We start from the raw sequence: 72,089 nt of genomic DNA, 5'->3' as shown, positions 1-72,089 counted from the left end.
CTCCATCCTAGCTGCACACACTTAAAAAAGGTAAAGGACCCCTGACAGTTAGGTCCAGTCGCAGACAACTCTGGGGTTGCGGCGCTCATCTTGCTTTACAGGACGAGGGAGCCGGTGTTTGTCCACAGACAGTTTTTCTGGGTCATGTGGCCAGCATGACTAAGCCGCTTCTGGTGCAACAGAACACTGAAACCAGAGCAGCACATGGAAACGCTGTTTACCTTCCCACCGGAGTGGTGCCTATTTATCTACTTGCACTTTTTGGCGTATTTTCAAACTGCTAGGTTAGCAGGAGCTGGGACCGAGGAACAGGAGCTCACCCCATCATGAGGATTCAAACCACCAACCTTCTGATCGGCAAGCCCAAGAGGCTCAGTGGGGGTAATTCCCATTGAAGTCAATGGGGCACGTCTGAGGAGACATGTACAGTGGTAACTCGGGTTACATACGCTTCAGGTTACATACGCTTCAGTTACAGACTCCGCTAACCCAGAAGTAGTACCTTGGGTTAAGAACTTTGCTTCAGGATAAGAACAGAAATCGTGCTCCAGCGGCGCAGCAGCAGGAGGAGGCCCCATTAGCTAAAGTGGTGTTTCAGATTAAGAACAGTTTCAGGTTAACAATGGACCTCCGGAATGAAATAAGTATTTAACCCGAGGTACCACTGTATAGAATTGTTAGTCAGGACTAGGAGAACAAATTGAAGTGACTGGGGTATCTGTCAGGAACGTGAAGCAAAACAGGAAAAAGGTTTTGCAGATCTTGATTACAGACTTCTCAATCCTCCTCTTCCTAATTTCATTCTGCTCCCTAGTATCCTGTTTTACTCAGAGTAAATAACATGGAAAGATAAACATGTTGTTATGCCTTGTAAGTTATAGCAGATGTGTTATTGATTGGTTTCTTCAAACACTAATTACGTTGGGGGAAATTAAGTCATTTGTTTTCTGTCAAATGTATAGCCTGCTCTCTCAGGGAGACAAATAATATTTCTGTCTCATATTCCTTTCAACAGAACCACTGCAAAAGATGTCATCAAATAGGGGAAGGCTTTACTCCTCTCCTGACTTGACTGCCAGTCTGGGTAGGCCAGCTCACTTCCCCTCTGTTCCTTACTTCCCCTCTCTAACCCCAAATGGAAGGTGAGTTGTGCGGAGGCATAGACCCCATCTGCACTATTTAAAGGGGTGCCATGCCACTTTAAACAGTCTTTGCTTCCCCAAAGAATCCTGGGAGCTGTTTCTTAAGGGTGCTGAGAATTGTTAGGAGACCCCTATTCCCAGAATGATTTAACATTCAATCCCCCTTCCCAGAGAACTCTGGGAATTGTGGCTCTGTGGAGGAGATACGGATTGCCTAACAACTGTCAGCATCCTTAACGAAGTATAGTTTTGTTTTTATTTTTAATTGTATTTCTATACAGATTTGTTACTGCCCTGAGCTCTTTTGGGAGGAAGGGTGGGCTATAAATATAATAAATAAATAAAATAAGTCATGCAGCTACAGACCTACAGATGGTATTTCTACATCAGTAACAAGGTCTTGTAACTGATGAGACACAGCATAAAATAAGACACTACAGACCTGGCTGGAAGAAGCAGGGCATATATTAATAACAAGATCTGCTGATCCTCTTTTAAAACCATCCACAAGAGATCACAAGTGACCACTAAAGTTTCTGATGCCTAAGTGAATAATTTTACCTAAATCTCACTGTCTTTTGTATGCATGTCCCTCCACCCACCATTAACTTCATTCCACAAGAGAACTGAGTGATTAACTCACAAATAAAATTTTACAGGATCATCGTTTTGGCCCTCTGCAACGTAATTCACACCACACTAGTAAAATGAATGCAGCATTCATGCTCCCAAAATGCTCTCCAGTTACAAATTTCTGATCATAATGTATGGTCAAGCCACTTCTTAAAGGTCACCATAAATTAAAGAGACACCTTTCCCAAGGCAGTCTGGAGAATCTAGTCCCATTTATAATATTTAAAACTTCATCAGTAGAGAAAGAATCTCAATACCTTATTATGCATCATACATGCATTATCCTTGGACCTACCTATTTTCTTCTCCTCTTGCCCTTCCTTATCCATGAAGCATTTCTGATCCTTTAGCTAAACCTTGACCCTATCCAAGTTCCATATATCTACCATGAATTCACTAGTTTCTCTGCTCCTATAAAAACTAACCTACCAAGCTTCACTCTCACATGCCAGCAATTTCCCCAACAGGGAAGTGTTACTATGGAAAGTATTTTTTACACACACTGCCTAGTTTTCTGCGCTGTTTGTCAAATTGAGCAGAAGGTTCCTGGTTCAATCCCCAGCATCTCCAGGTACGGCTGGGAGAGAACCTTGCCTGAAATTCTGGAGAGCCACTGCTAGTGTACACAGCACTGAACTAGATGAACCAATGATCTGAATCAGTTCAAGACAGCTTCCTATCAGAACAAACATCCTCATAGATGGACATCAGAAGACACATGCAGCCATTTCAATGGGCCCAGATGAGCCCATAAAATGCAGATAAAATATGCATCTATTCTGTATGTTCGTTCTGAATAAGCTGCTCAGATCTCCTTGATTGGTCCTCGGTCCATGTGATTGACTTGACTGTGATTTGAGCTGTCAAACTACATTGGATTAAGTAAGCTTTAAAATAATTAGCAGCACCTTGCCAACAAAGGTCCGTATAGTTAAAGCTATGGTTTTCCCAGTAGTGATGTATGGAAGTGAGAGCTGGACCATAAAGAAGGCTGATCGCCAAAGAATTGATGCTTTTGAATTATGGTGCTGGAGGAGACTCTTGAGAGTCCTGTGGACTGCAAGAAGATCAAACCTATCCATTCTGAAGGACATCAGCCCTGAGTGCTCACTGGAAGGACAGATCCTGAAGCTGAGGCTCCAATACTTGGGCCACCTCATGAGAAGAGAAGACTCCCTGGAAAAGACCCTGATGTTGGGAAAGATGGAGGGCACAATGAGAAGGGGACGACAGAGGACGAGATGGTTGGATAGTGTTCTCGAAGCTACCAGCATGAGTTTGACCAAACTGCGGGAGGCAGTGGAAGACAGGAGTGCCTGGAATGCTCTGGTCCATGGGGTCACGAAGAGTCGGACATGACTAAACAACTAAACAACAACAAAAGAGCAACTGATTGATGATGAAACAATGCATTGTGCTGAGACTGATGACTTGTCACCCTCTGCTAACTGAGAAAAATTCTGCTGCGTAGTGATAGCCCAAGAATGTCAATGGCTCTACCATCTTTCAGATTTCTTACAATAAAACAAATCTCACATTTCATTGCTTAAAACCAGAGAAACCCTGTATTCTTAAAACGCCTAAAATGAATAGTGACAATAGTCTTTTCAGCATACTGATGCCTCAATACTTTTTTTACTTAATTTGCCAGAACCAAACTAATAAGATAGCTCTCCTCTCTACTTCTCCTGGAGCAACCACCATGAAATCAGAATGCTGGTATGTGGTGCATGTGAAATTAGATTTTAAAAAATAAATAAATATGAAGTCTTCATTTCATTTCAAAAAAAAAGGAAACACAAGCAACAAATCCCAGATACAAAATATGATGGCCAAGGTGGTATGTATTACTCAGAAGTGCAGAAGAAGTTCACAATGTAGTAATGGGTACAGAATTCAGATTCATTGAGAATCTCAACTTGTGTTTTTAAAAAGGTTGCTAGTCTTTGCTGATATATACACTCGAAGGTGTGTGAGCAACGTCTGTTGAAGTCTTAAAAGTCACATGGGTGATTTAATAAGCTTTCCAGTTATCAGAAATGAGGTTTCAATGCTGTACAGAAACCTTTTGCCCTTTCCTATAACTGACAGTGAATAGAATAAATTATACAAAATAAGAAAACAATACGCAGGTTGACACAGTCTACATTGTTTAGACAGGTTGCAAAACCCACCTTTCTTGATGCAAAATTTGACTGCCTGGCATTGACACTGACTCTACAGGCAGCAAAGTGCTCAGGGACAGTCTCTCTTCCTTCCACTAAAACCTGCAAAGTAAGTGATTCATAGCAAATGCACTGAGAAACTGAACTTGGTTCAAGGAAGCTATTCCTGCTGGGGAAAGATTATAATAACAGGATCCCTTCCTTTTAGAAAACAGCCTCATTTCTGAACAAAGCCGCATGAAGTAAAGACCCCTTGGTGAAAATAATTTAAAGGTGCTTTTTATACCTCCAGATTCTCTCTAGCAAGAATTTATAGCTGCATGAAGTGATTAAATACATTCTCCTGGGTTGTTTTTTTAAAAAAACCATAGGCTCAGCCATGTGAGAACAAGTTGGTCTGCCTCATCAGAGGCAGCTCTGGTCCTATTGTTAGACAAAGAGAGGCAGCTGCCTCAGGCGGCAGGTCTGAGGGGTGGCTGCAGTCCTCCACACCATTCCCTCTGTGTACCCTAAGTTAACCTGTTCCTCACCTCCCAAAGTAGCTGCTGCCATCAGGTATGGTGTGTGATGTTGTAGTGGTCCGGGGTCATAGGGGTCATAGGGGTGGGGTCAAAAAAAGACCCACTTCTCTTTCTGCAGTGGAGTTCCTGCAGGGCCCCTCTCTCATGTCCTAGAACAGACTGAAAACACAGATGCTTCAATTTCAAGAGAATGGTGTGCGAGTTCCGTTACATACAGTGGAACTTCAGGGAAAGCACCACTTAAGTCACTCTGAAAGAAGGTACTGGAGAACTCCAAATCATCTGGCCAAGTATGTGCACAGAAAATGGTAGTCCTCTTTGAAAAGCAGCACATGGAGTGCTACACTGATCATTGCAATGCATCCCTTATCATCATCATCATTATTATTATCATCATCATCATCTAATTATAAGATGGCTGCATAATCATATAAAGTTGTGTAATGTTAGAAGGGGCTGTGACTATCATGAAGGGAGCCTGTTCTTCTGAATTTGCCCCTATACTACTGATGATGTCCCATCTCCAGTGTTAAGCAAAGATTGATTTGCCAGTCTGTTCAAATTCCTGGCCCAGAATGGAGGAGAGTGCCGTCCTGCCCTGCAACACAGGGAGCAAAATGTCTTGGCTGGCCTGATCAGTGGCTAATTCAACTCCAGTAACTGATTCGTATGACCAGCGCTATTTTTCTAGAAAAAGAGGTGCTGGAACTCACCATGAACACCTCCCTTGTTCTCTTATGATGACAATGGTGCCCACCTGAGAGGTGCCAGAAATGAGTTCCAGTGAGTTCCAGCTGGGGGGCAAAATCCCCGAGTATGCCAATCAAAAAGTTTGGAACAGAGGCCTCTAACCAACAGCCTGTTGCAAGGAACAAACCTCCTACTGACTAAGTAGCTTTGGAGGAGACATGCAATGTGCTGAACAGCTCCACTGAGAAATCCAATTGCCTTCTATAAGTAATATTCAGTAAATGAAGACTAACTCATGGCAGGACAGAAAACGGATGCCTTGAACAGTACTAATGATTCCCCAAACACAACACAAGGATGATGCACAGATGCAATAAGATGGTTTTCCTGACTTTCTGCCTAAGGGATGGTGTGCAACATTTCCCTCTCTGCATAGTCAAGAGGACTGAAAGCGGTAATATAGCCAAGGCAGACGAACATAGCCAAAAATATTGTTCTAATCCTCCTTTTTATTATTTCAGAAACCTCCTATTCCCTGTAATAAACCCGGTAGTTACAGCTGTAACCAAAAATCTTTTAATAACAGTTATTGCCGGATTTATATTTTGCCATGAAAGAGCTACACACGCACACACAAATGTGTGCAATTTGTAACCATTACTGCTCTGACAAAGAGAGATCCTCCTCCATCGCTACCCCTCTTGAATGTTAAAGGGCAACGGCTGCAGCATTTGGAAATCTTCATAATTGAAGACCAAGGCTTGCCAAGCTTCTTTCTGACTAGGACAAGCAGAAATTAAGTGGCGGGTTCTGATGCTGGCGTGTAGATTCCATGATTAAGAATCAACACATGCGACCAGCCATTGCTGAGAAAATGACTCATAATTTAAAAGTGAATTAAAAAAGAGAAAAACTGAATTTTTATGCAGGGTATGGTGGCCATTTAGTCAATGTACAAATTATACTGGTCTTAAACTCTCCAAGGCATCGTTGCAGATGTGGCTACCATGGACAGTACAATCTGTTCCACATTCTTTTCAGGGAATGCATGTCTGTGACAGATAAGATTTTGTGTGTGTGCTGTGTCCAGGACTTTATATGCTGGACTTTGGGATAATATGTACGGACTGATAAGAAGCCCTCGTGTTAAAGTATAACTTAATATTTGTTATGGTGGGGATACATTAAGGATGTTATGTTATTATACAAAAGCTAATAAACATTTTTTTAAAAAGAATCACTGCCTACTTAAGACTTCTCCTTACTGGAATAATGTTTCATTTCTTCATTTGTATATATAAGATATGTAGATAATCTTTTCTCCCGCCAAAATGTCCATCTAGTTGGTCTTACAGACCAAATATATCTTATTAAGGGATGTCTGGAAATGACAGAAGAATCATAAGGCATTTTTATTTAGTCATGCCTTTCTACTTAGGGCATTCCTACACTACAAACATATCTGCCTTGCACCAGTTCAATAATCATAGCTTTCTCCAAAGACACCTGGAAATTAGAGTCTTGTGTGGAGACTGGGGCTGTGAATCTTCAGTTTGCTGCTTCTAGTGCCCCTCTCAGAAATACTGTTCCCTGGGGAGGACATTAAACCAGCGGTGGGAAGGAGAAATTTGCAAAACCTCTGGGGCCAAAGGAACAGCAGCCATCTTGTGATGCAATCCAAAGGGGTTTTATGGTCTCTAGAGCAGCAGTGGGGACCTGTTGTTGGACTCCATCTCCCACCAACCCCATCCAGCAGAACCAATGGTCAGAGGTGATAGATGCTTCACCTGAAGGGACCTGAAGGGTCCTTCCCCTCCTCCATCTCACTCACTCATTCACTACATCCAAGATTAAAAGAGAATTTGGCTGAGAATCCAAAGCTAACCTCCTCAGTCTCAGGCAAACAGGTCAGATTGTTCCCATTATTAGGCAAGATATTGGCCATATTTCTGATGTGCCCTAAGGAAATAATTCCCACCACTGAGTGGCAGTTCTTCTTCTCTCTCACACAGCTGTTTCAAAAACCCTTTAAATTTGAGACCCTTCCCAGTCTCACCTGTAATGGAATTCTTTTTAAGAAGTGCTTTTTGTTTTATCACTTGCTGTTTGCCACCCTGGACTTCATTGGGAGCCAAGGTGGAATAACAATGTAGTATATAATAGAAAACAATAAATAAATAACATACATCTCAGTTCCCCAGGCTTTATGATGAGGATATATATATATATATATATACACACACATACATACTCTCACACACAAGAACAAGCAGGCAGAAGCTTCCGCTCTGTGGCTCCAACCAGTTTTGATGAGAACAGCTCCATAAATAAATACAATGAAAATTATCTCGACTCGGAAGCCAGGTAGGGCTGGCAAGCCCAAGAGAATAGCTTAGCACAAATAAGCTGTCACAGCAAACAAGGTATCACAGGGACATTTGTGAATGAAATAGATGAGCAAACTGCGAATCTGGAGCAGGCAGAAAGCACCCCTAGTGTGCAAGAATTTTTTCATCTGTCAAAACACCTGCCAAGAAAGACAATCCTTCAAGCGCTCTAACCTGCGATTCAGCTGAAGGGTGGGGGTGGGTGGGGGGTGGCAAGGGAATTCAAAGTGCCTATGATAGAAAATTAAACCACAAAGAGCTGGTGCAGTGAGATAAAGCCTCGGGAGATCAAGCGAGGCAGAGCTAGCTCACATTGGCAAGTCAGACGAGGGATTTTAGTTTATGAATGGATCTGCAAAACTAAAGATGGAATCATCATCTTGCCATTCGCTTCCTGCCAAAGGAAAGGGAGCCCTGCATTAAATGAATGAGCAGCATGTGCAAAAGTCCTTATATCTCCAAACACTGTCTGGTGAAATATAATTCCTACCAGAACTAACGAAGGCCAGCAGTGGGTAGAATAATGGGTCAGCGTCAGAGCACACAGTATTGTTAGTTTATTTTCTTATACAGCTTATTTTAGATAATCATCTCAGCCTTCGGCACAAAAGATCCCAGAGTGGTTGGCATAAACATTTCTATAACAACACAAAATGCAAGTGCCCCCCAAAAAGAACAAAACAATAATTCAAAGACAGCAACTCTATTCATCAATATGCCGTCCAAAAGGGTTTTGACTAGGGTTGAATTGCTCATCTGCTAGTGCACCACTGCTGGCGATGATCAAGTGCTGAGAATCCTGGTATACCTGCTAAATCATAGATCTAGTCCCAGCTATCGTGCTGCTGGTGGTAGATCCCAAAATGGTCCTTGGGACTCTACCCAAGCCACAACCCTCACTGGCCCTGCTTTGCATCCTCTTTAAGTGTTTTTGCCTGGCTGGGATTTGACCTTGAACTCTGATGATGCCTCTTGCTTGTCTAGGACAGTGAAGAATGTGTGTAGAAACTAGCCTATTGTACAAAGGCAAAGTTTACATTTGCTGCTCCACCCTCATTGACTTTTGGCCCTGCCCACCACTGGCCCTGCTCCACAATTTAACCGAATGTTGTGAAGTACAACATACACCCATCTCTTGAGGAACAGCCGTTGCCTTATACTGCACTTTGATCACTGAAAGATTCTGATGGAGCAGAATTCCCCAGGGTTCCCCATGCTCCTGAGGTTTGATTGGCCTTCACCAGAGACTGAGCCTTTGTTGTGGCAGGGCCTGCCCTGTGGAACTCCCGGCCAATAGAGGTTTGTCAGGATTCGTCCCTGCCTTCTTTCATTTTTTTTATTATAAATTTTTATTGGTTTTCCAAACACAAAAAATAAGAACAGACAATACACAATACACAGACATACAAACATATAAACATATATAACTTCATAATCTTATTTTCATACACCTTACTTCCCGGACTTCCCCATACCTCCCCTTTTCTGCATCCTTGTTTTACATTTCTTCAGCAACTCCTCCAATTAACTAATTATTCAATTCAGTTTCTTTTAAATTCTTCTTTGACTTATTGATTACAGCTGCAATTCTCTATTTCCCAATTCCTTGACATCTTAACACTCCTCAATTTTACAACAATTTTTAAGATATATTTTGAATTTCTTCCAGTCTTCTTCCACTGTCTCTTTCCCCTGGTCACGGATTCTGCCAGTCATCTCCGCCAGTCCCACGTAGTCAATCACCTTCGTCTGCCATTCTTCCAGCGTGGGTAGTTCTTGTGTCTTCCAATACTTTGCTAAAAGAATCCTTGCTGCTGTAGTAGCATACATAAAAAACGTCCTATCCTTCTTTAACACCAATTGGCCTACCATGCCCAAGAGAAAAGCCTCAGGTTTCTTAGGAAAGGTCCTTTTAAGGACTTTCTTAATTTCATTATAGATCATTTCCCAAAAGGCTTTAATCTTCGGGCAGGTCCACCAAAGGTGGTAGAAAGTACCTTCAGCCTCATTACATTTCCAGCATTTATTATTGGGCAAATGATAAATTTTTGCAAGCTTGACTGGGGTCATGTACCACCTGTAAATCATTTTCATAATATTTTCTCTTAAGGCATTACATGCCGTGAACTTAACACCGGTGGTCCCGTCCCTGCCTTCTTTCAGACATCTTCTGAAAACTATACCACTTACACAGGCTTTCACAATATGTGTTTTGTTTTGACCCACCAGCATCTACCAATGTTTTGATTATGTTTTATAGGTTATAATACAGGGTGAGTCTTTTAAAAGAGGCCCCATGGAACATGTGTACTCTGTATCCATGGGGCCTCTTTTAAAAGAGTCACCCTGTATAACCTTAATTTACTGCATTTTTATATTATAAGCTGCCTTGATAAATATATACTTGAAAAGTGTGGATTATGAAGAGTTGACTGAATAAATAAATCCCAGTCACACATTCATATGCACACGATTCTGCGTTCCAGATGACAGGCTTTCTTTGTCAAATGTCTCTCCATTTAGTTACTGATTAGTTGGAAGGTCCCTCTGATTAACGTTCCTCTTCTAATTGATAAACACCTCGTAAGCAAAAGACCTGATTGTGGCTCTTGTTTTAGCTTCAGATTGTGCTGTCTCCTTGAATTTCTTTAAACCTCTCAGATGCCAACGAAGGCAGCCAGTGTTTCAACCACTTTTAATAGCAGCATGCTATGCAGAGACCTCAGCAGGTGTTGACTCAAAATTTTAAGCCGTTCTGCTTGACAACAGGCCTCCAAGGCAGCTGCTGACAAAAGAAAACTAAGACACAAAAAAGCTGTAAAATTCGTCTATTAAAAAATGAAGGCAGAGGTAACTGGTGCTAGATGTTATAGCTTCTACAGCTCCAACTGGTGCTCTTTCAAGGTCAGTGGTGCAGTGGAGTGGAAATGCAGGAAGCACAGCTCTATGGTGGTTGTTTTTTCATGGCAGAAATGATGACATCACCCACTAGAGTGTTGGAGTAGCTGGTGGCCCCTCTTTGCTCTGGTGACTGAGGTGATAATGAGGCTTTCAAGTTTTTGTGACAGATTAGCCTATACCTAGGGGTAGGCAGCCTAAGGCCTGCGGGCCGGATGCAGCCTAATCGCCTTCTCAATCCGGCCCATGGATAATCCTGGAATCAGTGTGTTTTTACATGAGTAGAATGTGTGCTTTTATTTAAAATGCATCTCTGGGTTATTTGTGGGGCATAGGAATTCGTTCATTTTCCCCCAAAAATATAGTCTGGCCCACCACATGGTCTGAGGGACGGTGGACTGGCCCACAGCTGGAAAAGGTTGCTGATCCCTGGCCTAGAGGAAGCCTAAGAATGAAAAAAATAATCAAGCAATGGCTGTGTACTTCTATTCTTTCCTTTGATGCGATTGCTACGTCACACTAGCAGCTTAAACAGTAACCCTTCTTTGCAAGACTGTTTGCATTTCTAATTACGGTAAATGCTAAAGGTTGCAGTTCAGGTTGCTTTTGTTAAATCTCAGTATGTTTTACAAGTTCATCCTATGCAATCAGAAGCAAGCCCCACTGAACTCAACGGGGTTTACCCCCAGGAAACCTGTATAGGATTGCATTCTTGCTAATCCTAATAAATGGGGAATTAGGCTATGTCGCCTTTGTGTGAGAAGGTGAGAGTGAGCTACAGAAAAATTGCTCTGAATCTTCAGAGGATGTGGTTAATGTGGTTTATTACAGTGAGTAACAAAATAGAGATGTTAAATTATTATAGCAAAACGTTTCAGCTTCCCCATTCCTGAGCTACTCTTCTATGAATCAAAGGATGCTGAGACCCTTTGATTCACATCAGAGCAGCTGAAGAAGGCCATAAGAATTTAATATCTGCTTTGTTAGTTATATTAATATATTATCAACATAGATCAGCAGCCTGCATTTTCGGATTGTCCTTGGGCTCGGCTATGGGACCTGTTGTGATGACGTTGTACACTTCAAAATGAATCATGACATCATTGAGCTATTGATGGTAAGGGAAGAAACATCGCTCCCCTAGACTGCTGCAGCCAAGTGGCACAAGGTGTTTTCATCCCTGGGGAGCAGATCTTTACTTAACCTGGGCAGGTCAAGGGTCTATGACTCTCTGATCTTCCATGTGACACTGGGGAGAAGGACCCTGATCTATGACATGGTGTCTCTCCTGCAGTCACTGCCCAGAGTGGTTGCCTTGAATTTTTTTGTTACTGCTTGTTGTGGCTGGTGGCATCCTCAGTCCTGGCCACAATGTTTCCTTATGATACTGGGATTGCACATGTGTAAAGCAGTTCAAAGAGATAGGTCATGGGTGTAACGGGGGGGCAGGGGGCAGCTGCACCCCCCTAAATCAAGCAAATTAATAAAAATACTTAACTAAAAGTAGAAATTGTAGAAAGATTTTGACAGATTTTTCTGAGCACTTAGGGTCAAAAGAAATTTAAAACAACCATTGATGAGACATTTCATTCTGAATCTGCTAGACACAGGGTGATAACAGGGGGGTGTCCTGCCCTGCCCCCCAACATAAATCCTAGCTACGCCCATGAGACAGGTCCTTAAAATCCTCATGCTATCTCCATGCTGTGAAATGCTTCACCTGCTGATTACCTTCACAGCAAGCAGCTGCTAAATGCACAGGAGGCGGTCAGGCCAGAACAGAGGGTGGGGGCAGGTGGACCAATTGCCAAGGGCCTACAATTTTGAGGGGGTCAGGATTATTAAAATGGGACCTACATTTCCACTCTGGCCTGGGCCTATTTACAAAGCCCTGATGCAGGTCATTGGTTAGTTAGCAACCATAGTGCCATCACCTGTCTACCAAAGGTAAGAGGTAAAGGACTCCTGGACAGTTAAGTGCAGTCAAAGGCAACTATGGGGTGCAGCGCTCATCTCGCTTTTCAGGCTGAGGGAGCCAGTGTTTGTCCACAGACAGCTTTCTGACACAGTGGGACACCTTGACAAGTGCCAGAGCACATGGAAATGTTGTTCACCTTCCCACCACAGCGGTACCTATTTATGATGTGCTTTCAAACTGCTAGGTTGACAGGAACTGGGACAGAAAAACGGAAGCTCAGCCCATTGCGGGGATTCAAACTGCTGACCTTCTGATCGGAAAGCCCAAGAGGCTCAGTGGTTTAGACCACAGTGCTACCCAGGTCTCTTTTACCTGTCTACTATGATATGTTCTAACATGCCATCTTTGTGGACAATACAAACCAGATAAAGTCCATGAGCCAAAACTTTACTGCTCTCCAGAATTATGATGTGTGACAAATGGCACACCTTTAAACTATGTGTTGACCGTGTTTGCTTTCTAATAAGGGAGAGCTCAGGTGCCAGACACCCACAACCCTTCTTTTTCTGGAATCATTTTAAAGAAATTAACCTTCCTTTCCAGGGAAGCTGTGGTGGTTGAGGTTGAGAGGCAGCAATGGGAAATGGCAATCTTATTTCATTTGTCTCAGAAGGATGTCACTGCTACCTTCAATTCCCATCCCTAATAACATCACAGTAGGGAGCAAATGAATCCTATTTAAAAAATCAATGGGATTTCCCCCATTGATTTTAGTGGGGTGTTTTTCATTGAGATATAGACTCAAGCAGTGTGGAAGGAGAGAAAAATCTTTAAATCAAGATGAGTAATTCTGTAAGTCTTGTGTGCAGCAAAAACAACCGAAACAAGTAGAGCTGTATGTCATAAACACATATACTTTGGTGTAAAGACCATTGAACTGGCTGCAGGGCTGCAATCCTATGTACACTTACTTGGGAGTAAAGCACCACTGTACTAATTGGGAACTATACATGTTTACTAGAAACTCAGTAACGTCAGGGTTTTACATAACTTTTACAGTGCAAATTTAAGAACAGAGGAAGAACCCTATTGGAGCAGGCACACAGGGCATTTAGCCCAGCATCCTGTTCTCACAGTGGCCACCCAGATGCTGTGGGAAACCCTCAAGCAGGGCTTGAGCACAAGAGCAGTCTCTCCTCTGGCTTTAATCAGACTGAAGACCTTGTTACATGCCACCCCAGTCTCCAAGTGGTGTGAGATTCCAGGGTTCATGTTTCCTTTGGAAATGAGGCACAGTGGAGTCTGTGGTGTCTTTATGATATATGGTTTATTTACACATATATACAATTTGAGCCTACGACGCAGGGACTTACAGCACTGACCCTCCAAGAGCTTCTTGCTTCTCCTATGGCCACAGCAGCCTTGGATTCAAAAAGACACCAGCCATGACTCGGCCTCTCTCCAATCTGCCATATTTTACAGACTGCAATTATTTCCCTCCAGTCCACACAATCCCCAACGGCAACCCCAAATTCTGCTTTGTCCCTGCTAATTATCTCAGAGCTCAAGAGTCTTTCCTTTCCTGATGACCCATCTCACTGTCTTCTTTCTCTTTTCATGCCCCATCTCTCAGGCGATCTCTTGAACACAGGAAGCTGAGTCCAGCTCTTAAGAGTCTGGCTTCCAGTTTAACTCTCCAAGCATTGATCAAATTCTAACACTTAGTAAATCCAGAAATTATGAGTGTCTGGCGCCCACAAGCTCTGGCACCCACAAACACAATATTGTTCACTATTTTCTGTTCTGTCTTGAGTTCTATTCTTCAGTTGCACTTGGATCAGTCACCTCAGGAAGGGGCAATCAGACTTCCTACCTGATAAACCTTTGTATGTTATGCATTTGGTAGCTAAATTAAATGAGATGGGGAAGAGCCATTTGTGCCACCTTGAGCTCCCTAGAGAAAAAGGTGGGATATAAATGAAATAAATAAAATACAAATAATATTTTTGCACTGACAGTCAAAGGGCTGCATTCTAACTGTATCAAGAATTACAATGACTTATACATTTTAATCTAATGCTATGTTACCCCTGGAGTATGGCTATTCACAGCGGCCCTGTGACTTTCCATAACAAATTTCTCCTTTAATTCATGTATTGCTTTGAAATTTTTATATTCAGTATATTGTAAAGGCCTTTGGCTACATACAGTGGTGCCCCGCAAGACGAACGCCTCGCAAGACGGAAAACCCGCTAGACGAAAGGGTTTTCCGTTTTGGAGGCGCTTTGCAAAACGAATTTCCCTATGGGCTTGCTTCGCAAGACGACAGCCCATAGGGAAATATCCGGGACAGCGGGGAAGCGCAGCGCGTCTTCCCCACTGTCCTCGGACCTCCTCCGAAGCCTGGCGGCGGGGCAGGAACACCTCCTCCCGCCGCCCAGCTTCGGAACGATGCTCTGAAGCCGGGCGGCGGGCAGGGAACACCTGCCCCCGCCGCCCAGCTTCGGAACGATGCTCCGAAGCCGGGTGGCGGGGAGGGAACACCTGCCCCCGCCGCCCGGCTTCGGAACGATGCTCCGAAGCCGGGCGGCGGGGAGGGAACACCTTCTGAAGGCGGGCGGGGGGCGAAAGTCTTTGTTCCCCCCTGCCTGCCTTCCCGGGAGAGCGGAGAAACGCAGCGCGTTTCTCCGCTGTCCCGGAGGGCTTTTGAAGGCAGGCGGGGGGGAGCAAAGACTTTCGCCCCCCGCCCGCCTTCAGAAGAGGTCCAGGACCTCTTCTGAAGGCTGGCGGGGGGCAAAAGTCTTTGTCCCCCCTGCCTGCCTTCCCAGGGGCTTTTAAATCGCCCCGGACAGCGGAGAAGTCCTCCGCTGTCCCGGGGCGATTTTAAAATGCCGCCCGCCAGCATTTTAAGATCGCCCCGGACAGCGGAGAAGTCCTCCGCTGTCCCGGGGTTTTTTAAAATGCTGGGGGTGGGAAGAAAAGCCCTTGTCCCCCCCCCCAGCCTTCAGAAGAGGTCGGGGGACAGACTGTCCCCGGACCTGGTCTGAAGGCGGTTTCCCTAGGAACGCATTAATTGATTTTCAATGCATTCCTATGGGAAACCGTGCATCGCAAGACGAAAAACTCGCAAGACGAAGAGACTTGCGGAACGAATTAATTTCGTCTTGCGAGGCACCACTGTACAATAAAGTTGACTGTCTCCCACTTTGGGCAAAAGATTCCTGCATTGCAGGGGGTCAAACTAGATGGCCCTCGTGGTTCCTTCCAGCTCTGCAGTTGTATTCTATTCCCTCCTGTGATTTCAGGCAACTGGTATTCAGAAGCATTACTGCCTCTGACCACGGAAAAAGAGCACAGCCATCATGTTCTTACAAGCATCTGATGAATTATGTGCTTCTCAGAATAATGAATGATGGCAGGGAATGGGAAATGGTTTAACTAATGGTTCCCCAAACTGAACACTATGATGATCAGCACAGAAGCAACTGGGCCGCTTAATGTGATTTTCTGCAATCTCAGCTCAGAATTAAGTCCCATTGATATCACTGAAACTACACCTGTGTAAAGTGAGAATAGGATGCAGCCTCCAAGTATTATAGAGACTCCTTGATGAAACGCAGAAGGCATTTGTTTATTTGGTGTGTGTTTTTTAAAGGACCCCTGCTCTCATACAGGAGATTTATTTAAAGCATTCATGAAATCACAGCATGTTAGAAAAAGTCGGGGCCATACAATGGACTTCAGTGGAAGCAGGGTGAATATTGGAGAATATCTGCTAATGCACAGTGGATATAGAACGAAAGAACTCAGCAGTGGTGCCGTCGACAGAAGACTAAGGCAGAAGCCAGAGGCCCCACGCAGCAGGAGAGCCCCTGGAGAAGGTCCCAGGACCCAGGCTCAATCCCTGGTTTCTCCGGGGAGGACTGGGAATGTCTTCCTGAAACCCCGGAGAGCCGCTGCCGATTAGTGCAGACAAAACTGAGCCAAATGGACCCACGGTCTGGTCTGACTTAGTATAAGGTAGCTTCCTATGTTTCTCAAACGAGGGCAGGGCTGGAAGTATCACGGACTCTGAGGTCATGCACCTTCTCCTCCGTATTACTCCGGAGCCTCCCATTACCTAAGCGCAGACTCCGTTTCTGCCGCCGTTCAGTCCACAGATCTGGTCCGCGGCCACTTCCTCGTCGACGACCGCTTGAAGCGCACGCCGTTGGCCAAAGCTCGCCAAGGGGAGGGATCGCGCGGCGGATGGAAAGGTGGGGAGAGGGAGTGAGAGAGCTCTCCCCAGCCTATGAAGCCGAGCAGCTTCGACGCCGGATTCACAGACGCCTATAAAAGTGGCGCCGGCAGCGGAGCGCTCCCCCTTTCCAAACAGCATTCCTGAGCGACCCAGAGAAGCGCGCGAAGAGCGCACTTGGAGACGTCGCGGATCCTCAAGCGGCTTTGCCCCCACCGCCGCGGGGCTGTTGCTTCCAGGCGCGCGCCCCCTTTCCTTGCGCCTTCCTTCCGGGGCTGTCCAGGGTGGAGGGGCGCAAGACGCGCGGTTTCTCTGCCGGGCTAGGCGCTGAGGGGTGAGATGACTTCGGTCCCCGCGGCCAACTGGAGCGGCGGCGGCGGCGGCGCTGGCGCGGAGCTGGGCAGCTGGAATGAGAGCGTATCCCCGACGGCCGGGAACTGGTCGGCGGCCTCGTTCCCGCTGGCGCCCGCCGCCAACTTCTCCAACCGCTTCGTGCAGCCGTCGTGGTGCATAGCGCTATGGTCCTTGGCGTACGGCGCCGTGGTGGCCGTGGCCGTGTTCGGCAACGTGGTGGTGATCTGGATCATCCTGGCGCACAAGCGCATGAGGACGGTCACCAACTATTTCCTGGTCAACTTGGCTTTCTCCGACGCCTCTGTGGCCGCTTTCAACACGCTGGTCAATTTCATCTACGCGCTCCATGGAGACTGGTACTTCGGAGAGGCCTATTGCCGCTTCCAGAACTTCTTCCCCATCACCGCCGTCTTCGCCAGCATCTACTCCATGACCGTCATTGCGGTGGACAGGTGAGGAAGGGGCGGGCGGGAGACGCGAGGAGAAGGCAAGCGGGAGAGGTGGGCGCGCCCCGTCGGAACCTCCGTCGCTCGCTCCGTTTGGGTGTCACTGCTCAGCTCGAGTCCCCGCGAAAATCTGGTTGTCCCTCCCCCCCCCCCCCACTGCCTTTGCTCTCTTTTTCTGCACGGTAAAGGGGCTGTGGTGTATATCTTACCAGCATCTTTGAAAGTTAACACAGCAATTGCCCAAACTGGACCAAAAGTCGGATGTTGTAAGCGCGCCTGGCCACGTGTTTCTAGGCTCTCCTAAGCGGGGAACTACTGGGTCTTTTTTTTTTTTCCTCCCAGGATCTGATATTCGGGGGTTTACTGCGCCTGTCCATGGGGGCTCCACTGTATCTCGGCTTTTAGTCATTGTTACCTACGTGCATCACTTACCCTTTTGGCCATTCCCGGCTCCCCTCCGCCGCAGTACACACTCCCTTATCAAGCTTGTGAGCAGTACTAGGTCAGCTATAATCCTGTAGTAAAAGTGTATTAATTTTCGCGTTTTCTTTCTTAATCCTGATTATCCCCTCCCTTTCCCGGCCCTTTTCATTAGCCTCGCTGCGTTGCTTGCCAGCCCTCCCTCGCTGCTAGAGGGTCCGCTCTGATCAGGCTATCCGATCTGCGCAAGCCGTTCAAATCTCCCTCTTCTCTGTATTCTTACGATTATTTTCGCAGCAGTCATAGGGGGAGAACCATCTCTTCAGAGACAGTGGGAGGAGTTGTTGTTTTTGCCCTGCATTTTAGAAAGCTGCATTTTAGAAATTGTGTTTTCTGTTGCCTCCGTCATTGCAACTGTTGAGGTTAATTGATCGCTTCCTGCCATTTTTCTCTCTCTTTTTTGTCAATGAGCTACTTGTGGCTCTGGGCGGTCTAGTGGGAGTGTCTAGGGCGGCTGTGGAACGTTCTAACAAGCGCGCGAGTCTCCTTTGGATACGTTCGGAGGGTTCCGCTCATGAATGAGATCGGCTCCATCGCTTTGCTTGGGTGGATGGGAGCGTGCTTGAGAGAGCGATCACCGCTTGTCTTTCATTTTGTGCTGTTGTAGGTTCAGAGAGTTGCTGCCATTTACTGCGTAAAGGACACAAACTTCGGGTTCTCGGAGAGTCCGAAGCAGCAGGGCACCGACCCCTTGTTTTATTGCTTGATTTCTTTTCTTTTTTTAATGAGAGTTTTAAAAAATCAAATGAGTTCTGGAGAGCTACTCTACTTCCAAAGATGGCGAAATGCTTGGGAAACGAGGCTGCTTATTGGGCAATGAGGGGTGCGTTCTGTGCACGCTCAGAGGCAGGCTCCCCTGATTACTCCAAGAATGCCCCACGGATGGGTGTTAGAATTAATTCATTATCTGATGCAAGCAAAAACAGGCTGTGATCATTCACTAATGAGGGCATACATTCTGTGTATACATGCTCATAGGAAAGCTATTTTTATTGGTCAGTATCCAACTAAAAATTTTTTTTAGAAGATCCTTGATATATTTTCAGTATTCAGTAAGTTTCTTTTTTCATTCATTCATTCATTCATTCATTCATTCATTCATTTATTTATTTTGCTAGTGCTCCATAAAAGGCCAGTCACCTGGGTGCTATTCTTCTTTGGCCAATGAGTCATTGCTGAGCCTGCCGAGATCAGGCTAAGGTTTACCATGGTGAAAACTTTTCTCTCCTCCTCAAGGAGCCGTTATCTCCAGTCAAAACAAAAGCTCAGAAAAACCTCCTCTGCGTGGGATCAGCAATGGTGCACTTGGACGAAGTGCAATAATAGCTCTTCAGATAATTGCTTGGCTGGCTTCCCGCAGGAGTTGCCCCGAGCAGCTGAACATAAAAGAGACCAAGCAGGAGACAAACAGCTGATGTGAAACCTCAGCAAGGCAGCTTTCAACTCCAGTGGGCCATTTGGCACATGGCATGGCAGTAAACTTTGGTTCACTATAGCATAGGGCAGCCTTCTTCAACACAGTGCCCTCAAGATATTCTGGACTACAACGTCCATCAGCCTCAACCAGCATGACTAATGGTGAGGGGTGTTGTAGTTCCAACATAAGAATCATAGAAGGGCACCAAGAGTCATCTAGTCCAATGTCCTGCAATGCAGAGCCCATCTGGTCCAACATCTTCTTCTAATTGTGGCCAGCTACATAGATGCCTATGGGAAGCCCTGCAAGCTCCCCAATGTAGCACCATGCTCACCATGTGATTCAACTGGTATTCAGAGGCATGCATCCACAGTGGAGGAAGAGCATAGTCATCATGGCTAGTGGTCCTAATCATAATAACTTCCTCTTCTTTCTGAAGGACAGGGATGAGTGTGAATCCTTATTTAGCCAGAACAGTGCCATCCACATATCAGCAAGCTTGGGGAAGGACAAAATAAATTTAGGAGTGTGGGAAATACCCTAAGGAGAGAGAGTAAAAAAATACTCAGCCCAATGAGGGCTGGGCATGCTCAGTGGGCCCAGAAAAGTGGGACATAATGGAGTATCTGGGGAGAGGGAATGGGAAAATGGGACCATGAACAGGGAACACTCCACACTGCAACCTTTCCTTAGAGGTCGCAAATAACTTCTTATTGTTTGTGATGCCCAGACGGAGACTTGCAAACACACAATATATGAATATTAGAAGAGTGACTAGTGGGGTGCCACAGGGTTCTGTCTTATTCAACATCTTTATCAACGACTTGGATGATGGACTCAAGGGCATCCTGATCAAATTTGCAGATGACACCAAACTGGGCTAACACCCCAGAGGACAGGATCACACTTCAAAACGACCTTGACAGATTAGAGAACTGGGCCAAAACAAACAAGATGAACTTTGGGCAAAAAAAACAAGATGAACACTTGGGCAAAAAAAATGAGAGGCACAAATACAAGATGGGGGACACCTGGCTTGAGAGCAGTACATGTGAAAAGGATCTAGGAGTCTTGGTTGACCACAAACTTGACATGAGCCAACAGTGTGACGCGGCAGCTAAAAAAGCCAATGCAATTCTGGGCTGCATCAATAGGAGTATAGCATCTAGATCAAGGGAAGTAATAGTGCCACTGTATTCTGCTCTGGTCAGACCTCACCTGGAGTACTGTGTCCAGTTCTGGGCACCACAGTTCAAGAAGGACACTGACAAACTGGAACGTGTCCAGAGGAGGGCAACCAAAATGGTCAAAGGCCTGGAAACGATGCCTTATGAGGAACGGCTAAGGGAGCTGGGCATGTTTAGCCTGGAGAAGAGGAGGTTAAGGGGTGATATGATAGCCATGTTCAAATATATAAAAGGATGTCACATAGAGGAGGGAGAAAGGTTGTTTTCTGCTGCTCCAGAGAAGGGACACGGAGCAATGGATCCAAACTACAAGAAAGAAGATTCCACCTAAACATTAGGAAGAACTTCCTGACAGTAAGAGCTGTTCGACAGTGGAATTTGCTGCCAAGGAGTGTGGTGGAGTCTCCGTCTTTGGAGGTCTTTAAGCAGAGGCTTGACAACCATATGTCAGGAGTGCTCTGATGGTGTTTCCTGCTTGGCAGGGGGTTGGACTCGATGGCCCTTGTGGTCTCTTCCAACTCTATGATTCTATGAATATAAATGTCCATAGTTTCTCTCTCGCATTTTGTGGCCTTTGAAGCACACTGTTTACATGTTCCCTTCAGTATGTGTATGAACGTGTGTATGTGTCTAAATATATAATGTGTGTACACATTCTGCCAACTAACAATGCATCTGATGAAACATTCTGTTGCCCATGAAAGCATCATAAAACCACAGGGCTCTTTGCTGATTTGACTGCAACTGGCTAGCATGGTTCCCACAGGCAATTTGGGTGGATTTTGTGGCACAGGTTAGGTTGCTATCAGTCCACATATTGCACACTGCTTACAGATGATTGTGACTGAGTAGATTATAAATGGTCAGAAATAAATAAATATTCTTCTAAAGGTGAGAAGGAGTTGTCCTGGGTTGATTCTCACATGTCTAGCAGATTGCTTCTTCCTTGAACTGCATATAGTAGTCACTCCTTGGTGCAGCAACCAAGGCATATGATCTAAAGGCACACCCACACTTTCGCTTGACCTCTGTTTTTATTGTATTGTGTACTGATTAACTCCCCCAGGTCCGGTAGCTTTTCTTGGTGTTCTGCTGCTGTGCCTTGCAAAAGGTGGGTCTCACCTGCTGAATCAGATCTGATCAGATGCGCAGGAAATCTGAAGAGAGATTTTGCTTAACCGAGCTCCAGTTCAGCGAGTCAGATTGAGTCAGTGTGGTGTAGTGGTTAAGAGCGGTAGATTTGTAATCTGGGGAACCGGGTTCGCGTCTCAGCTCCTCCACATGCAGCTGCTGGGTGACCTTGGGCTAGTCACACTTCTTTGAAGTCTCTCAGCCCCACTCACCTCACAGAGTGTTTGTTGTGGGGGAGGAAGGGAAAGGAGAATGTTAGCCGCTTTGAGACTCCTTTGGGTAGTGATAAAGCGGGATATCAAATGCAAACTCTTCCTCTTCTTCTTCTTCTTCTTCGTCGTCGTCGTCGTCGTCGTCTTCTTTTCTCAAGGCACAGAGACAGAACAAGAAAAACTCTCAGACCCAAGGGAATTAATTAGTAGACCACACAATCAAAATACAGATCAAGTGAAAGTAATTCATTTTGTAAATCTTAGCCACTAGCACAGATGGATTAGAATCCTGACAATCCCAGATTTCATTTTTAAAAATGATGGGGGGCGGGGGATGGGTCTTCATGCCTGTTTAAAAGGAGTGAGGGATGGTGTTTGCCAGATCTCACATAGGACTGAATTCCACAACTGCAAGAGACTGAGAAAATCTGTGCTATATATCTCCCCTCTGTGATTTGGCATCTATCAAGCTCATAAGTGATTTGCAAAGCATCTAAATGTGATGCTCTGTCTTTTGATGATTCATTTGCATTAGGAAATTAAAACAGCTGTAGCTTTCTTGTTTTTGGTCATAACTGCATGAAATTTGAAGAAGTGGTAGCCTCCCAAGAGGAGAGAAACCTTGCCAAGTTTCAGACAGGTAGCATAGTGCCAATGTTTTATTGTGGTAGCCACCGTTAATGTTTGATTCCCACCCCCCACCCCTCAGGCACTGTGATTGCAGAGTGTTTGGTGAGATTCTAGCTGTGGATTGGAAGCTAGAGTTGTGGTGAGCAAAGTCCTCCTATTCTCCTCACACTGACATTCATGTTAAATGGTGTTGTAATTAATAATTCATTACAATTAATTAATTAATGATTACTAATTACAACACTTTGGAGACAGGCTACCAGGGCTTTCTTACAGAGCATTTTTCAGCTCTGGAGCACTCTGGAGTGCTCCAAATCATTCTGGGTGGGCCTGACTTGCTCCAGAGCAATCCACAAGTGATTTGGTTGACTTGCTTGCAAAGTCCTAGCATTTATTGGAACCCACAGAACAGATGGCTGTGTTTGCTTGTGGTGTGTGTGTGTGTGTGTGTGTGTGTGTGTGTGTGTGTGGCTTCACAAAAGTTTCTCCCATTTGCAATGTGCCCCCAAAGGTTGGTGGCCTCAGCCTTAATGGTGTTCCAAAATACACTGCCTGCTTCTCCTATCTAGGAGATTGAATCAGTCCCCTGTCCTGTCTCTTCCCACCACCTAACCTTGACTATATGAAACCATAGGTTCAAACTAGCTTTTCAAATGCTATGTGTTGTTATGCAAGATCTTCTTTTCATTACAGTAGCAAATGAAGCAATCTTTCTGTTTTTCCTACTTAACAAAAAGCCTGAGAAGCTTAATTGAGTTGGAGTCAATAGCACACTGTGATCACTATGAAAAATGCTAAGTATTTTTTTTATTACTGCTGTTATTTTGCAAGCGGCTCATTTCCCCATATCCCGAACATCCACGAAGCTTGGAGTATGGCATTAATATGTATCAGCAATAATTGCCACTTACTTTCCCCCCACAAAAGCCACTGAAAGGAGCAAAATGTTATGAAGGATTAAATTGACAGTTCCTTCATGTATTAATAGCAATATGAGGACATGGTGCACAGGGTATCAAAATTCTTCTGCAAATGAATCTGTTTTCCTTATGAGTGGGAGCTTAATGTTTCTGGCATCAAAGCAAAAAGAACACGGCTAAAAGCCATATGGATCACCATGGCCAAAATGGATCAGGAAAAGGTCCTGAGCGAGATCCATTGAAATGGAAGATGGATATATGTCACTTTGTGCAATGCCAGTTGCAGGTATGAAGGGGTACCCTCCTACTAGACCCATCCTGAATCTGTAGGACATCCTGGAGGTGGTGTTGGAGGGTCAAGACTCCATGCATCAGCATTGGTGACCACATGCTTGAGGTGGTAGACAATTTTGTCTACCTGGGTTCCACCATAACCAGCATCCCTTCCATCAACAGTGACCTGGACAAATGTATTGGCAAGGCAGCTACAGCAATGGCTCTCCTCTCCAAAACAGTATGGGAGAATGTGATGCTAACATGCAATACAGTGGTACCTTGGGTTAAGAACTTAATTAGTTCTGGAGGTCCATTCTTAACCTGAAACTGTTCTTAACCTGAGGTACCACTTTAGCTAATGGGGCCTCCCACTGTCGCCACCACACGATTTCTGTTCTCATCCTGAAGCAAAGTTCTTAACCCAAGGTACTATTTCTGGGTTAGAGGAGTCTGTAACCTGAAGCGTCTGTAACCCGAGGTACCACTATATCAAGGTGAAGATCTACCAAGCTTGCATGTTGAGCACGCTGCTTTATGGAAGTGGGTCATGGGGCAACTTATAACTGCCAGGAGCAATGCCTCAACATTTTCCACATGTGCTGTGTCAGGAAGCTTTTGGGCATCACATGGCAGGCCAGAGTCTCAAATAAAGATGTTGTCTCCCAAACAAACATTCCCAGCACGCTCACACTCCTGTCTTGGCAACATCTACGCTGGCTTGGTCATGTCCACAAAATGGAAGATAGAAGGATCTCCAAGGACATGCTCTATGGGGAGCTGGCTTCAGGCACCGGGCTCATTGGCAGACCAACTCTGCACTGCAAAGAGGTCTGCAAACATGACATGATGGCTGGCAAGATCAACTCCACTGCGTGGGAATCCCTCACAGACGACTGCAGCGCCTGGAGACAGACAGTCAGGTTGTGCATCCGAAACAGTCACCAGAGGAGGGATAACTGCTGGGAGGAGCGGAGAGAGAAGAAACACCATGGTGCATCTGCAGCAGCAAAACAGGATGCCTTCATCTGCCTCAGCTGCAATAAAACATATCTCTCCCATATCAGTCTCTACAGCCACAGCAGGCACTGTAACCTTTGGTCTGATTCAGCAGTAAAGCCCAGGTTTTTCCAGGGAAAGGCTGAAGGGCAAATGGAGGTGTGGATGCACCCTGCATCAGCCCTACATTAACTAGCAGCAGCTCTCCAGGATAGCATGCAGAAGACCTTCCCAGTCCTATCATAAGATGCCAAAGATTGAACCTGGGATGTGTTGCATGCAGAACATGTGTTCTGCTACAGGCTACTTGATGGGCGGAGGGGGGTGCCCATGCATTTTTCTTCCAGATTTTTCTACTTCCTATACCTAAGTTAGGGACGCGGGTGGCGCTGTGGGTTAAACCACAGAGCCTAGGACTTGCTGATCAGAAGGTCGGCGGTTTGAATCCCCGTGACGGGGGGGATTCCCGTGACGGGGGGATCCCTGCTCCTGCCAACCTAGCAGTTCGAAAGCACGTCAAAGTGCAAGTAGATAAATAGGTACCGCTCCGGCGGGAAGGTAAACGGTGTTTCCGTGCGCTGCTCTGGTTCGCCAGAAGCGGCTTAGTCAGGCTGGCCACATGACCCGGAAGCTGTACGCCGGCTCCCTCGGCCAGTAAAGCGAGATGAGCGCCGCAACTCCAGAGTCGGTTACGACTGCACCTAATGGTCAGGAGTCCCTTTACCTTTACTTTTGTTGTTGTTGTTTAGTCGTTTAGTCGTGTCCGACTCTTCGTGACCCCATGGACCAGAGCACGCCAGGCACCTCTGTCCTCCACTACCTCCCGCAGTTTGGTCAAACTCATGCTGGTAACCTCGAAAACACTATCCAACCATCTCATCCTCTGTCGCCCCCTTCTCCTTGTGCCCTCCATCTTTCCCAGCATCAGTGTCTTCTCCAGGGAGTCTTCTCTTCTCATGAGGTGGCCAAAGTACTGGAGCCTCAGCTTCAGGATCTGTCCTTCCAGTGAGCACTCAGGGCTGATTTCCTTAAGAATGGATGCGTTTGATCTTCTTGCAGTCCATGGAACTCTCAAGAGTCTTCTCCAGCACCATAATTCAAAAGCATCAATTCTTCGGCGATCAGCCTTCTTTATGGTCCAGCTCTCACTTCCTTTACTTTTATACCTAAGTTAATGTTCATTTTTTTCTGAAATGACATCCAAGCCTCACACACTTGCACAGTTTTATGTCCTGTGGTTATGCTGGGACTGAAACAATGTAATTTCACAGATGTTCTTGATGTTTATATTGCTAAAACTGTGGGAAACCTGAGCTGATTATTTCTCCTGGGTTTCCATAGAAAGTCATTGTCTTACAGTGTTTTCTGCAAATGATATTTCCAAAGAGATGGGTACTAAAAGATTATCTTTCTCTAATATGCCTTCTTAAAATCTTTTTTTCACAAGACACCATTTTATGGACTATTTGTTTTATTTCCCTCCAGCGTGCAACTCACAACAAAGTTCTCTCCTGCCACTCTTTACAGTAATGAGTCTGTGGAACTTTTGTTTTCTGCTACCTAATAAGAATAGGAAGGGGATGCGAGTGGCACTGTGGGTAAAACCACAGTGCCTAGGACTTTCCGATCGTATGGTCGGCGGTTCGAATCCCCGGGGCGGGGTGAGCTCCCGCCGTTCGGTCCCAGCTCCTGCCCACCTAGCAGTTCGAAAGCACCCTTAAAGTGCAAGTAGATAAATAGGTACCACTTTATAGCGGGAAGGTAAACGGCTTTCCGTGTGCTGCGCTGGTGCAGGCTCGCCAGAGCAGCGATGTCACACTGGCCATGTGACCCGGAAGTGTCTGCGGACGGCGCCGGCTCCCGGCCTCCAGAGTGAGATGAGCGCACAACCCTAGAGACTGTCAAGACTGGCCCGTACGGGCAGGGGTACCTTTACCTTAATAAGAATAGGAATCTTAATTTGTGAGATTAGGTCGCTGACTGGTAGAGGCGAACAGAGATTGCGTGTGCTTGGGACATGTGTGTTTCCCCCACTCCTGAAATATACAGAATGACTTCCTTGAAGGATCAGCAACAGAATGTTGAAATAACCATCTATCCAATTAAAGCACATGTCCCAAATGTGTATCATCTCATCCAAACGAAATGCTTGTTCACCCATGTGTCTTAAATAATTCACTCGTGAAGTAATCAGGGCTGAAATCTTTCTTTGTTACCTGTCTTATAGCACAGTTTGCAATTCAAGGTTACTACACAAACAGGTACAGTGGTACCTCGGGTTACATATGCTTCAGGTTACATACACTTCAGGTTACAGACTCCGCTAACCCAGAAATAGTGCTTCAGGTTAAGAACTTTGCTTCAGGATGAGAACAGAAATTGTGCTCCGGCGGCGCGGCAGCAGCAGAAGACCCCATTAGCTAAAGTGGTGCTTCAGGTTACGAACAGTTTCAGGTTAAGTATAGACCTCCGGAACGAATTAAGTACTTAACCTGAGGTACCACTGTATGTACAAAAGTAATAATATTCCTTAGGGTAAGAAAACAGAGGGGTTGCATTGCAAAAAAATAATCATAATAGCTATTTGCCTAGTGCCCTGTGATGAGCTAGAGTTGCTAGAAGTTAGCACCCTCTCATTCATTGCTCCTTCCATCTCCTGGCCAGGGAAAGAGGGAATCAGCAACCCACACTAGGTTCTCTCTTATGAGGTGGGTGCATCGTGCCTAGCAATGGGGTGGGGTAAGTGACAGTGGATGAGTAAGAGTGAGACACAAAAGTAACAATAGAAACAAGACAGGAAAAGGTTTCCCATAGGATTGCAGGTATCGTCCTTACACCAGGTGAGAGACAATTGGTCTATCTAGCCCATCTTGTCCACCTGAGTGACAGCTGTTTTCCAGGGTCTTGGGCTAAGGTGATGGAAACAGACCCATCGCATGTACCCCTTTTAACTGGAGATGCTAGGAATTGAACTGGCAACCCTCCACCTGCAAAGCATGGGCTACATTCCCTCCTCTGGAGAAACACAGACCCCATTGGAAGCTATTCAACATCTTTTCCAGGACTGATACTTTGGACCAACTGGACAAATTTCCAATGAATGGGCAAGACTTGGTCCAAGTTCCAACTGTACCAGCATTGCAAACTGGTAAAGAGGTAATGGTAAAGGGACCCCTGACCATTAGGTCCAGTCGTGGCCGACTCTGGAGTTGTGGTGCTCATCTCACTTTATTGGCTGAGGGAGCCGGTGTACAGTTTCTGGGTCATGTGGCCAGCATGACTAAGCCGCTTCTGGCAAACCAGAGCAGCGCACAGAAATGTCGTTTACCTTCCTGCCGGAGCGGTACCTATCTATCTACTTGCACTTTGACGTGCTTTCGAATTGCTAGGTTAGCAGGAGCAGGGATCGAGCTACGGGAGCTCACCCCGTCTTGGGGATTCAAAACTGCCGAACTTCTGATTGGCAAGTCCTAGGCTCTGTGGTTTAATCCAGCATAGGTTTCCCTTAATTTAACTGTATAAAAATCTGAAATTTTGCTCACCTCGTCTTTTTTTTAAAAAAATGTCCCAGTAGATTCTAGAATGGACATTGAATAGACATTCACCTCTGTTAGTGTTTGATCAGGGTAATAGCTGTTTATTATACAATCCTGCAACAGGTGGTTCTATGTGCTCTGCCAAGTCTAGCCAGATAGGCGGGCACTTGTGATTACAAACACAGAACCAATTACCATCCTTTGAACTATCATGATCTACCCCATATATATTTACAAGGTAGTATGGAGAATAATACAGCTTGTTCCATCGCTTAGATTTAGTGCCCCACCAACACCAGTTCTGCTGTCAACAGCAACGTAGACAAGAGCGAATGCACAAAAGGGCCTTGATGCTTTATGAACATCATAAAAAATGATACATAAAAACACTAAAACGAACTGGAATAAAAATCTGCCTGTTGCGCAAATGTTCAGAGGTAATGAAAAAAAAGGAAGAAAGGCATCTTGATCTTGAAATAGCAAACGGGGAAGTTACCATGTGAAGCCAAAAGAAAAGAAGAAAAGAATGTTAAGAAAAGAAGTTCCCTCTTCCCAGGGAGCTCTAGTAATTGTATGGGCATTGGTACACCCACTGTACATTGGTGGGTGTGATTTGAGCCATCTTCTGCCTCCATTACCTTTTTTGTGAGAGAGGGGTGATTACATGAGTCAAGCATATACACATACATTCCAATGAATGGAGCAGCTGTGTTACACATGACCCTATGGACATGTCTGTAGGGAGCATGCTGAGGCTTCTGCTGAGTCAAGAGGATCCAGTCCCAGGCAATGTCAAGGCAAGACATAATCACTCCTCTGCAGGGGAAACGGAAAGATGAAAGGCCTGAACAATGAATCAAATGGGCGACTTACTGGGCAGTTCCTCTGTGCGTTATTACTTTGGGATCATGGGAGCCTTCAGTTATTTATCTTCTGCCTTGCGGCACTGTAGCCATCCTACTGCCCAACCACTGAGGAGTGGCGAGAGAGTCATTTTCATTTCCTGCATTGTATTGTATGAAAAAGAAAGCAGTCACACCATTCCTGATTTTGTAATGTTTTCTACCAATTTTGTTTCCACAGATATATGGCTATTATTGACCCCTTAAAACCTAGACTGTCTGCCACAGCTACGAAAGTGGTAATTGCAAGCATATGGATTCTGGCGTTCCTGCTTGCCTTGCCACAGTGCCTCTTTTCCAAGACGAATGTGATGCCCGCAAGGACTTTGTGCTACGTTTCGTGGCCAGGCGGCATGAAACAGCGATTTACGTAAGTCGCGCTTTAAATGGCAAGGCGCTTTTGCATGCTTTGCTGTTGTTGTGTGGGCCTCCTAAGAGCATAACCTATTGTGCTGGACCAAAGCAAAGATTGCGTAGCTCATAGCTTGAATTAATAGTGAAAGTCCTTAGTGGAGAGGTGGGGGTAAAGGAGGAAAACGAGTGGCCTTCCTTCATCATTTCTGTTGCCATGGATGCAATGTCAGCTGGGAAGTTGTCTCCAGCAACTGCAGGCCCTCATCAGAAGACCTCAGGTGTCAAGAAGGAGCTCCTATAGGATCAAACATATCCTTAGATCATAGGTGGGCAAACATTTGTCCTAGGGCCATACACAACCCTGGGCAGCCCTTAGCCACATTTCAACAGCTCTGGAAGCTCAGACTGCTAACAAGAGTAATCTGTCCCTGGCAACCTTATGGGAAGGTGCAGAGAAAGTGCTTCAGGTGTGCTTTAAAGGTATAGCCTCTGACTAAGGAAAAGGAAGCTAACAGCCTCCCTAGAAAGGTAGGCATGGCTGAGGGCAGACCAAGGTTGGTGGTGCAGTGCCCCATTCACCCAAATTAACCAACCTCCCCTAGCTTGGATGGAAGTTCTTTTCCCTTTCTTGTTCCCTACACACAAGATGAAGGGATGTGTGTGAAAAAGAAATTAGTATACTATTCCTAATGCCCTAATGCTGAATGGGCACACTGCCCATGTTTCCCTATCCTTCACATGAAGCCTGGTTGTTTTTACCAAGACAACCAGATGCTTAACTTCTGAAGGGTCCTTCTCCAAGAATGCATCAGTTCAGTGCTGCTCTCTTGCAGGTACCACGTCATTGTGATCGCCCTTGTCTATTGTTTCCCACTGCTTGTCATGGGTATCACTTACACAATCGTTGGAATTACCCTTTGGGGCGGAGAGATCCCTGGTGATACATCTGACAAATATCACGAGCAGCTGAAAGCCAAGAGGAAGGTAATGTGCCACTAATTCTCGCTTGGTTAGTACAGGATTAATTCCTGTAGCTTTATGGTTGTGATTGCCTGTTTTGTAATGCGCATTCCAATGGTGCAGACAGCACAGTAGGCGTGAGGGCATGGGGTGTAGGAGAAGCATCCATCTTCAGGCCAGAGGGCTGAAACTCTCCTTCTCCCCAAAGGAAGTGGGAGCATAGAAGGGGTGGTCAGGACACTGAGGCCAAAAACTCTCAGCTCTCCTTGGTGTGACCACCAATGTGCATCACTGCCTTGCTGCTCCAAGGACCAGCACAGGACAGTGATAGAGAATGCATGGCTTTTGCACTGCCTCGTCCTTTTGCCCTTGGGATTTTTTAATAATGCAAAATGTGTGATGGGATGGCTCCATGCTGTTGGTTTCCTATTTCCTTCTTTCTGCTCCTCTGTGTTGGCTGCTGCTTGGAGGAATGGGAAACATAGAGAGGAAGGCTGTGTACATGCCATGCGTTTAAAAGCATGTTTTAAAGCCCAACAGCTGTGCCACAGCATTCTGCACTAGCCACAGTTTCTGGACCAACCTCCAAGGCAACCCTACATAAAATCAAACTGCAGTAGTCCACCCTTTATATTATCAGTGCATGGATCATTGTAGATAAATGGTCTCTGTCCAGTAACTGCTGCAGTTGGTGTGTCACATTTATAGGCACCTTAAGCCCTATGCTGGTAAGTGGGAAAGTAGAAGATGATAGATGATAGATAGATGATAGATGATTGATAGATAGATAGATAGATGATAGATAGATAGATAGATAGATAGATAGATAGATAGATAGATAGATAGATAGATGATAGATGATAGATGATGATGATGATAGATAGATAGATAGATAGATAGATAGATAGATAGATAGATAGATAGATGATAGATAGATAGATAGATGATAGATAGATAGATAGATAGATAGATAGATAGATAGATAGATAGATAGATAGATGATATAGATAGATAGATAGATGATAGATAGATAGATAGATAGATAGATAGATAGATAGATAGATGATAGATGATAGATGATAGATAGATAGATAGATAGATAGATAGATATAGATAGATGATATATGATATAGATAGATAGATGATAGATAGATAGATAGATAGATAGATAGATAGATGATAGATGAAAGACAGATGATAGATAGATGATAAATAGATGATAGATGATAGATAGATAGATGATAGATAGATGATAGATAGATAGATAGATAGATAGATAGATAGATAGATAGATAGATAGATGATAGATAGATGATAGATAGATAGATAGATGATAGATAGATGAATGGGGAGAGAGAGAGAGATGATAGATAGATGATACGTGTGTGTGTGTGTGTGTGTGTGTGTGTGTGTGTGTGTGTGTGTTATAATTGTAGCTAAACTGAACAGCCTGGCTCTAATAAATCCACTATGATAACAGGATGTTAGTATCCCATCTTCTCTGCTGTCAATTCTGACTTCTCTATGGCTTAAAAAAAATATTCTAAGCACTAATAAAAGAGCTCCCAATGGCCTTGGTTAAAATGATGATGCCATTTATCAACCTGACTTTCATCCATGACATTAATGAAGTCCTGCTTCTCCCTGATTGAGCGCATGCTGCCTTTTGCATAATGTATGGCCTGAAATGTTTGGCTGATGGGTTTCCCACCTCCTTTTTCTTTTTTCGGTCACACTGGAAGGAACCATGGCACTTTCAATTTCAGGTGTGACTGTTAGCATCTTTTCTGATTGCACAGGCATTTGAGGACCAGCTAGAGGAGAGCCAGTATGGTGTAGTGGTTAAGAGCAGTAGTCTCGTAATCTGGTGAACCGGGTTCGCGTCTCCGCTCCTCCACATGCAGCTGCTGGGTGACCTTGGGCTAGTCACATTTCTCTGAAGTCTCTCAGCCCCACTCACCTCACAGAGTGTTTGTTGTGGGGGAGGAAGGGAAAGGAGATTGTGAGCCGCTTTGAGACTCCTTAGGGTAGTGATAAAGCGGGATATCAAATCCAAACTCTTCTTCTTCTCTTCTCAAGGGGGAAGCTGTTAAAACATACTGTATCTGCCTCTGCATCTTGTTGTTTTAATAAAAATATTCTTACCAGCTGTCAACATCTGAGATGAGGGAGATGAGGGAGAATACAATCTAAAATAAATAAAAGACGTGTGGCCTGCATTGGCTGTATCTGAGTTACTGGCATCTCTATAGAAGGTTCTGGACTGAGTGGTCGCAGACCAGATCCATGTGCTCTTGGAAGAAGCTGATTTTCTAGATCCATTTCAATTGGGGTTTAGGCCTGGTTTTGGCACAGAAACTGCCTTGGTCACCCTTTATGATGACCTCTGTCAAGAGAGAGACATGTCCCTGTTAATTCGACCTCTCAGTGGCTTTCGATACCATCGACCATGATATCCTTCTGGAGCAACTCTCCGAACTAGGAGTGGGTGGCACTGCTTTGCAGTGGTTCCAGTCCTACTTGGATGATCACTCCCAGAGGGTGTTACTTGGAGGGTGCTTTTCAGCCCCATGGAACCTTCAATGTGGGGTTCCACAGGGCTCAATTCTACCCCCCATGTTGTTTAACATCTACATGAAACTGCTGGGTGGGGTTATCCGGAGGTTTGAGTATGTTGTCAGCGGTATGCTGATGACACTCAGCTCTATTTCCCCTTTACATCTGCAGGTGAGGCAGTGGAAGTGCTGGACCAGTGTCTTGCCTCAGTAATGGACTGGATGAGAGCCAACAAACTGAAACTCAATCCAGATAAGACTGAGGGTGGGTTAGTGGGTGGTTTCCTAGACTGGATGGGTGGGAGATCACCTGTTTTTGATGGGGTTACACTTTCTCTGAAGGAGCAGGTTCGTAGCTTGGGGGCACTCCTGGATCCTTTGCTGTTACTTGAGGCTCAGGTGGCCTCAGTGGCCTGGGGTGCCTTCCAGCAGCTTCGACTAGTGGCCCAGCTACACCCCTATTTGGACAGGGATAGCCTAAGTACTGTTGCCTATGCTTACCAGATGCAATGCGTTATACATAGGGCTGGCTTTGAAGTCGGTTCGGAAACTTCAGCTGTTGCAGAATTCAGTGGCCAGGTTGCTCACCAGAGCAAGACGGTTTGAGCATATTACACCGATCCTGGTCCAACTGCACTGGCTACCAATTAGTTTCCGGGTCCAATTCAAAGTGCTGGTCCTTAAACGGCTCAGGACCACAATACCTCAAGGACTGCCTCTTCCTATATGAACCCACCCAGACCCTGAGATCATCTTCTGAGGCCCTTCTTCAAGAGGTCCGGAGGGTGGCAACACAGCCTTTTCTGCAGTTGATCCCTGTCTGGGCTGGCTCTTTGGGGAAGGGCGTGTTATTGGGTTGTTGTTTTGGTTTTGATTTTATGTATTTGATATTTATGTGAATCGCCCTGAGACCTTCAGGTATAGTGTGGTATAGAAATAATAATAATAATAATAATAATAATAATAATAATAATAATAATAATAATAATAATAATACAGGGTGTGCAAAGAGGAATTGGGTCACACCAGTATTTCTGTGCCTAGCACAAGAGGGGACTGGATAAGACATTTTACTACCTCCTTTTCATTTTTGTCAGTGAAACTAAGAGGGTTGAGAATGCAGAATATAGGATTAACTACAAGACAAGACATGGGAGAACCTGTAAATTCCAGCTTCTCCAGTCTTAAGTCCAGTTCTTAAACCCTCATGAAAATTCAGTAGCATTTTAGAGTGATATTGACATATTCACGCATTCTCTACTTCAGAATCCCAGTCAGATGGATTACTTACTGTTTTTCTGATTGCATTTTTAACCTGCCTTTCCTGCAAGGAGTCCAAGGTAGTACACATAATTTTCATCCTCCCCATTTTGTCCTCACAACAACCCTGTGAGGTAAGTTAGACTGAGAGAATTTGACTGACCCAAGGTCACCCAGTGAGCTTTATAGCCAAGTGGGAATTTGAACCCTGGTCTCCCAGGTTCTAGGGTTTATCTACACTTACCTTTTCTCTGTGCTTCCCAGGCATGGTCCACGCCTCAGATCTCTGTGTCTGAGCACTCTTTCTTTTGCTCCAGAGCTTTTCCCATGAAGATCTACTCTTTAAAGCTGAATTGGAGCAAACAGCAATCCACGGAAAACCCAAATTACCAGTTTTGCACTTCAGCTTTAAGCACTTGGAAATGGAGCTTCAGACCTGTGCCTGGAAAACACTGGGCAAGATGTATGTGTGGATAAGCCCTTAATCTGACACTCTAACCACTACATCACACTGTCTCCTGCCTTCTGAGCACAACGAGCACATTTCTCCAGGTCAGGCGCCACCTCTTCCAACAGCTGTGGCAGTTTGAACAAAGGCCTCTCAAGGAGAGAGGTGAGCAAGGGGCTGTCCTGCTCCCCTCCCCAAGCACCCCTCAGTCTGTAAGTTTAGCTGCCACTATAGCAATTCAAGCCATGAGTGACAGCTTACCTAGAATTCAAATCTCTACTCCTCCCATTGCAGTGGTGGCTGCAGTGCTGATAAAGGGTGGCCGGTGGGCAGCGTTTGACGGACTCATTTTTATGTGCCAAATTAATTTCTGCTCTAGTAACTGAGATTGCTGGAGCATTGAGCACCTTGTGCAAAACAAATGCTCTCTCCTTCACCCTAGAACTATTTCGGCAGCAGTTTTTCTGAAGCTTGATGCCAGCTTAATTGTGTGCAAGATTTAGTTGCAACCTTCTGCTGTTTAAGAGCGGTCAAATGTCATATCTGAGAGGCAGAAACCTACTTTGGTAACTGAATGTCAAAGCTATCCATATTGCATTGATAGAAAAACATTTGGAGCACATCTTCAAAAGTTTAAGCTTGACCCAAAAGCTCAAATTCAGATATACAATTTGAAAACCATTTTAATACCCAAATTCTCTTGTAGTTATCCACATACAAGTTAGAATTTTTCAGTGAGTGAAATTACACATTTCTCCAGATTACTGATGTGGGATCCCCAACACATTGCCCACAGACATTGTGCCTGCTAAAATAAAATGTGACTTTTGCTCTCACTTTTCGTTTTGGGGGTAGGGGTTGGAGCAATAAGGACATAAAAAGCTGCCTTATCCCAAACCGGAACATTGGTTCATCTAGCTCAATATAGTCCACACTGACTGGCAGTGGTCTCCAAGTTTTCAGACAAGGAGACTTTCCCAGTCCTATCTGGAGGTATCAGAGATTAAACCAAAGACCTTCTGTACACAAAGCAGGTGCTCTACCACTCAATTATGGTCCTTCTCCCCCAGCAAGACCTGTTTGCTCTGTTCGTGTTTTTGGTCTTTTATTTGTTTTTGGGGGGGGTTATTTAAAATGTGTTGCTTGTTTTGCAGTAGATGGGTGGGTTTTTAGCATCATCAGTGTCTCTCTTGTGATGCCAAGATGTTGCCTATATCTGCCCCTGGACTCAGACTGGTTGTTGACCTATGCAGTAAATCAACACTCATTTGTCCCAAAGAGCAGATCACTATGCTTAATATTGAAGCACAAGGAACGAGAGGGAGAGGGGGGGGTCAAAACTGGCTAAATATATGCTGAAAGTACCATTCTGGAATGCTACATTTAGGTCATTAGCATGGTCTGTAAAGAGTGAGAATGGGAACACCATGTACCATGTCATCCATTTAAAAGCTTCCCATTATCTTCAGCTTATAGGCTAAATGCTATAATGAAACAACAGCCAAATCCTTTACAAGGCAATTTTCTAGGTTGGTGCCACCATCTCCTTTTCTGTTAGCAAAAGTCCTTCTGCTGCTAAGGATCTGTCAAAGGTCTGGTGGTGGTGATAAAGTGAGAAATCACTCGCTGTGCCAGACACTGTAAAGAAGTGGAGAAGAAAATTTATTTGAAAGCAATGCTCAGAACAAAGAAATCTCTAAGGATATAATCCTGCATATGGTGGATGTATGCCCCGTTGAACACATTGTAATGCACTTCGTGCTAAGCCCAACCCTGATATATGACCCAGAAGAATAACATGGTGGATGGTTTCAAAAGCTTCTGTAAGGTGTGGGAGAATGATCAGGGCAGCACTTCCATTGCCCAAATCACTCACCAAGACTATTGCCATTCCATAGCTGCACCTAAAGCCCTTCACGGCCTAGGACCCTCATACCTACGGGACCGCCTCTCCCGGTGTGCCCCATGGAGAGCCTCAAGGTCTATAAATAGCAACACCCTAGTGTTCCCGGGCCCTACGGAAGATTAACCAGAGCCAGGGCCTTTTCAACACTGGCTCCGACCTGGTGGAACGCTCTGCCTCATGAGACCAGGGCCCTGCAGGATCTGATTTCTTTCCGCAGGGCCTGTAAGACAGAGTTGTTCCGCCTGGCCTTTGGCTTGGAGCCAATTTGATTCCCTCCCCCTCTTTCTTCTTTCTTTTTCCTTTTTCCTTTTTTCTTTTTCTCCTCCTGTGATGAGGCTGCATTTTAATATTTTAATGTTGTATTTTAACCTTGTTTTTAAGTTGTATTCATTCAACTTGTTTTTATTATTGCTTGTTAGCCGCCCTGAGCCCGGCCTTGGATGGGGAGGGTGGGGTATAAATTATTATTATTATTATTATTATTATTATTATTATTATTATTATTATGCCAGACTGAGATGGATTTAAGAACGAACTGAAGCACCACCTTAAGGCTTTTAAGAATCACTCCTTCCTTCAAGGAGGCATGAATCACCTCCAAGGTCCAAACACCCTACCCTGATCTCACTGATTTAGCCAGCCAGGGCAGGGAAGCAAACATGTGGAGGGCTTCATTGCTTGCTCCCCTGCTGCAGAAGTTCCACCAGAAAACAAGGAAGCTGGCACAAGTCATGTGATGACAGAGACAAGCTAAAAATGCAGACCAAGAGTTCTTTTCTACTCTAGTTGCCCCTACATAGTTGTAATGCCTGAAGAAGACTTGTAAAGTTCACTGGCTTGCCTTGAGCAAACCACTGGTTCAGATCATAGAGCCAAACCATGGTTCATCTCAAGCCGGTGGGTTCCCAGAGAGGATATTGTGGCTGCTTTGTTCCTCCTCTAGTTCTGCTTCTGCTATGCTACTCTGAAGAGAAGCCATAGTTTGGCTTAGCATGTCATCCAAATTCGGGCTCACAGTTTGTCTCCTCCAGAAAAACCACAAGCTGTAAATCCATGAACAAAGCTTTGGTTACCACTCATGGTTTGTGTGGAGCGAGACAACCCATAAACCCATATTCACCTGAGGCAGCAAAATCTCTTTTGGCTGGCTCCAGTGATCAGCAGTGCTGCCAACAATCTTCACATATGCTTGGGAGTATTTTCTGCACCTCTAGCTGAGCAGATTCTAGAATTCTGGATGCAATGGGTTTTTCCTCCTTTCAGTAGCCTAGCACTGGTGAAAGAGGAGACCCCAACGCAGGACTCGCATTTGCTCACAGATCTTTCTGTCCAGATCAGAGCTAGGATTTATAATAACCACCTGCCTCTCCATTTCTTGTTCCAAATATCTGGAAAGAAAGAGCATTTTTTCAGAAATCTCATCTATATTCTCACAGGCATCTCTAATTTGAATTAAGCCTGTTAACGTCAACTTTCCTGCCACTGCATACTATTTATTTAACCATCCCACTACTAAAGGCAATGGAACACATTTCCTTACACTCTGCTAACGGAATAGCAATTAATTCAATTTCCAGCTCTTAATTTAACATTAAAATTGGGAGGGCAAAAGGTCTGTTGATATCAAACTTGGTAATAAATGGATTTAATGCATAGCAATGCAGATATGCTCCCGCACCTTAACTTTCCCTGTGATTCATTCAAACCAAATGACTTCTCCCAAAGAACAGAGGCCTCTTCCAAATAAGTGTTGTTTTATGTGTCAAACAAGTTCTGTCTTTTCACTCTTTTTTTTAATGGGGTTCTCTTATCAATATTGACAATTGCTTCATGCAGCTCAGAACCAAACTAGAGGTGGCATCATTCATGCACTTAGCAATTGCATGGATTGACAGTGGGCAGAATATTAATTAGGCTGCGGGAGCTGAGTCTCAAGTATCCCTGCATCCATGTTATTTTCAAATAGAAAAAGATAGGTGCTTCTCTGCCATTAGCCTTTGCAAGCATCCAGTATTTCATTTTGGGCCATCAATTCCAGTTTCTGTGCAAAGTTTACTGCGGTTGTTAAAAGGCAACTACAAAGGACAAAGAAATAGTTTATTGCTGAGGTGCTCGGAAAACTTGATAGCATTGCAATTTTGTTGTAATCCTCTTGCGACCAGTGCCGGATTTACATATAAGCTAAACAAGCTGTAGCTTAGGGCCCCGCTCTCTTAGGGGCCCCCAAAAAATGTAAAGGGGGAAAAACTGGATGTACGTTTCCAAAATATAAGATAAAAAAAACAAATAAAATAAAACCTACCTACAGCAACAGTGTTTTGTGTTGTGTAGACTCCTGTGATGTCAGTAAAGGGCCCCGTCTGCTAGCCTGCTCCCTAAAATATCACTGGTTTGCTCATTTCTATATATAGGGTGCCTACATTCTGCATGTGCAAATGGCTTTAGATACCTATTAGGTCCATAAATTACCATATAGCCTATGTTCAACACAAAAAACAGCGACAATTTGTTGTTGACAAAGGACAGCTGGACATATAAAGGGCCTCATTACCTTCAGTAGCTTAGGGCCTCATCAAACCTCAGTCTGGCCCTGCTTGAAACCAAGACCTCTCTGATAAGGATAGCTCAATCAGTGTTGCAAGAGGGTTTGTGGTGGTTGCTCTTAGCTTTGCCCGTTATTATGCTAAGAACAGAGAATTCTGTTCTGTGACATAAGAACATAAAAAGAGCCTGCTGGATCAAACCAATGGCCTATTTAGTCCAGCATCCTGTTCTCACAGTGGCCAACCAGTTGCCTGTGGGAACCCTGCAAGCGGGACATGAGGGCAACATCAGTATCCCCACCTGTGATTTCCAGTAACTCCTATTCAGGTGCATATACTGCCTCTGACAATGGAGGCAGTGTTACGATATGGATGCAATGCGACCCCGAGCAGCAGGTGGCTTGAAAGCAAAACATAATGGGAATGTTGGAACTGTTCCGTGGGAACAGAGGGAGAGTCTATTTTCAGTGCAAAGCACCGGAATTAGCTCAGAGTGAAATATGACCTGTACAGGAGGAGGAGTTTTGTCTCTGTTCTGATGGAGTCTGAAGAGAGCAGATGTGTTTCTCTGTAACGCTGCAAAGACAGAAATAAAGGCATGTAAATACATTTCTGTCTATCTCTTTCCCCCTGCCTGGGAGGGGGGGGAAGAGTGGTGTGTTCTTCTCACGTTGAGGAGGATCGCCGATCGCGACCTAGCCTGCGTCTGCCGGGGAATGCAGACAGGGAGGTCACCAGGAGATCATGCCGGGTGCCTGGAGAGTGGCCAGTTTCTCCTGGTATGGCAGATTTCCTAACAGGCAGGACATAGCTGTCATGGCTAGTAACCACTGAAATACATTTCTCCATCTGTGCTCCTCTTCCACAAGAATGCCATGTCAGGGGTGTCAAACAATGTTCCCTAATGCAAACCATGCATCCCATCTATATTCCAGGCAAATGAAGAAGCCTCAGGTCTTCTTCAGGGATCTATGTAGCACAATGCCCTTACCAGGGCAAAGGGAACTGCTTGCCAATCGCTGGCATTGTGTCAGCTCCTCTTCCCCCACCACCTCATTCTCCTCAAATTAGAAACTGGATGTCATAGAGCTGGAAGGTGGGCGACATGGGTGCCTTGGCCTAATTTCATCTGAGGAGGAAGGGTGTCAGAGAGGAAGGGAGTGGCAGAAAGAGAGAGAAAGGGGGCATCCTTCTGGATCTGCCCTTTCTTGCCATGGGAATGACCTCCAAGGGAATGTGACAGTTGATAGAAAAGAAAGTTCCTCACCTCTGCCATGGTGCATGTCGAGTCTAGGGCCCCATCTGCACTAAACTTTTTAAACAATATCATGGCACTTTAAATGATCATGGCTTCACCCAAAGCACCTTTGTTAATTGGGCTGAGTTGATAGAGGACTCCCTGGGCTACAGTTCCCAGACTTCTCTGGGGGGAAGAGGAGGAGGAGGAGGAGGAGTTTGGTTTTGATATTATCACTACCCTAAGGAGTCTCAAAGCGGCTAACAGTCTCCTTTCCCTTCCTCCCCCACAACAAACACTCTGTGAGGTGAGTGGGGCTGAGAGACTTCAAAGAAGTGTGACAAGCCCAAGGTCACCCAGCAGCTGCATGTGGAGGAGCGGAGATGCGAACCCGGTTCATCACATTACGAGTCTAACGCTCTTAACCACACCACCACACTGGCTTGAGTGTTAAGAGGACTTGAGTGTTGAACTACTCCAGGAATTTTAGCTCCTCACAATTCTTGGCACCTTTAACACAGTTTCCAGGAAGGGTAAATATTGATGGAAAGGTGCACTCATTTATACACTTTTATAGATTTTCAAAGTGACACATCAGGTTGCTGGATAAAAATAAATAAATTATCTGCTGATTCTTTAGGATAAAGCAGAACTTGGGAGAAGCTGGTGAGAAACAGCCAGACTAATTGTCAAGTGCTTGATCATATTGATTGATTGAAGTCATATGCCTGCCAGCTCAATGCAAGGAACAACCTAACCCACTGGGAACGGAAGAAATGGAGTGGAGAAATGCAATTTGCCGTGAAAATTGCTGGATGATTTATGACAATATAATAATAATTTTGCCTGTGGTACTGGGTACTGTTTTTCAGTCCACTAATGATGCCATACTATAGACAAGTCAGCATTTCTGGAACATAAGACAGATAAAAGGTTGAAAATGGGACAGTAGCATCAGAGCTGAGCTTAGAACAAAGTCTGGAGTGGCTGTTTGTTACCTGGTGTGGTTGTGTGTCGTACTCTGCAGAAGGCAGACTTTTGAAGAGCTGTCCAGGTCTAATTTAAAGATAAAGAACCCAAAACCGGCAGCTAGACTGCAGACTGAACAGGCACATAGTCCACCTGATCCAAGTCTTCCCCACTTTGGAGTAACGATGGAGTGGAGTCTTTAGCAGAGGAGTCACCACTTCCTAAGCCCTGCTAGGCTTGTCCAAGTCAAGGTGCAGCGTGGGTAAAATCACCTAGCAATCTATTGGGAAGACCCCAGAGCCTGTGCTACTGAATGTATTTACAGATGATAATGCAGACTTGATAAATCCCTGCTTGGCTAATTTTGTAGCTGCACATATGACTATCGCCAGCTTTTGGAAGGACCTTAATGGAGCTGATTTAACAGCATTGTGTAAAAGGATTTGGCAGGTAGCCCTAGCAGAGAAACTTACATTACACTAAGAATAGCTAGAGGAAGTAAATGCAGAGAAATGTTTGCAGGAGACTGGTAGAAATTTATTGCTTATGCAAATATTTCAGACAACAAAAGGAGAGTCCCTAGGGTGTGTGCCAATATATGGATTTGTTAAATGTTTGTCTTCCTCTTGTTGTTTTTGTTACGCTTTACATTTATTCAAAAGTTTTCTTTACAAAGAAACATCTTCATATTTTTGTTTCTGAATTTGTTCAGTTGGTTAAGGTCCAGATTTTGTAATGTTCTTTCCTCTCTTTAATTTATTTTTCTTGGTTACATTTGTTACACAAATAAAAAATAATTAATGGTGTTTTTAAAAAATGAAAATGGGGTGGCTTTTCCATTTTTTATCTTCGTTTGATTTTCTTTTTCTTTTTCAAATTTTCTCCATCATTGATTCAGAAAATAGTTGTGCAGTGTCAGGGCTTGCATATCTTTTTTCCCCAGGGTGAGAAGGCATCTGGAAATGAGGAGCTTTGGATCCAGAAATCACAACCCTCCCCTGTTGCAATCCTGAAATGCCCCACTTTTGCGATTACCACCTACAGAGCAGCCAGGACAGTGCAACTGTCATGATCCCTGAATCCAGCAGCTATCTAGACACAGAGTCAGAGTTGACTGCTGGAAATCAGGAAACCACTGCACTCAAAGCTGTCAAACAGGAGCCCCCAGAATAAATTCCCAAGCCACCAGGGCCTCTGTGATGAGAGCCTGGACCCTATTGGGCACTTTCCCCTAAGCCTGAGGAACCAGATGCCTCCCACCAGCAGAAGGCTATGGATAGACATAGCATTCCTGTCTTCAGTACAGTGGGTTGGCGCTTTAAAGCTCTGATGTTCTCCATTAGCAGATAGAGTCTGGAGGAGATACCGTATTTTTCGCTCTATAAGACGCACCAGACCACAAGACGCACCTAGTTTTTGGAGGAGCAAAACAAGAAAAAAAATATTCTGAATCTCAGAAGCCAGAACAACAAGAGGGATCGCTGCACAGTGAAAGCAGCGATCCCTCATGCTGTTCTGGCTTCTGGGATAGCCTGCATTCGCTCCATAAGACGCACACACATTTCCCCTTACTTTTTATGAGGGGGAAAAGTGAGTCTTATAGAGCAAAAAATACGGTAGTCAGGAAGCAGTGATTTAAAGGCTCCCAGTCTGCTCTGGACAACAGTTGGAGCAAGTTGCTCACTTGGAGCTATCCATGGTCCTGAGCAGCCTTGCTGCTTTCCCTGTGCATTGGACAACAACAGACCTCTCTCACATACTTTGGAGGTCCTTAGGATTTCACCCTTAATTCAACATTTCCATATGTTTTTAGGTATAACAGAAGGCTCGTTCACGTGTTACTTTGAACATAAGCGCAATCTATCTCTATAGATGCACACAGATGCTGATTTGTAGAGCTCAGCTAACAGACACATAGGTAGGCAAATTATACCCTCATAGAACACCCCCAGTGTTGCATAGCTACGCACTTTCTTCCTTCTTTCATCCCAACCTCTTCTATGTTGCTGTCACCACACAAAGTTGGCTCTTGGAGATATTGCCACAGACATCTTTGCCTTCCCTTCTTCTTTTTGTTGTTGTTTAGTCATTTAGTTGTGTCCGACTCTTCGTGACCCCATGGACCAGAGCACACCAGGCACTCCTGTCTTCCACTGCCTCCCGCTGGTAGCTTCGAGAACACTATCCAACCATCTTGTCCTCTGCCGTCCCCTTCTCCTTGTGCCCTCCATCTTTCCCAACACCAGGGTCTTTTCCAGGGAGTCTTCTCTTCTCATGAGGTGGCCAAAGTATTGGATCCTCAGCTTCAGGATCTGTCCTTCCAGTGAGCACTCAGGGCTGATTTCCTTCAGAATGGATAGGTTTGATCTTCTTGCAGTCCATGGGACTCTCAAGAGTCTCCTCCAGCACCATAATTCAAAAGCATAAATTCTTCGGCGATCAGCCTTCTTTATGGTCCAGCTTTCACTTCCATACATTACCTGCATCATATTTCCTTTCAGTTACAATCCACCAACTACTGCAGCAATTGCATTTAGGTGCTATCCAATACCCACTGACCTGGAAGTAAGTCCCATAGATAGAATTGCATTCCTAGTAGTGCAAAAAAAAAAAAGGTGATGTGACATCATCATGTTGGAAGACCCCACTTTCCCCAAGGGGCAGGAAGGATGGGAAAACTCATAATGCAATCCCAAAATGTTTAATAATGCAAAACATGTGACCAAAGCAGAGAAGAGGAGCAAAGTGTGAGTGCTCAGTACTGAGGTCATGTTTCCTTCTTCTCTTTTATGACTAGCAGCCAGAATGGGGAACCTATGTCTCTCTAGATTTTGTTAGATTCCAGTCCCTTCAGACCCAGCCAACATGGTCAGGGATGATGAAAGAGGGAGTCTTGACAACATCTAGAGAGGTACATGTTTCCTATTCCATTTTAGCAGCTTCAATCTGAAATGGACTTCAGTGATAGGGAAAGAAGCCGTCCATGAACAAAAGCAAAATATTTTCTCTTTAAGTATATGCTGCCTACCCTTTACAAGGAAATGTTCTTGTGTTGGGAGAAAATGCAATAAATAAATGCACACTGTTAAAATGTAAGTGGTAGTTATTGCAGTAGGAGGAGAGCTGGACTACAATTTTCTATATTTATAGGGCTAAAGTAGCACTGAGGAAAAGCACTAGTTTTATTCCTCCCAGAGTGCAGTAATAAAGCACCTAGCATATTTGCAAAGCTTAAGCAGGGTTTGGCTTGTTTTCAAATTGGATGGGGGACTGTGTGTTGAGATTCCTGCCTTACTTAGACAAGTTGATCCTTGGGGTCCCTTCTAACTCTACAGTTCTATGATTCTATCATTCTAAGACGCAGTTTTCCAAATCCTCCAAATTCATAGCGGTGAAGCAATGATTTAGCATGTCTTCAAACTTCTTGTGCAGAAATAGATTAATCATTGCAATTGCAGGAGCAATCAAAACAATAGAAACTCTTTTCAGTCGTTCCACCCCTGACTGGAGTACTTTCAACACTTTTATTTATTTTACCATGTTTTGTAACCATAGAATCATTTAAAATGTTAAAATCTAGAAGTACTGTTTTCATCTTTGTACTGATGTTGTTTGACGTTGCTGCTTTTAGACTGTTTCATGCTGTTGCTGATTTTGTTTTGTTCTAATTTCATGGAGGTGCTTAAATTGCTTTAAACAATTTGTTGTTGTTACTGCTGCTGCTGTTATTGTTGTTGTTGTTATTATTATTTACTGCAAACTACCCAGAGAGCATGTGCTACTGAGCAGCATGTAAATATTACTGCTTAAGACGTGCAACTGCACTTCCAGATAAATATTTAAGGATGAATGTTGGCTGACACATAGTAAGCCCTCAAAACCAAACCTTTCCACTATAACTAATTTTTCATGTCTTCATTGATGGGAACAACTATTTTTTACCCTCCAGCCACCTTGGAGGTTGCTGAGCCAAAGCTCCCTGTTGCCCCACCCCCAAAATTGCCTACTGCCAATTTATTTTGACATAAATAATACTCATCCGTATCTCTCTTTCCCTCCTGCTGTTGAAAATTGGGTGGAGTATGTGTTGATGGCATCACAGAGGGTGGACAGATTTGGCCCAGTGGCCTTCAGACTACAATTCCCATCAATCTGACCACTGGTCTTGCTAGCTAGGGATGGTGGGAGTTGTAGTCCAAAAACAGCCGGAGACCCAAGGTTGGGAAACACTGCTTTAGATGGTCAAAAAGAATGTGAAAATTAATGAATGCATGGAGTTATCTAAATAAATGCAGTATTAATTCTTGGATCACTAGCACTACCAATTCAATGGTGGGAGCGGGGAGTATCTTTGTTTTGTCAGTTCTGCATGTAACAGAAGCAGATCTCTGAGTCTGCAGTGACACAGGATGGGCAGGTCACAACACTGGGGAAAGCATTCAGTTAACAGTTATAAGAAGGCTTCCATCATTCACAAGCTGCCAGAAGACATGACCCACGGGAACAACATGACATGAACAAACCCACTTTTGAAGTTGTATGTCATGGCATTGTGGCTTCTTTGCTTTCAGGCATCATCCAAGCATAAACAGAGAGAAACGGGGGCAGCAAAAAAATTAACACTGAAATAGGAAGCTGCCTTATACCAAATCAAAAGGTTGGTCTATTTAACTCAGTATTGTCTACACTGACTGGCAGCATCTTTCTGGGGTTCCACATAAAGCACAACCCCAGTCTTACCTGGATATGATGTGGATTGAGCCTGGAACATTCCGCCACAAGGCAGATCCTCTTACCATGGAGCTACAGTCATAACTATGCCAAAGGCAAAAAGGATGCCCATTGCTAAATCTCTGCATTCACCTCTTCTACACCTCTCTAAGCTTGCAGGGGAGGTGGGTGCCCTTGAAGTCATCCCAGCACATCTTATTTTAGTGTCCTTTCTGACAACCATCTTTTTAAAAAAGAGTCTTGTGGGTTTCTCCTCATTTAAAGAGTATTTAATCTTTCCTTCTTGTTTAATGCATAACCTAGACCATGGGTAGGCAAACTAAAGCCCGGGGGCTGGATCCAGCCCAATCGCCTTCTAAATCCAGACCGCAGATGGTCCGAGAATCAGTGTGTTTTCACATGAGCAGAATGTGTGCTTTTATTTAAAATGCAGCTCTGGGTTATTTGTGGAGCATAGGAATTTGTTCTCCCCCCCAAAAAAAACCATATAGTCTGGCCCCCCACAAGGTCTGAGGGACAGTGGACGGGCCCCCTGCTGAAAAAGTTTGCTGACCCCTGACCTGGACTTTTTCTTTCTGTTCTATCCTTTGTGCTCCACTGAGAACCTCTGGTCAAGGAATTCCATATTCTGTTTATGGTTATTACTTTTGAAGTAGAGGGAAATGAATGAAGTTAAGTGTTCCTTATCTGACCATTCTCAAGAGGGTCCACTTCATCGCTTCATGTGTCACGTCCTCTGTTTTATCCGTTCATACAGTCGCTGGCTTTTTGACCTGCTGACCCCCAAAGTGGCTAGACAACACACTTAAAACTAAAAACTAAAACTAAACCACACACAATAGCACAATAAAGATCAAGTAATGGAGAAGTGGGAGGTGGTATTCATTATGTGTTTGTGGTCTGTGAATCATAAAAGAGATCTAGCTAGCCATTCAGCAAGCCCAAATGCAGATACAGTGGTGCCTCGCAAGACGAAATTAATCCGTTCTGCGAGTCTCTTCATCTTGCGGTTTTTTCGTCTTGCAAAGCACCGCTATTAGCAGCTTAGCGGCTTAGCGGCTATTAACGGCTTAGCGGCTTAGCAGCTATTAATGGCTTAGTGGCTTTAAGAAAAAGGAAACAAACTCGCAAGAACTCACAAGACGTTTCGTCTTGCGAAGCAAGCCCATAGGGAAATTCGTCTTGCGGAACGACTCAAAAAATGGGAAACCCTTTCGTCTAGCGAGTTTTTCGTCTTGCGAGGCATTCGTCTTGTGGGGCACCACTGTAGCTGCTTTTTCTTAAATCACAGAGGTCACTAAATCAAGCGCCTTGAGATTCAGATGTAAATTCTGTGTGGGCAATTCCCTTCTCAAAAAACAATGTTTGCCCCCCCCAGGGAGAAAGTGCCCTGCAGAAAAACAGCTGCTCACATTAAGCCTTGCAGGGACAGTAACTTGATGAAAACTAATTCAGTCTCTATCCTTTGGCCTGGTTCCCTACTGGAATGCTTTGTGCTGCCTGGGGGGGGGGGATATTGGCACATGTTTGTCCCTGCTTAATACTCTGCTTTGCCTCTTCCCATTATCATCCATATGTCCAGAATGTTGATAGATTTATCTTAGATTCTAACAGCTGCAAATGGGCAACATTAATAATCTGGTGTTGCACAGAATAAAAGACGTTCAGGAGCTATTATGTCAAAGAGATTATTACCCTGTGGTTTCTGCCTATTTCCTACATGGAAGCTTCTGATCAAATTCCAGTTTAGTACAGGTGCCTATCTCTCTACCTATCTCTCTCTGAATATGATGCACATGTCATATAATAAGACATATATGCTATCATTTGTGTGCTTGTTATCCCACAAACGTGATATACTATGGGCAAACCAGTCAGATGGGCAGGATTATTATTATTATTATTATTAGTGAGTTTCTTTATTTGTTTCAGTGTTCTTGTATCGTGTGTGTGTGTGTGTGTGTGTTCCCTGTATTTTAGTGCTATTCAAAAAATAAAATTCCATGATTAAAAGACATTCATGTCCACACATTTTCCCAAAACTCCTCTCCTTTTCTGCAGGTGGTTAAAATGATGATTGTTGTCGTCCTGACATTTGCAGTCTGCTGGTTGCCGTACCACATTTATTTTATAGCTACTGGCATCTATGAGAACTTGGGCCGCTGGAAATACATTCAGCAAGTCTACTTAGCCACCTTCTGGCTTGCTATGAGCTCCACCATGTACAACCCGATCATCTACTGCTGCCTCAATAAAAGGTAAGAATGCTTCAGAATTCCGTAAGGCATTTGTGGCTGTAGTTTAGGAATAACCTGTCAGATGATTATGGGCATTTTCGTTTTGCTTATTCACATTTTGCTTGATATCCTCCTACTTTCCCTTGAATCTTGCGGTATTTTATATTTCAAGCAGAAGACTCCTTCAAACAGAGGGCAGGCCTCTGCAAAGCAGAACACATGACCACCTTCTTTCTGCCTGATACAGTACATTCTAGGGAAGAGATGCCATTGGAGCCCACTGAATGATAAAGTGGCTTTGAATTTGCTAGACAGAATCCGATTCATGCTGTTTCACAGTATCACCACTTCCCTTCTATCTACATAATGAGTAGGAACTGCGTGCCTATTTCATTGAACTCAGTTGGAATCTAGACATATATAAAAACTGTTCTGAAAATGCTTTCTTAAAGCATTTTTTAAAATACATTGAATTTTCCATAAGGCTCACCATTGCCATCTAGCGTCAGGGAGGGCGGGGTATAAATAAAAATTATTATTATTATTATTATTATTATTATTATTATTATTATTATATTGCACTTAAAGCACACTTTTTAAAAAAATGATATTTATTAGAGGTTTAATAGTTACAGAAAAAAGAAGAAAGAAACAATAAAAAGTTAAACAAAACAATACCTTACAATACATCAGAAATAAAAACAAAAACAAAAAACAATACAGCAAAACAACAAGAAAAACAAAAACATTTAAAAACACATCCAATATTTCCGTATCTTTACCTTTCATTTACTTGTTTCATCGACCTCCTCACACCTCCCTTTTTTGTATTCTAGTTCAATTAGCTATTTCAGCAAATCCTTTCCATCTTTCTCAATTTTTGTTCTATAATTTATCTTAACACAATCTAACCTTAAATTTTCCACTTTGGCCCATTAACAATCTATTTTTACTTAATTCTTTATAACATTTCTGCTAAAGCCATATAACTTCATTCCAGCATCCTTCTAACATTCATTAATTTTGCAATATTTCTGTAAATATACTTTGAATTTTTTCCAATCTTCTGCACTTAAAGCACACTTAAAACATTTTATTTGCAGCTGTATAGCTGAATCCTCAGACACGGAGTGGCATTGCCATCTTTTGGGGGGGAACCTGCACATTTGACACTTGGAAATTCAGCAGATGAAGGTTTGCTCAACATGACACCTGAAACGCTATCTATCCACTGCAGTGCAGCAGGGAGAGATGGGTATTAACTTGGGGAATCAAAATTCAAATTCGTCTTCTGCTGTGAAATGTATCTTCTACTCTGATCTACTTCATAGGCTTACGAAGCTGAAATGCTCCTCTGAGATAGAATATAGAAATGTTACAAACAAATGCTAGGAAACAGTTCACCGGTTGACTTCCTGCCCACCATGGGTTTTTAATGGCACGGGAGCACATTTTGCTTTCGTGATACTGTTAAATGCCAACCAGGAACAGATTGAATTATTTTTTTAATTAGCAACCCTTCATGACTGAGCCTGATTACACCTTCAAGACTAACAGATTTACAAGCATATGCCACAATAATCTGTTCATCAATATGGTGCTACAAGACTCCGCCTTGTGTTTACTGTAGCAGGCTGACACGGCTTCCCTCACCCATGCCATATTATGCAAGAGGCAATGGATTGCAAGATGTGTAGATGTTGGGCTTGGAACACAAAATGAAGTAGCAGAAAACATCGTTTACTTTCTGCTCCCTTCAGGCTGAAATGTGAACTATGCTTTTCAATTCATCTGTTAGGCACTGGTCTGCTTTTTCATTCTCATCTGACTTTGATTCACCTGCTTTAACTCAAACAAAGCATTTTGCCTCTGGTGGCTATAGGAACACTTGCTTAATAATAATAATAATAATAATAATAATAATAATAATAATAATAATAATAATAATTTATTATTTGTACCCCCACCCATCTGTACCCCACTCTGGGCGGCTTCCACAGAAACAAAAAATACACTAAAATATCACACATTAAAAACTTCCCTGATGTCTTCTGAATGTGAGGTAGCTAAACTACATTTCTCACCTTGTTTCAGTCTCAAAACATATGAACGGCATTATTAATACAGAAAACAATGCATCTGTCCCTGTCCAGAGCTTCTGTTATTGCCTACATCTGTAAACATAGAATCAAACATACACAGTCCTTTGGCTTTTATCAGCAAGTCTTTACAAATCCAGATAACTAACCTAAGCCTTTATTGCAGGGGAGAAGCTAACCTGATTGTAGCTGGACTTCATGCAAAAATCACAGGGTGGTTTACAATATAAAAACACCAAAATTCATACCATAATAACAAACAAAAACAATACCTCCGTTTAAAAGGCTATAGATTGTTTAATTAGCCAAAGGCCTGGAAGAAAAAGAATGTTTTTGCCTTGCACTTAAAGATATGTAATGAAGACACCAGGCGAGTTTTCTGTGGATGAGCATTCCACAAGTGAAGAGCCACCACAAAAAAGGCCTGTCCTTGTTTTGCCACTTTCTAGACCTCCTGTGGAGGAGGCACACGAAACAGACACCTGGAGCCCTGGCATGCATCCAAAAGAAATTGAATTTATTAAAGCTTATTGCAATTTTATACCAGGAAACAGGCAATTGAATAATCGAGTTAAAAGCTTAAAGCTAAGAAACTCAATTGGTGAGCTTCACAGAATTGTTTCTTGAAGACTTTTCTGTGGTGACAGACTAATCAAAAACAGTTGACCAGTGGAGGTGACCTGCCCGCCAGGGATCCCATGCTCTCCTGTCCAGCACAAGGGCAGGAGACCAAGTCCAAGAGATCACACGTACCTCATATTTATATGGTTGTTAAGACACTGGGGTTCCTTAAAAGCTAATGACAGACACTTCAGTATCTAATTGGTTCACCTAATTTGCCTCTTTTCCCTTAGTTTTTCCCTCTGGCACTCTAGATGTCTTGCACAAGTACACCCCAGATGTCCTCCACATGTCCTGTTCATTTCTCAAACATGCTAACAGGTCCCTAGATGTTTAACTCCCATTGATGAGTGTGCACACATCCATGTGAAGAGTGCCTCCTCAGTTAAACACTTCCTTATTCCCTGATATGTCCCTTTGTGCTGCTTGTTCCCCTTTCTCCATTCCCCCTTCGTCCCACAAGCCTGATTACATTTTCTGCCATAGTAATTGTACTACATGTTGAAACACCTCTCCCCACCATTTTAGGCGCCTAAGCTTGCAACATTATGCTGTTTGATATCTCCTGCAGTGCAAATACATTGCGAGTGACTGGGTTTCTTTGCTTTCAGGTTCAGAGCTGGTTTCAAGAGAGCTTTCCAGTGGTGTCCTTTCATCGAAGTATCTAGTTACGATGAACTGGAACTCAAGACAACCAGGTTCCACCCTACCAGGCAAAGTAGCCTTTACACAGTTTCCAGAATGGAATCCAGCATGTCGGTGGTATTTGACCCCAGCGATGGAGAAACCACCAAGTCTAGCCGCAAGAAAAGAGCTCCTTCACAGGAACCCAGCTTCAATGGTTGCTCACACAGGAGCTCCAAAGCCATGTCAACAGCATCGAGTTACATCAACTCCCCATATACATCGGTGGACGAGTACTCCTAAAGTCTTAGGTGGATGTGGGAGAAAGGAGTATTGCTCATAGGACAATGCTTAGAACAGGCATGGCCAAACTTGGCCCTCCAGATGTTTTGGGACTACAACTCCCATCATCCCTAGCTAACAGGACCAGTGGTCAGGGATGATGGGAATTGTAGTCCCAAAACATCTGGAGGGCCAAGTTTGGCCATGCCTGCCTTAGAACGAAACATCAAAATTTCTGGAAGGCAACTAAGCTACAGATCCCGAGCACTGATTGCATGTGTGTGTGCATAAATATGTTGTCATCATAAGCCTTCTTGAGCTCAACTTGTCTCTGTGCTTTGGAAAATACAATACTGACATGATACCTGTTTACATCAGTCTAATGGCACGGTGCCATATTGTAAAATGGAATGTTTGGTTTTTTTAAAAAATGGGCTGAATCTGGAGCAAATTGGATTCCACTGAAATCCATGTGAGACGTTAGGCATAGCTAACTTAAATCCCATTGATTTCAATGAGAGCTGAAAGCGCGACTACCTTGTTCTGGTTCCAGTCCAGTGCATCTGGTTCCAATCTGCGTGATGTGCAGAAATTTTATTGGCAATTAAGGCAACAGGTGGCTGTTCTCTAACTTGCTGACTTGTAAACGCTACCATTTACAATGGCACAAAACCTCTACCAGCATTTGGGTCAGTTTTACTATTCAATTTGATGGACAAGAACTTTAAAAAAGAAATGGTTAAAATTATTCGAGAAGCAGATTTTGCTAATCTTCCACCTAGCATTGTTGGATGGATCTAGACTTCACTATGTAGCTGGGAGACAGCTAACCTTTCAAGAGAAGGGCTTCTGTATAGGGCTAGCAGGTTCCTACCTCATCACCTACTCCCTACTTCAGAGAATGACGTTGATGCCAATGCTGTTTAATTTTATTTCTATGCCACCATTCCTCTTGACAGAGTGGGGAACAGCATAAGAAGTCCAGCAACTGTACGGTGTAATTTAAAACAAAAAGCACAACTAAAATAATGATATCCTACATCAGTCCCATTTGCTACATCGGAAGGGAGAAAGGGTGGAAGGACGGACTGAGCTTCATTTCATACAGAAGTCAGAGGCTTATACGTGCACATTTAGATATGCATATCTCTCTAACCAGACAAGCAAGATAACTTATCACAGTTCAGGGACACATTCCAGCTGGGCAAAAGCATTATTTATTTATTTATTTATTTATTTATTTATATAATTATATGCCACTGTATAATAATAATAATAATAATAATAATAATAATAATAGTAATAATAATTTTATTTATACCCTGCCCTCCCCAGCCGAAGCCGGGCTCAGAGCGGCTAACAACAGTAAAATAATACAACATTAGAAAATCATTTCATGATAAAATCAGTTCAAATCAAATTAATGGCAACCTTTGAGCTAGAGTTCTGTGAGGATTGCCAAAGGAGGGGGTCAGGCTGTGCCCTGGCCAAAGGCCTGGTGGAACAGCTCTGTCTTGCAGGCCCTGTGGAAAGATGTCATAAGGATATATCACAGTGGTTTAAAGGTAAAGCGACCCCTGACCATTAGGTCCAGTCGTGGCTGATTCTGGGGTTGCGGCGCTCATCTCGCTTTACTGGCCAAGGGAGCCGGTGTACGGCTTCCGGGTCATGTGGCCAGCAGTACTAAGCCACTTCTGGCAAGCCAGAGCAGTGCATGGAAACGCCGTTTACCTTCCCACCGGAGCAGTACCTATTTATCTATTTGCACTTCGACGTGCTTTTGAACTGCTAGGTTGGCAGGAGCAGGGACCGAGCAATGGTTTTACAACAATATAAAAACATAAATCCAAACAATAAAACCATTAAAAGTGAACCTTTTCATTAAGTTTTCAGTTTCATTAAGTTTTCTTTTAAACAACACTTATATCCATTGACTTCCCACCCACCCTTCCATGGTGTTTTTTTCTTACCATAGAAAGCTGCTGTAGCAAAACCTCCAAGGGTCCCTATTTTCCAGAGATGTCCCTGATTTAGAGAAGCCGCCCCGGTTTCTGGTTTGATCCCGAAATGTCCCACTTTCCCTTAGGGTGTCCCTATTTTCATTGGAGGAATGTTGAAGGGTATGGAGTTGCCTGACCCCTGAGCCATCTGAAGGCAATCCATATAGGGAAGGTTTTTTTTAATGTTTAATGTTTTATTATGTTATGTTGGAATTTGCCCAGAATAGCTGGGGCAACCCAGTATAATGTGTGGGGCATAAATAGTAAAATTATCATTATGGAATGGGACGTCCCTATTTTCATCAGAGAAATGTTCGAGGGTATGCTATATTACTTAATCTTCCCCATTATATACATTAAGTGGGGGATGCACTCTTAATTGCCTGCAAAGGCCCTGTGGAACAGAAGAGTATTCATCAGGTGTTTAAAAGTTGGCGCAGAAGGCACCTGCCAAAGGAGGGGGCAGGGCAGGGCTGCTGAGGGACGTGGCCTAAAAGGGGTGTGTGGCCAGGGGAGCTTTCATGGCCTAGTGAGTCCTGAAGGCCAAGCAGAGATGGCTCTAGGGCCACATTAACTCCTGGGTTTTCCCACCTCTGAATTACATTGGCTGGCAGTAGCTCTCCAGGACTTTCTTGGAGTTATTGTAAATTGAAGAGGCAAGGTTCTGTATGCAAATAATGTGTTGTATGACAGCTAAGAGTGGCTGGGAAAACCCAGCCAGATGGGTGGGCTATAAATAATAAGTTGTTGTTGTTGTTGTTGTTGTTGTTGTTGTTGTTGATTAAGTTTTGACCCTTGCTGAAAAAATCCAGGATTTATCGGTCAGTAAATTCATAGCCCCATCCAAGCCAGGATGACGCAAGAAAATGAATAATTTACCTCAATTCCATACCTCATAATTTAATGTCACAGAAACCTTCTTCCAAGAGTTTTCGTACCGGAGATAAATGATTACCCAAATGCTCAGGGTGATTTTGAGATTGTATAACATGTGACGTGTAAGTGGACAATTGCTAAGGAAATGAAACGCAGTCATAGTTGACCTCAAAGGAGGAACCTTCTCAAAATGAGGGGACTGGTGAAATGGAAGTTGAATATTGAGTCATGCTGCCTTGCCTGCAGATGCTATTGTTCCACCTGGTCTATACAATTTCTGGTTGATGGAGGAAGCTTGTCTCCAGAGTTCAATGCAGGGGTTTTTAGATGGAAAAAAATAATATTCATCTGGTATCCTTTTGTTTAACAATTATTTCACCTTTCTACTGTTATTGCAACCTAGCTCCCTGGAGAGCCAATCAATAGGTTTTCTGGATCCTCAAGACCTGGCAAAAAGGCCAAGCATAGAGAATCAACCACAGGACTGTACAAAATCAAGAAAGAGTCCTTCATTTCAGCCCAGCTCATCTTTGGTTCACTCCTGAACAGAACATGGAGGTTGACGGAAAAGGTCCCATAATAGTGCTCAGTGCCCAAGGAACACTACATTAGAAGGAACTGTGAAGATTGTACAAAAAATGGAATGTACAGTACATTGCAAGGACATTTTTTTCCTCCACTCAGTTCAAACCAGCTTTGTCTGTACAGGTTTAATATTGTAATATTTTGTAAAGTATATGTCTTTACAAATGTGCAATGGCACGTGATCAAATGTAAAAAAAAGTAGAGAGAGAAAACGAAACCTGTGTTTGGAAATATTTTCTTGCTGCTGAAATATTATAGAATCAACACCTTGTGTTTCTGCTGCATGCTGAAATTTCTTAGAAGAATGTCCCTGCTTTGCTTTGGAGAGATCTGTAATGCCAGATGTCATGGTAACCATGAAAGTCACTTACCAAGTTACCAGTGTTTTCCTGTCCAGGCGCTAATTGTTACAGAGATGCACAGTTAAGATGGGGAGGACCTTGGGACACCATTCAGCCAATGTTAAGGACATGTTAGGTCCCACTGGCATGTTTAAGACTCTGCTCTAGAAATCATTGGGAAGTTAAATGGCATTACTTTACCTGGATTCATTGCCATGATTAATTGAAGTGCCTACAATATATGAAACGCTGTGTGGGAATGAAATGAATTCATCCCTGCTCATAAGCTCACACTCTTAAAAAAAAGGTGAAATAAAAGTGGAAAAGGAAAAGATTGTTACTAGGTATGCAAGGGCAAAGTGTGAAGCTTGGAGGTAGAAGCTCTGATTTCTACCAATGCTGCCCTTCTCTGAAGCCTCCTGGCGTCAAATCCCATGTGATTCTGAAAGGCTCCCTGACCAGAACAGGGAAGCAGGGGCAGATAGATAGATGTTGTTGTTTAGTCGTTTAGTCATGTCCGACTCTTCGTGACCCCATGGACCAGAGCAAGCCAGGCACTCCTGTCTTCCACTACCTCCCGCAGTTTGGTCAAACTCATTCTGGTAGCTTCGAGAACACTATCCAACCATCTCGTCCTCTGTCATCCCCTTTGCCTTGTGCCCTCCATCTTTCCCAACATCAGGGTCTTTTCCAGGGAGTCTTCTCTTCTCATGAGGTGGCCCAAGTATTGGAGCCTCAGCTTCAGGATCTGTCCTTCCAGTGAGCACTCGGGGCTGATTTCCTTAAGAATGGATAGGTTTGATCTTCTTGCAGTCCATGGGACTCTCAAGAGTCTCCTCCAGCACCATAATTGAAAAGCATCAATTCTTCGGCGATCAGCCTTCTTTATGATCCAGCTCTCACTTCCATAGATAGATAGATAAACTTTATTCACATTAGCCAACAGCCATAGCAACATAAAACAAGCAATATATACAAATAAAATATATACAAATAAAAAAGACAGCAATGGGTAAAAAGAGCGATCAAATGACCAAGGCAGGGGCAGATAGCAGACACCTTTTGTGACTTCAGCTTACAGAAATGGAAATGGAAAAGTTAAAAACCAGAACATAATCATCACACAAATGGTAATAGTATCAAGTTAGTCAACAATGAATATAAAGAAGAACTCACAAGGGGTGGGGATTGAATGTTTAAACATTCCTTAAGAGAAGGTCATATGGAGGCAGTTCCATGTATATGGGCCCATGAAGGAGCGTGAAGACAAGCAGGAGCTGCTGGTGGGGCAGTAGGTTGGCTATGCTAATGTGCCCGCTCTCTGCCCCACCCACTCCAGACCATCCTGGTAAGAGGCACAGATGCTGCTGTCATGAGGCCAGTTCTACAGCACCAACCAACCCCATCAGCCCCTCACCTCTGACATCCACTAATAGTATACAGCAGTGGAAGTCTAGTAGGAGATTGGTTTTTAAGGTTAGAGTGAAAGCAGAGAAAATAGATAAGAAGAGGCAAGGCTGTGAGTAGTCTTAAAAGTGAGAAAAGGGGTTAAACTCAATTTGGATTGTGCCCAGGTTTTCCAAATGTGTAGCTCTTCATGCCTGGTGCTAATACTGTAGTCACTGAGAAGCAAACTATGCTTTTTGCATCACAAGAATATTGGGTTGGGTCCAGGACAAGTAGTCACAAGGATGTTCCTTTGATTTCAAGGGCCTCTGTTAGTCATTTCACGTTGGTCTTAATGGGATACAAGTGTGACTAATTTGTTCTGGATCCAGCCCATTATTTATACCACTTGCCTAAGAACAGCTAGAACAGCCCATTTGCCCAAAAATATGAAAGGGTGATTTGTCCCAGTACATTTTATTCAAACACTATGAATATGTAGCACAGATTTCCTCCAACCTTGTACCCTCCCAGAGTTTTGGACTCCAATTCCCATCATCCCAAGATAGCATGACCAATATTCAGGGATGATGGTAGCTGAGGTCCTGCAACATGTAGGCTGTCAGGCACTTGGGAACCCCATGCATGGGATGGGGGCCAGATAAAGATTTGGCCCCCAGAGCCCAAAAGATTCCACACTCCTGCTCCTAGGCCACCATCCTTAGGTAGTTAATGGCCAAAGTTTGCGTCCTTTTATGACCCTGGAGGATCCATTTAGCACGGAGAAACAAACAGTAAAGCAGCTTGAATGTACCTGAAGAGTAGAGTATTCATAGGTCAATTAATAATAATAATAATTTTTTATTTATACCCCGCCCTCCCCAGCCAAGACCGGGCTCAGGGCGGCTGACTATTAACTTACTTACAATTAACAATTAACTTACTCATAACACAGGTTTGGAAAAGTTACAGGGGGAACTCAAATCAGCCCTGCCTTTTCCTTCAAAGGTCACTCTCTGCTGCTTTGTTCAACAAATCAAAGATTGGAGGTTATTTTCCTCCACCCCCATGGCAATTGTCAGCTTGTTTTTACACTTCATTAGGAGTAATTTCCATAATTACTGACTCAATGAAATGTCACAATACTGTAGAATCATCAAGCTGCACACTAGGAAATGAAGTTCTTGCCACTGTGAAGCCCGTGTAGGGATAGTCTGGTTTTTAAAAGCCAGGTTTGCAACATGAGAAAGGAGGGAGATCAATTTCCATTTGAAGCTTTCCGGAAAATATTTTTACAGTAAGAAGGAAACAGTGTCTCCGGGGTCACATATGGGTTCACACAGCAAAGGATGCTCTGATGGGGGTGGCCTGGTGAGAACACACCACTGAGCAGGAATTACTTTTTGCACATCCCCAGGCAGGATCCACACTTCTGAGGAGGTGAGAACCACAGGAACGTCCACAGAAAAGGCAAAGCTGCAGTGATGTGCTCCCAAATGGATCAAAACATTCTGTGTGTCTGTGTGTCTGTGTCTGTTTCTGTGTGTTCACAGGACAGGACAGTATGAAAGAGTTTAAAACTACCGAGCAACCCAAACAAATACTGCAGCTTGTTATAATATTAAAAGACAAGAGCATTTAACATCTTGGCTGTGTACACATCATACATTTAAAGCTCACTGAAGGCACATGACTGGGAATTGTAGTTTGTTAAGAAAGCTAGGAATTGTAGCTCTGTCAGGGGATAAACTAGTGCTCCCAGCATTCTTTGTACGGTGTGTATGAACTCCGATCTAACTACAGATCCAGCTACTCCAATCCAAATCCTTTCTGAATGGGAAAGTCTAATACAGTGGTACCTCAGGTTACAGACTACAGTGGTTAGCTTCAGGTTACAGACTCCACTAACCCAGAAATATTACCTCAGGTTAAGAACTTTGCTTCAGGATGAGAACAGAAATTGTGCTCCAGCAGCGCGGCAGCAGCAGGAGGCCCTGTTAGCTAAAGTGGTGCTTCAGGTTAAGAACAGTTTCAAATTAAGAATGGACCTCCAGAGCAAATGAAGTACTTAACCCGAGATACCACTGTATTATGGGAAAGTCTAATATTATCTTCTAAAGAACTGGCAGTCTCTGGTTGACATGGGTTTCTTTGAGACATATACACCATAACATAGAAGCCAGTACAGTACTGTAATGCCCTGCTCTATCCCACCAATGATGCTACTTGTGTAGCAGGTGGAACTGATTATGTTAAATGGCAGGAGGGATCCTGAAGTGTTTTCTGGGACTGCACAAGGCTACATGAGTAAACATCAACATGTTGAAACAAGCCCAGAAATCAACTACAGGAAACTTTGGTTATATAGTATTTGCCCAAGTACAGATTAAAGACGGCAAACTATAAGAAAGGAGAAGAGCAGAGGCTTGAAGACTCCTGTCCACCGTTAGCACCTGAAGAGCAGGCTGAGCTGGTACACTTTACTCTTCCAGAGGGTTTGGGTAAAAGTCAGATGCAATAAATTGAAAGGGATCTTCTTGAATCTGCATGATTTTACGCAGTGCTATTTTTCTAGAAAAAGAGGTGCCAGAATTCATCATTAACGCCTCTCTCGTTCTATTAGAATGGCAATGGTGCCCACCTGAAAGGTGCTGGAACTCACACAAGAGGTGCCAGAACTGAGTTCTGGTTAGTTCCTGCCCCAAAAGCTCTGATTTTATGTGGAGTCTCTCTGGGAGGAAATATCATCAAATTAAAGCTTACAATGGGAGACAACACAATGAAAATCATAGCTTCAGTACTTGTGAGCACCACCAAAAACATTGATTCAAGGCATGGATCCTTCATGAATTTTGCACAGGATGACAACAAAACTACCCAAAAAAAATATAATACATCTGCGGATGCAGAGGTCACCTATGATCTGATGATCCCAGGGGGCAGGTTAATGACTCCTCCAGATGATCAATGCTTTGCCAAGGAGTTCCTTCTTTCTTAGAGGCAGAACATTTCTGTGTCCTGAAAGTTATCTGTGTACTGAAAGTACATTATTTTGTATCTGGAAAATATCGTTCTTGTCCCCATAGCATGTTCACATTCAGCAAATTTTATGCTGCAAGAAAATTTACCCAATGTGCACTTTCTGCAGTTAGATTGTAAACTTGGGCTTCATCTTGATTATTTGGGCTTGCCTAAGCGTCAAACCTCAGCAGGTAACCTCTGCTTCCTTGACAAAAATCTGTCACGTCCTGGACTTTTGATAAAAATGCATCATAGCGCCCTTTGGTACCCTTCGCAGCGTAACGATACAGCAAGCTGTGCATCGAATATATCTGGATGGTGTTATTTTTTACAGGAGAGGTGGCTGAAGAAGCTGAAATTGCCTGAAGGCTGTGTGCAGCTGGCTGGCTAAAATCAGGCTGGCTCGGTTGTTGAGGCCTCCTAAATATAACTTCTTGTGGTCTGGGGTGTTTCGCAAGGTAGAGCAGCTAATCTCTTCGGACAATATGCAGTGAGCTACATTAGTGGGCAAACAGGATTTGCTATTCCTGTTTGCCCACCAGAGGGGCACAGAGGGGTAAATGTGCTTTGCAGAAATGTGTTTCAAGCAAAATCACATACAAGTGTATCTTATGGTTTTAATTATCTCTGTTTTTCATATTGTTTTAATTAAAGTCTGGTTATTTTTAAGTGATTCTCTTTTATATACTGTCAGGGGCTCAGGGACTGAGCCACAGGAGAAGGAGGAGATGGAGAGCGAAGGGGAACAATCGGAGGGGAGCGCAGGAGGGTATGACAGTGACCAGAGAGATTCCCTGAGTCTCTCCAGCGAATCAGAAGATTCTCAGAAGGAGGCCCCCAGGGTCAGGGCAAGGGGGGCCAGTGGGGAGTCGCCAAGCGGCAGCTGGAAATCAGGGCTAGCTTCCCCACCAGAGCGCAGCGGGGGGGGGGGAGAATCCCACAGATTAGAACAAAAGCCTCCTCCTGCAGGAGGAGAGAGTGAGGCAGGACTGACCACGCCTCCGTCAGAGAGTAGAGGGGTGGAGGAGAGAGCAGGGCCGGCCAGCCTCCCTGAAGGAGAGAGTAGTGAAGGGAGCAGTGTAGCCGTTAGGAGGAAAGTGGGCGGCTGGGCGCGCGCGCCAAGTTCAAATGTAGAGGCGCGCGGGACAGCAGAAAATCCGGATTGGGAGCCAGGTCCCAAAGCCCGCCGGAGACAGGGGGAGGAGTCAGAAGAATCCGCCTCCGAAGAGTCCAGGAGGGTTGGAACCCCAGAGGGCAGGAGGACCCGGAGGAGAAAGGAGCAGAGGGAGGAAAGGAAGAGGTGGAGCAAAGCTCGGGTCTTGAACTGGTGTAAAGGAGGGGCGGATTCAGACGGAACTTCGCCGGTCTAAGGACTCAGACGTAGCGCTGCGCGCCACGGATGTCAAACCAACAATGAACCACAATAAAGACTTTTGTTTATAAAGAGCAACTGGCGTTGGTCCTTTGTGAGCTGGGATCGGAGGCAGCCGCTGACAGTAAGTTCCGTCTCAACAAAAAGTAACCCTCGCAGCGCGAGTTGGCGCGGAGAGGGGCAAAACTTGGTGTTTTGCGAGCTCACGAAGAGAGGGAAAGATGGCTACAGAAGGGAAGGTGGCACAGCTGGAAAAAGCGGTTGAGACGCTTTACGCAGAGCTGGAAGTTTCCAGGAAGAGAGAGGAGGAAGCAGCGAAGTTTTGCGAGGATCTGCGAACCAGGTGGGAAAAATTGGGCAAGGAAGGGCTGCCGGGAACCAGACCGGAGGGAGTTGGCCTCGGAAAGTGGGGGGGGGCAGCCTTGTAGCCCACTTTGATGGAAACCTGCAGCAGTACCCTAACTTCAGAGCAGATGTAGTTTTTGCGCTCAGACTGCTTCGGAAGGACTTTAGAGATGAGGAGGAAAAAGTGGGATTTATCATAACTCACTTGCATGGAGAAGCAAGATCCTGGCTGCGCAATTTATGGCGCGACAATGATCCCGCCCTCCAGAATTCAGACGCTTTCATAGCGGCTATGGACGCTTGTTTCCAGTCTACCACAGATGTAGACGTGGCTAGAAGAGAAATGCACGGCTTACGGCAGGGCAAGGCAACAGTAAGACAATATCACTCCCGCTTTTTTGCGTTGGTAAATACGCTACGCTGGCAAAAGGACTCTGCAGCAGTGAGGGATCTGTTCTGGGAGGGGCTAAACGCTTCCGTGAAAGATGAGCTGGCCAGGGGAGAGAGACCTAGCACCATGGCAGAAGTCGTTCAGAGAGCGCTCACGATAGGAGTGAGAATGGAGGAACGCCCCTGGGGCAGAGATGAGGGTCGCTTCGCATGCACACCGGCCAGAGCACCTCCCTTCATGCCCAGGGAGAGTGGACGCGCGAACTCCACGCCTCCATTGGGGGAGGGAGAAGAACCGATGGAGTTGGGTAGCGTTAAGGCTCAGACAGCGACCAGAGCCCCAACACCAGGAGCAGCCAAGACGAAAACTCCTAGAGGGAGCAGGAAGTGCTTCATATGCGACAGTGCACAGCACCTGGCCAAAGAGTGTCCCCAGAGGATCCAGAAGCACACTGCAGCCTCAGCAACAGTAAAAGGAGCTTTTCAGCAGGGGGATGAGCAGCAGGGAAACGGCCAAGCCTGGTTGGAATCAGAGGCACTGGGGCCCAGCCAGGCAAGTTTCTGAAGCAGTCCCTAGAGATTCTGCAGCCCACAGACCCCCTCCCGCCCAAACCAGTGATGCGAACTCACTGCATCACTCCAGTTGCCCAATGGATTCACCCTGGAAGTCCCCATTACCATTGACTCTGGTAGCAATGCAGACTTTGTGGGGGTGGACTTCATCAAGCAGCACCGCATAGCGCTTCTACCGGCCACGATGCCCCTGAACGTCGTCACAGTCGATGGCAGGAAGCTGCTAGGGGGGCAAGTGGTACAGCAAACACCACCTATGGTGATGCAAATTGGGAATCATCGCGAAGTCATCAGTTTTAACGTCACTCACCTATCAGACACGCCCATAGTGTTGGGCATGAGTTGGCTGGATAGGCACAGCCCAGGATTGGCTTGGTACCAGCGCCAATTGACCTTCGGCTCCTCCTACTGCGCGGAACACTGCATCCAGCCCAGCCAAGAGGGGGAAGGGCAGGAGGATGAACCAGAGCTACACCTCAGCATGGTGCAGGCGGTACCAGACAAGTACAAGGAGTTTTTGGAAGTTTTCTGCGAGAAGGAAGCTGACAAGCTGCCTCCCCATCGGCCCTACGACTGCGCGATTGACCTCCTGCCGGGGGCGACGCTGCCGACGGGGAAGCTGTATTCCATGTCTGAGGACGAAAGGAAAGAACTCAGGGAGTTCATAGAGCTCAACTTGAAGCGGGGATTCATCCAAGAGTCCAAAGCAGTGGGGGGCAGTCCCGTGTTCTTCGTGAAGAAAAAAGACACGCCCCAAAAGAGGCTTGTAGTTGATTTCAGAATCATAAACTCGAGGACAAAGCCCACGGCATTCCCCATGCCCAAGATCGACGACCTACTAGCGACGGTGAGGAAGGGGAGAATCTTCACCAAGCTGGATCTGCGAGGCGCATACAATCTGATACGCATGCGGGAGGGCGATGAGTGGAAGACGGCCATGTTTACGCCCTTAGGCACCTATGAATACAAAGTTATGCCTTTCGGCCTTCAAAATGGCTCTCACACGTTCCAAGCATTTATGAACCACGTGTTAGCGGGACTCCTCTACAAGAAGTGCGTCTGCTTCCTCGACGACATCCTGATCTTCTCGGAATCGCAGGAGGCTCACGAAGGGGACGTCAAGGAGGTCCTGCAGAGACTACGGGAGCACAAGCTTTACGCCAAGCTGGAAAAGTGCCAGTTCGACGTGAAGGAAGTGGATTTCCTGGGTTACAAGCTGTCAGACAAGGGACTCGCCATGGACAGCACCAAGGTCCGCTCGGTGCTGGACTGGAAGAGCCCGCGCAATAGGAAGGAAGTCCAGAAGTTCGTCGGTTTCGCCAACTTCTACCACAAGTTCATCAAGGGCTTTGCGAAGGAGACGGCGGCTATCACGGACACCCTCAGCTCCAAGAAAAAGAAGTTCATCTGGACGGACCAGGCAGAGCAGTCTTTTCAGAGACTCAAGCGTCTCTTCGCGTCCAAGGAACAGCTGCTTCACGTCAACCCCGGCAGACCGCTGAGAATCGAGACTGACGCATCAGACAGAGCGGTGGGGGCGGTCCTGTTGCAGCAAGATCCGCAAGGGAACTGGAGGCCCTGCGCATTTTACTCCAGGAAGCTCAGCAAGTCGGAGCAGAACTACACAATCTGGGACAGGGAGTTGCTGGCCATTCATGCAGCCTTCAAAGCGTGGCGGCACTTCCTCATTGGAGCCAGACACACCGTGCAAGTCCGCACAGACCATAAGAACCTGGAGTACTGGCGCACGGCGAGGTTCCTGAACCAAAGACACATCCGTTGGGCGGAGTTCTTTGCGGATTTCGACTTCAGGATAGAATACATCCCGGGAGACAACAACGTCATGGCAGATGCACTTTCCAGGAAACCGCAGTATCTGGAGGAAGCGGCGCCGGCGGCAGCTAAACACATTTTCACACCGGCAGTGTGGAAGTGCTCGGCAGCCACCGTTGACCTGGACGCGGTACGTCGCGTGTTACAGACGGATCCATTCGCGCAATCCAAGATGGAAGAGGTGCGACAGGGCACAGCGAAGGACGCCGAGTTCCAGATCCGTGACGGACTGCTCATCCGCAAAGGGGCTCTATACGTGCCGGGAGACGAACTCCGCGCGAAAGTCCTGCAGCAGTTACACGACACACCCAGCGCTGGACATTTCGGCAAGGACAAGACAGCGGAATTAGTAGCCAGAGACTTTTGGTGGCCCAAGATGAGGGGTGAAGTTGAGGATTACGTCGCTCGGTGTGACACTTGCCAAAGGGCCAAACCAGTACACAGGGCACCGGCGGGACTGCTGGAACCGCTTCCGACGCCGTTTGAACCGTGGGAGAGAGTGGCCCTGGACTTTGTCACAGATTTACCCAGCTCGAGAGGCAAAACAGCGGTGCTCGTAGTAGTAGACCTGTTCACCAAGATGGCGCATTTCATTCCTTGCGTGAAGGTGGCCACGGCGGAACAAACCGCCAAGCTGTTCATAGACCACGTGTTCAGAGTTCACGGCTTGCCGAGGTCCATCCTATCCGACCGGGGGCGCCAGTTCATCTCGAGTTTCTGGCAGAAGCTGCTGGGCATCCTGAACGTCAAGATCAACTTAGCGTCGGCACAACATCCGCAGACCAACGGACAAGCAGAGAGGGTCAACGCCATCATGCAGCAGTACTTGCGCTGCTACGCGAATCAACAACCCTCGACATGGGTGGACTACCTACCGCTGGCCGAGTTTGCCTACAACAACATGAAGCACGCGTCTACAGGGGTGACGCCGTTCTTCGCCAACAATGGGCGGCATCCCAGAACCTTCCCGGGTTTGGAGATGAAAGGGGAGGGGGAGCCACAGGGGGCAGAGCACTTGGCAGCAGAGTTGCAGGAGGTCCACGAGCAACTCCGAAGGAACTTAGAACTCGCAAAACACGCCTACAAAGTGCAGGCAGACAGGCACAGGAGAGTCGGGGAAGACATCCAGGTGGGGGACTGGGTATGGTTAGCAGCCCAGGCAGTGCCAGCCAGAACGTTAGCTAAGAAGAAGCTTGGGCACAAGCAGCTAGGGCCTTACCAAGTCGAGGCACAAATCAACCCAGTAGCTTTCCGGTTGACCCTTCCGGAGGGTTCCAGAATGCACCCGGTCTTTCATAGGTCGGTGCTTACACCCTACAAGGCACCACACAGGTTTCAGGCGCCAGGGACCGCACCAGATCCACGCAGACAATCACCCACAGGGGGGGAGCCACGAAGGGCGACACCAATCAACGAGGTCACGGAGATTTTGGACTCGAGATGGGGGGAGGAGGGAGTTGAATATCTCCTTGCCGAGGAAGGTACCCCGGCAAGCGCCAACAGGTGGGTACCGGACTATGCCCTGGAGGAGCGCTATCTCAAAGACGAGTTTCATGCGCTCTTCCCCCAAAAACCCATGCCGGCAGATTTTTTCGACGACTGGCTTTTCACACCCACACTTTCGGCCAGCACGTTCCAGGGGTTCTCATCAGACGAGGAGACGGAGCCGGGCTGGAGCACACCAAGGGGATCTTGTTCGGGGGTAGACACTGACCATTCCTATTGGTGGGACGATCAGCCGGAGGAGGAATGGAGAAGGCAATGGTTGAGGGGACCTTGGCACGCAGCTCCCGACATACCGGAGGGTGGGGAGGACATGGACGTGTGGGGTGAGGATCAGGGGTTTGAGCACGAATACAAAGAGATGGAAGCGGAGGAGATAGACGTCGACGAGCACAGTACGGACTGGTTGGATCCAGCGGGAGGGCTGCACGACAGGGGCATCGAACAGTATCCAGCTCTCGCCCCCCAAGCACTGGAGCGCCCGGAACCCACACCCGGAGAGGGGGAGGGGGGAAGGGGGGCTTCGAGGGGGGATGGATGTCAGGGGCTCAGGGACTGAGCCACAGGAGAAGGAGGAGATGGAGAGCGAAGGGGAACAATCGGAGGGGAGCGCAGGAGGGTATGACAGTGACCAGAGAGATTCCCTGAGTCTCTCCAGCGAATCAGAAGATTCTCAGAAGGAGGCCCCCAGGGTCAGGGCAAGGGGGGTCAGTGGGGAGTCGCCAAGCTCTTGAAAAGTGAAAAGTCATCAGTGAACTACCCTGTGTGCGGGGATATGGGCTTGGCTGCCTGCTACACTTACGTCTCGCAGAGCACCCCCATATCCCATTTACCCTGATGAGCCCCAGTTCCCCCCAGCTGTGGGGCTGGGAGGGATACACGCCCAAGGCCTAAGCCAAGGTCTTCCCTACATTCAGAAGTTTAATAAAGTTGTGGCCTAATTTTAATTCCATATAATGTTTTCTTGTCGGAGTCTTTATTCCTTCCTTTTGATCCCTGGGGGCTGGGGCTGTCACCACCTGGTCACGCAATTGAACTGTTGGTACAATTTGCTTCAGCTGTTCAGTGGATTTTAGTGTAAGCAGCCTGCAACAAGCCTCTCCATACCCCCCGCCCCACCCCACAGCCTGGTACCCTAGACAATTGTCTCAGTTCCCTGCTCCTAAATCCAGCCATGGAGTTAGGAAGCACAGGTTCAAATCCCAATTCTGTCAGAAGGCTTACTGGGTACCTTCAGCTAAGTCACCATTTCTCAGGGGTAATTCTGTTCTGCTTTCCTTGGCAGATGCCGATTACAAATGTAACCGCCTTTGACTAAATTCCCTCTTGTACACAAAACAACAAAACAACAAAGAATCTTGTGGCATCTTAAAGACCAGCACACTTATTATGGCATAAGTTTTTTTGTAGACTGCAAGCAGATGCATGAAGTCTTATCCTGGGTTGCAGGGATGGTGAACAGCAGCCTCATAATGAATTCTAATTCAGTAGCTTAACATTGCCATCTTCCCAATAAGCTCCTTTGTCCAAGAATGACTGCTTTCAGATAAGTTACAGAGTATCCTGGGTGGTTGTAATATTCCTCCACTAAGTTTTGGATGTTGCCATTTCTGATGTCACGTTCATGTACTGGGCCTCAGTCCAGTATACCTGAAGAAGAGTCTCCACCACCATCATTCAGCCCGGACACTGAGGTCCACCTCTGAGGGCCTTCTGGCAGTTCCCTCACTATGAGAAGTGAAGCTACAGGGAACCAGGCAGAGGGCCTTCTCAGTAGTGGCACCCGCCTTGTGGAACACCCTACCACCAGAAGTCAACTATCTGACTTTTAGAAGACATCTGAAGGCAGCCCTGTTTTTAATGTTTAATGTTTTGTTGCTTTTGAGTGGCTGGGGAAACCCAGCCAGATGGGCAGGGTATGTATGTATGTATGTATGTATGTATGTATAAAGAGAAAGAAAGAAAGAAAGAAAGAAAGAAAGAAAGAAAGAAAGAGAAAGTTCATTTATCCTTTTGTGTAAACAGCATTCATGGGCACCAGTAGCACATACAGAAAAGGTTTCAGTAAATATCCCCTCAGTGATTCACAATACACAAAGATAGACTGTTATGAGTTGGGGGAGAGTAGACTGTATGCTGAGCCCCTTCTAATGCCTGGATCCAGCAAGTGTTAAAATATAAGCCAAACTGGTGAACAGATTGCCTAGGTGATGGGCCATTAAGGGGAACGAAGGAAGGGCGCTTTGTGAAAGATGGCAAATGGGCAAGGCCCTTCCCTCACTTCATGGGTAATTAGAAAGACAAAGCCAGAGTGGAGAGTGGAAAGTTGCCATGATATGAGCTAGAGGGAAAGCCTCAAGCTGAAGAACGGGTTTATTATTATTATTATTATTATTATTATTATTATTATTATTTATACCCTGCCCTCTGTGACTGAGACCGGGCTCAGGGCGGCTAACACCAAACATATAAAATACAATAAAAACACAAAATCAAATGGTTAGTTTAAAATACAATTCAAATCACATTTAAAATCAAAATAAAATTAAGTGGGAACCCACGAATCATAACCGTAGGGGTAAGGAATTAAAATTTCACCAGGCCAGGATACTCATGTTGGTCCCATATGGGCCGATAGAAATAGCCAAAGAGGCCACTTCTGTCCCATAGAGAGAAGGGGGTCAAGCTGGGCCCGGACCAAAGGCCTGGCGGAACAGCTCCCTCTTGCAGAAAGATGTCAAATCCCGCAGGGCCCTGGTCTCTTGTGGGAGAGCGTTACACCAGACTGGGGCCAGGGCTGAGAAGGCTCTGGCCCTGGTCGAGGCCAGTCTAATGTCCTTGAGGCCTGGGACCTCCAAAGTATTATTGTTTGTGGACCGTAAGGTCCTCCACGGGGCGTATCAGGAGAGGCGGTCCTGTAGGCATGAGGGTCCTAGGCTGTATACAGTTACAGCAATGTTGGATTTCTGTTTGAATCCAAGGCTGCAGCAATGACAGAACCAAAACCCTTCTCAGGTGTTAATGCTGTGAACCCCTCCATCATAGCCTCAGGCTGTAGATGTGTGTAAATAAACCATATATCATAAAGACACCACAGTCTCCGCTGTGCCTCATTTCCAAAGGAAACATAAACCCTGGGAAAGCAAATGGATACCTCAAAACACTGAGAGATTGGAACTGTGTGCAACAATGCTCTTGGGTCTTCCTGCTCAGTGTCTCAGCCTCTGCTATACTGAGCACATCCTCTTTAATGGGTTCACATTTTTTTGGATGCCAGGACTGGACAACCCCTTCACATCTGTTCTGAACAGTGGTTAGGTACAAGGAGCTTCTCTGTATGAGCAACCATGGCAGTGCTTGAAGGGTCAGCCGATGGAAAGGCATGCCCATGCTATGTTAGGGTCCTCTCTCTTTCTGCTCTTTTCTATAAGGCATCCATTTTGTGGTATGCCACACTCACATAGCAGCCATTTTGTGACTGGCATCCATGCGCACTTTCTCAAAATTCCAGATGTGCCTAAAAAGTTTGGTGACTGATGCCTGGCCAGTTTGTCCTGTTAGAGTGCAGGTCATTTTTTAAAAGTTGTTTTCATTCATGGATTTTCATAGCTAACAAGGGTACATACAATGTCTCCATTTTCAGTTCATAAGGTCCTTTCTACAGGTCAGCTACAGTGCAAGCTATTGTTGACAGATGAGGCTTATACATCATGTTGAAAGATGTGTGAGTGAATGAATGAATGGATGTGTGCTGTAATTTCACAGTCAGAGACAAGGACACTTTAACAGTTCTGTGCAAATTTCTGTAAAGAAAACAAAGGAATGAGATGCATTATCTTCCCTGGCTAAAAGAACAAGATACTTCAGAAACACTGGACTATTTATAAATTGCTTCATATTGTCATTCACTCATAAACTAAAGAATCAATTATGCTTTCCATATCTAAAAGGACTGCATTAGATAACAATAAACGTCTGTAGTTTTTCTCAGAAATGAAGAGCTTCTTTCTTAAACCCTTGGAGTTGTTCAGACCCTCATAAGCTGTCCTTTATTGTGTCCTTAATTGTGGCCTGTGGCCACAATTATGTTCTCTAAAGAGCCAGTGCAATATATACATACATCATACAACAATTTATGTGTTTGCCTCTTTTGCATAGTTAAAACCATGCCCAAGGCCAGGGGTCAGCAAACTTTTTTTGGAGGGGGCTGGTTCACCATCTCCCAGACCTAATGGCGAGCCGGACTGTGCACGCAGAAGTGCATGTGCACTAGGCAAATGAGGCTTCTCTCTCTCTCCCTCACTGAGAGCCAGTATGGTGTAGTGGTTAAGAGTGGTAGACTCGTAATCTGGTGAACCAGGTTCGCTTCCCCGCTCCTCCACATGCAGCTGCTGAGTGACCTTGGGCTAGTCACACTTCTCTGAAGTCTCTCAGCCCCACTCACCTCACAGAGTGTTTGTTGTGGGGGAGGAAGGGAAAGGAGAATGTCAGCTGCTTTGAGACTCCTTCGGGTAGTGATAAAGCGGGATATCAAATCCAAACTCTTCTTCTGTCTACCTCCTCTGCCGCTCTGCCTGCAGTTGGGAGCCGGTGGCAGTGGTGGCACCTCTTCTTTTCAGGCCAGCTTTCCCGGGTGCCAGGCGCAGGGCCAGCTGGAGCACCAAGCTCCAGCCCACAGCGCAGCCATGGGGAGAGGCCAGCAGGCGAGTGGCAAGGCTTCCTATCAAAGCCCAGCCCCCTTCCTCTGCAGGGCAGGGAGAAGCCAGGAAGAGGGGGGGAGGGAGGAGATGCTGCTGCGGTGAGGGGAGGGAATTGCAAAAAAATGGCGCGCCCCCCCCAAAATTGGGGGGAAATGGTGATTGCACCGATCCAAGCGGCAATTGCAGAACAGTTTGCAGGCCGAATCCAGAGGGTGATTGGGCCGGATCCGGCCCGCAGACCTTATTTTGCCAACCCCTGCCCAAGGCAGCTTACAAAAAAACAAACATAATTACAAACATAAAAATTAGTCATGAGCACTAAATAAAACATGAAAAAGTACATGAAAAAGTTAAACAATTTTCAAGAAATCATAATAAGCACCAAAATTAAAGATACCAAAAAATAATATCAATAACAGCACACATTTAAAAAGCCCAATAAAATCCCCTAAACTATACCCCAGCCCAAGTGTCTTAGCTTTTGTAGCTGGAGTCAGTCGGGGCGCCAGCCTCCCAGGGCAGGTGGGAAATGTCTGGAAAAGCAGGTCTTCCAGGACTCACAGCCAAGATGGTACAGCGGTTTGCGTGTCAGACAAAGGCCTGAATGAAACTCACTGCAAGATCTTGGACCAGTCACTGCCTCTCAGCTTAACCTACCTCACAGGGTTGTTGTGGGGAGGTGGAGAGCTGTTTATGCCACTTTGAGCACCTTGGAGAAAAAGGATGGATATAACTGCAACAATAAATAAAAATGAAGATGTTCTGTTGTGCAAAAGGAATCTATCCACATTTCCGTTGCTGCTCAAGGGGAATGTAAACCTCTTTCTATTTCTTTCACACCATTTTTGGAGAAGCGGGATTTGTCATTTTCACACGGATGGTTCACTGAGCTTTTAACAGGGACTGCTCACACTAAAACGAATACATATGCTAAACTTAGCCTTTAAACAGAACGTTTCTTAATGTGCTGCTGCTAGATGACACCAAGTCAACATGGTTCCCCTTCTAGTTGACATTAGAGATTGATGAATCTGTCAGCTTTGGCTTCTCTCGGTTTCTCATATTTCCGGTCTTAAGTTCAGTTCTACAAATTACTCCATCAGTCAGCGAATTTGTTTTAAGTCCTCATGAAAAATCATCAGCATTTTACTGCACTTTCCTCCAAATATACACAACTGTGCATTCAATGTTGCCTAATATACACATTTTGCAAGCAATTTTACTTAACTTAACAATTTCTCCTAGTATGTGCATTTTGGC

The 72,089-nt window shown here is 45.1% G+C and overlaps 1 protein-coding gene across 1 annotated transcript; it reads left to right on the top strand.

Annotated features, from left to right (window-relative positions):
- Positions 1-16,503: 16,503 nt before the first annotated feature.
- TACR3 (tachykinin receptor 3) lies at positions 16,504-52,325 on the top strand. Its single transcript, XM_028744790.2, has 5 exons — positions 16,504-17,397; positions 29,260-29,448; positions 30,266-30,416; positions 48,103-48,299; positions 51,610-52,325. Exons 1-5 carry the CDS (start codon positions 16,931-16,933, stop codon positions 51,923-51,925), a joined length of 1,320 nt encoding a protein of 439 aa, XP_028600623.2. The 5' UTR covers positions 16,504-16,930; the 3' UTR covers positions 51,926-52,325.
- Positions 52,326-72,089: the final 19,764 nt, after the last annotated feature.

This window comes from Podarcis muralis, chromosome 9 (genome assembly GCF_964188315.1).
Source record: "Podarcis muralis chromosome 9, rPodMur119.hap1.1, whole genome shotgun sequence".
NCBI classification, from domain to species: Eukaryota; Metazoa; Chordata; class Lepidosauria; order Squamata; family Lacertidae; genus Podarcis; species Podarcis muralis.
The sequence above is the reverse complement of the archived record's forward strand: the minus strand, read 5'-3'. Positions and strand labels throughout refer to the sequence as shown.

Bases quoted from the DNA above. Each gene is read 5' to 3' on its own strand.
- TACR3 (XM_028744790.2), top strand. From the start codon at position 16,931: ATGACTTCGGTCCCCGCGGCCAACTGGAGCGGCGGCGGCGGCGGCGCT. The intron at 29,449-30,265 runs GTAAGTCGCGCT...GCTCTCTTGCAG, and splicing joins GGCATGAAACAGCGATTTAC to GTACCACGTCATTGTGATCG. The intron at 30,417-48,102 runs GTAATGTGCCAC...CCTTTTCTGCAG, and splicing joins AGCTGAAAGCCAAGAGGAAG to GTGGTTAAAATGATGATTGT.